Source organism: Gossypium hirsutum, chromosome A08 (assembly GCF_007990345.1).
Source record: "Gossypium hirsutum isolate 1008001.06 chromosome A08, Gossypium_hirsutum_v2.1, whole genome shotgun sequence".
NCBI lineage: Eukaryota > Viridiplantae > Streptophyta > Magnoliopsida > Malvales > Malvaceae > Gossypium > Gossypium hirsutum.
In genome coordinates this window covers 36,863,297-36,935,385 of record NC_053431.1, presented here as the reverse complement: position 1 = coordinate 36,935,385, position 72,089 = coordinate 36,863,297, and the positions used below count along the sequence as shown (strand labels likewise).

The 72,089-nt window shown below is 35.3% G+C and overlaps 1 protein-coding gene across 1 annotated transcript; it reads left to right on the top strand.

Moving 5' to 3' along the window:
* Window positions 1-30,696: 30,696 nt before the first annotated feature.
* LOC107946553 (zinc finger protein CONSTANS-LIKE 5) lies at window positions 30,697-32,534 on the top strand. Its single transcript, XM_016880945.2, has 2 exons — window positions 30,697-31,656; window positions 31,753-32,534. The coding sequence occupies exons 1-2, from the start codon at window positions 30,946-30,948 to the stop codon at window positions 32,149-32,151; spliced, it is 1,110 nt and encodes a 369-aa protein (XP_016736434.1). The 5' UTR covers window positions 30,697-30,945; the 3' UTR covers window positions 32,152-32,534.
* The last annotated feature ends 39,555 nt before the right edge of the window (window positions 32,535-72,089 follow it).

Here is a 72,089-nt window from a genome sequence, read left to right as displayed (position 1 = left end):
AAAGATAGCCTCAGATCGCCAGAAGTCGTACGCGGATCTGAAACGAAAAGACATTGAGTATCAGGTGGGAGATAAGTTGTTTCTTAAAGTTTCACCTTGGAAAAAGATACTCAGATTTGGGCGTAAGGGCAAATTGAGTCCGAGGTTCATCGGGCCATACAAAATATCCGAACGAGTCGGTCCAGTTGCGTATCGATTGATTTTGCCCCCTGAACTTGAAAAGATTCACGACGTCTTTCATGTTTCGATGCTTCGACGCTATAGATCTGATCCATCGCACATAATTAGCCCATCAGAGGTTGAAATTCAAACCGATATGAGTTATGAAGAAGAACCGATGCGTATCCTAGCTCGTGAAGTGAAAGAGTTGCGAAACAAAAGGGTTCCACTAGTAAAGGTGTTATGGCTCAAACACGGGATCGAGGAAGCTACTTGGGAAATCGAGAGCTCGATGAAAGAACGATACCCAAACCTATTTACCGGTAAGATTTTCGGGGACGAAAATTTTTTAAGTGGGGGAGAGTTGTGACAGCCCTAAAGTGACCCTAGTCGGAAAGCGGTCTCGGGACTGCTAGACCGAGTCACCAAATTATTTGAATGTGATAATTATTGCCTAAAATATGTGAATATAAATGTGTGAAAGTTTTAAGCTTCGATTTAGTTAATTGCATGTGAATTTAGTTGATAGGACTTATGTGAGAAAATTTAGAAATGTGCTAGGCAAATGCAAGTGGCCTAATAGTGCATGTAATCAAAGGGGTGGACTTGCATGTCAATTTCCCGCCATTTAAGTACTAGTGGCCGGCCATGACAAGGGATGATGGGCAAAACATGTCATGAAACATGTTGTGTTAATGGAAAAATAAAATAAGAAGCATGGGCAATAAACTAATAAGAAATGGAAGGAAGAAAACAAAAAAAAAGAATGTGTGTCAGTATTCCCCCCCATTGCCGTGAGTGAAGAAAAGAAAAAAAATTTGTTCATCCTTTTTCATTTCTTTTGGCCGAAAATTCTAAGGAAGAAGGAAGGAGTTCTTGCTTCATGTTTGGTTTGGAAGAGGATTAGGAGGAGGTTTGGCCATACTTGTATCTAGATTAAGGTATGTTTGAGGTTGTGCCATGAGATTCATGCATGTTTTTAGTTGCTAGCTTGAGTTCTAATTAGCCCATGGTTCAAATCTTTGCTATGTCATGGGGATGATATTCGGCCTAGGTGGATTTTGGTGTTAGTGCCATTGCATGCAAAATATGAAGCTTGTTAATGATACATGTGATGGTGGATTGATGACTCTTGGATTTTCTTTTTAGAATTTTTGAGTGAGACATTAAGTTCTTTGTTTAACCATGACCAAAATTGAAATGGTATGGTGTTGTGATGTATTCGGCCATGGTATATCCATAAGTATGATTTATGCTTATTGCATGGTAGGTAAGATTTGTGTTTTGGATTTATGTTCATGTTTAGTTATAATCAACTTTGAGATTCGGCTCTTGCACATATATATAAATATATGTTTGCACATGACGTATTGGTATGACATATACAATATCTCAAGGTATATATTTACATATGACGGTGTTTCGGTTATGGAGTACATGATGGATGCGTATTGAGTTATAATATGTAATGCATTAGTTAGTAAAAGGTATGCCATTTGTGTGTGGTATTGAGTATATAATTGGCCTCAACATAGACATGCATAATCGGCCACATGAATGAGTACATAGGTTGATGTGTTGTTCGGCCATAGGTAAGCATATTGAAGGCTTTATCTTGACTTAGAAAATTCGGCTAAGGAGAGTATTAACTAATGTGTTGAGTTTGATTCATGATTCCGTACATATGTGACTTTAATGTCTAATGAATATATGTGGGCCAAGTACCTTGAGTTCCTCTTTTCGATGCTCAAATGATTAAATCAATTTATTTGTTAAATTAAGCTCAAGAGCAAAGGGGAACTAAATCCGATAAAGGGAAGGAAAAAGTGGTCGAATAGCCATCGGAATCGTTCGACAACATCCGAGGTAAGTCTTCGAGTAATGACCCTACTTGAATTATATTGAAATGATTAGTCATACTATGACGGATAGCCGAATGTGCATAGAGACTATGTTATAAAGCCAATTGAAATCATGCTCTTTGTGTGTGGCTATTGAGCCGAAATTGGAAAGGTTTAATAAATGTTTTGTGTTTGAGCCTTAGTAACGAAAATGAAATATGGATGTGTCATGATTATTGATATATGTGTGCATGAGCATTTGAATGATATCCGGGCTAAGTCTCGAAGGCATCTATGCTAGTGATTTTATCCGGGCTAAGTCCCGAAGGCATTTATGCTAGTGATTTTATCCGGGCTAAGACCCGAAGGCATTTGTACGAGTTGATATATCCGGGCTAAGACCCGAAGGCATTTGTGCGAGTTGCTATACCCGGGTTAAGACCCAAAGGCAATTGTGCTTGTGGTTATATCCGGCTAAATTCCGAAGAAACATGGGTTTGAAGGTGAGCGTTTTGTGCTGTAATAAATTCAATTAATACGCTCGAAAAACCCAAACGATAAGGTATGTTTGCATGTGCATCGGAAAAGTCGATTCGTTTTAAATAGTATTCATTCAATCGACTAACGAGCTTTCGGCTTTTAGATAGGTTGATACCTTGTGTGTGTATATGTTGATGAAGTGTGAAGTAAGTATGTTTATGAGAATGTGTATTAATAAAGTGATTCATTTAGCTATGTGAATGTAATACTTTAGTCAAAGCCGATTTCATTACTTGAAACTTACTAAGCTTTAAAATGCTTACCCCGTTGCTTTGGCTCTCTGTTTTATAGATTTTGTTCGTTAGCTATCGGATTCGGGATCATCGAAGCCGAAGTCATCCACACTATCAAAGCCCTTTTAGTACTCTTTTAGTTGAACTCTGGATATGGCATGTATAGGACTACCCTTCTTGTTGTTGGTCATGTACCTATGGATTTTGTGTAAATTTGGATAGCCATGCGAAAATGGCTTATATACGTTTTTAGCATAGTACTATAATCGTTTTGTATGTTGTCCGTCGAGAGGTATGGAAATGTTTGGAAATGATTAGCCATTGGAAAGGTTAATCATGATTATACTTTGTGCTATGTATGCAAAAAAAGGGGCTAATTGAATCATGGAAACCATGAAATAGGTAAAGTCTACCTTAAAGGCAGATGCTGACAGCAGCAGCGATGTGGATGTGAAAAATCACTAAAAATAGTAGGAATGGAATTAAATAGTGAATAAATTATGTAAATGAACCTTGATGAATCCACTTTCATATGGAAGAAACGAAACGGTCATATGAGTTGTATGTTAAGAGATAATTAGGTTTTCGTGAAACAGGGCCAGAACAGTTTCTGGATTCCCTGTTCTGACTTTGGAAATTCATTATAAATTAACCAGAGATAATTAGGAGTCATACCATATATGTATATATTCCTCTTTGAGTCTAGTTTCTATAGAAACAAACGGCGTCAGTATTGAAGCCTTGTATAGGGAGATATCCAAGTCGTAATGCGCGAAGGTCAGTGTAGTCGATCCCTGTAACATGGGAGACTTTAACTAATAAACTGTACTAATTGGCCCGACCAAAAATTATAGAAAAAAACTTGTAGATGCATATATGAGTCTAGTTTCAGCGAAAAATCACGAAACTGATTTTCGAGTTGTGGAAATCAAGATATGATTTTTAAGGTGACAGCGACACAGTTAGCCAGCTTTCTGGGAATTTTTAATATGAACTGTGCAAGTAAATGAATTAAATCGGTCAGCACCTCGTGTTCGACTCCGGAAACGGTCTCGGGCACGGGGTGTTACAGGGATCGTCAGCAAAGTCCATCACACTATCAACTGTTTTTTGGTATTTTATAAGTTTAAACTTGGATCTATGGCATGTATAGGCTAGATTACATTTAGTTAAGTTTGAATTTGAATATGTATTAACCATGCGAATATGGCTTGTTTATTTTATTAGGTTTGATTTTAAGGTTTGATCAAATTTTGGTTATAATTAATATGGTTGGAGTTTATTTTGGTATGCATATTTTATGATATGTATGATTTGTTTTTGGTGATATGTTTGTGATGCTGATTGTAAGATTGAAAAAGTAATGTGTTAATGATGAATCATAATCGGGCATGAAAGTAGCTCATTTTGGATGTATGATTTGTGGTATATTTTGTAAGGTGATTGATTATAAAATTTGGCTTAAGTGAGGTTGATATGGTTGATATGGATAGGTATGATGTTTAAGTATAAGCAAGTTTCGGTTTTGATATATATGTGTGAAGTGGCTGGCACTTTTGGTAAGGGTTGTCTAAGTATGGTTTTGGTTTAAATATATTTTGAAAACATCGAGCATGCTATATGTGAATGATATATTTAACATATTGATGATGATATAATCATATGGTTTAATATGATTAAATAGGTGAAATCTTGTGTTAAGTATGTAAGGTGAGATTTAATATGTTTGTTCGAGTATGATTTAAATTAATATAATTATATGAGTATGGATTTGTGATAAGTAAAAAGGAATATTTGATTTTAATATATTGCTTGTTATGTGATATAAATTATGAATGTATATTTTTGAAGAGTGGATGTTCGGCTGTGTAATGGAACAGATATAAATATAAGTTTATTACCTTTAATCATTATTTATAAATAAGATGTTAAGCATAATGAATAGTTCGTGAAATGACTATGTTTAGATTTGGCAAACAAGGTGAATTAACTTTCGGTTGTTGTATAATAATTGAGGTATCATGTATTTGATGAAAAGTTGGATTGCTTTGGTTATATGGATTTATATATAAACTTAGCCTAAAATGTGGCTATTAAATTAGTTTGATATGTGCTAGTAGCATGTCAAAATTTGAGTTGGTATGCTATACATATTCTGGACGAATAATTAATATTATATATATGTATATATATAAAATGATGTATTGGTGTGAAGGATAAAATAAAATGTTTGATTATTCAATCAGGTAATTTGGCAAATGTTTCATATATATAAAGTGATAGAGCATAATAGAAGTAGACAACAAACAAGGCATATGTGTTTGCATGTTATATATATGTTTGGTTAAAGATTTAACAAATGACCATATGAATAGTAACTTGTTTTTAATAAAGTTGCATGAATGTCTGATCTAAGAAATTAATAATGAGATGTTTATTTCCATGTGTCTATATCCGACCATTTGATAATGATTATAGTTGTATGTTATCTAATTTATGTGTAACCTGTAAGTTTGGTTTGATTTAATATATGTCCAGTTGTGATAATTTAAGATGAATAATTTTTATGTGTATTTATAATTATCCGAAAGTTGTGTTTAGTTAGTAGTACTTTGTAACCCTTTCCGACGACGGTTACGAGTTAGGGGTGTTACACTGTACTCTTTTAGCTGGCATTTCATTATCACATTTTTTAGCCTCGCAAATTTGCTGAAGAAATATCAGTTTAGCTTTCAACTTGACTAATACCGAACCATCATCATACAAGGTCAACTGCATGCTCATTTCCCGCAAAACAAACAAAGATTTCCTACCCAAAGCATCTGTGACTTCATTTGCTTTCCCAAGATGATAATCAATCAGTAACTCATAGTCTTTCAATAATTCGAGCCATCTTTGTTGTCACAAATTCAAATCTTTCTAAGACATCAAATACTTCAAGCTCTTATGGTCAGTAAATATGTGACATTTCTCACCGAACAAATAATGTTGCCAAATTTTCAATGCAAAAACAATAGCGGCTAACTCTAAGTCGTGTGTCAAATAATTCTTTTCATGTGATTTTAACTATTTGGAAGCATAAGCTATCACTCTGCCCTCTTGCATTAAAACACATCCCAAACTGTTCAATGACGCATCATTGAAAATCAGAAATTCTTTACCTGACTCAAGCTGAATTAAAACTGGTGCTTCAGTTAACGGTGCTTTCAACTGATCAAAACTCTATTGACATTTCTCAGACCACTCAAACTTCACATCTTTTTGCAATAAACGAGTTATTGGTATAGCTATCATCGAGAACCCTTTAACAAATTTCCTAAATAGCCTGTTAACCCTAAGAAACTTCTGACCTCGAAAATGTTTCTTGGTGGTTTCCAACCAACAATTGCTAAAATCTTACTCCGATCAACTCAGGTGCCTTCCGCTGAAATAGTGCGTCCTAAAAATCTAACTTCTCAGAGCCAAAACTCGCATTTACTGAATTTAGCAAATAGTTGTTTATCTCGCAATGTCTACAATACAAATCTCAAATGCTCAGGATGCTTAGATTCATCTCGAGAATAGATCAAAATGTCATCAATGAATACAACTACAAATCTGTTTAAGTACAGTTTGAAAATTCTATTCATCAAATCTATAAAAACTGCAGGAGCGTTAGTTAACCCAAACGACATAACAAGAAATTCATAATGCCCATACCTAGTTTTGAACGCAGTTTTCAGCACATCCGAGTCTTTAACCCATAACTAATAATAACCAAATCTTAGATCAATCTTAGAAAATATTGTTGCTCCTTTTAACTAATCAAACAAATCATCGATTCGCCACAATGGATACTTGTTCTTAATCGTAACTTTATTAAGCTGTCAATAATCGATACATAATCTCATTGATCCATCTTTCTTCTTTATGAACAGAACTAGTGCACCAAGCCGAGAAACTAGGTTGTGCAAAACCTCTATCTATTAACTCTTGCAACTGAGTTTTCAATTCTTTCAATTCTGTTGGAGCCATTTTGTACGGAGCTATCAATATCGGTAATGTTCTCGGTATTAATTCAATAGCAAACTCGACCTCTCTGATTGGCGACAATCTAGGTAACTCTTCTAGAAACACATCTGGATTTTCACAAACCACTGGCACCAATTCAATATTTGATTCAGACACTTTTATATCAAGTACATATGCAAGGAAAGCATTGCAACCCTTTCTCACATATTTCTGTGCTAGCATTGTCGATATCACAACAGGCAACCCACTTAAATCATCGGATTTAATATGAAGAATTTTACTATTCTAACATTTCAACTCAATAGTCTTTTGTCTACAATTTACAATAGCATCATGTAGAGTCAACCAATCCATACCCAAAATCACATCAAATTCATCAAATGGTAAAAGCATCAAATCGGCCGGAAAACAGTAACCCTGTGACATCAAAGGACAATTCTTACAAACTTTATCAATTATAACATACTGGCCTAAGGGGTTCGATACTTTAATTTTAATTCAGTAGACTCAACAGGTAAACTTTTACTAGACACTAAATCCGTACAGACATATGAATAGATAGATCTAGGATCAATCAAAGTAGTTACATTAGTGTCATAAAGAGAAAATGTACTGGAAATAAGATCTGGTGCCGATGCATCTTCGCGAGTGCAAATAGCATAAACTCTAGCTGGTGCTCGAGCCTCAGATCTTATAGCCGAATCCTTTGTTGCACCTTTGCTACTATTCACATTTCCAGTATTTCTAGGTGGTCTCCCTCTGGAAAGTATATTACTCGGCCTTATATTTAGAAATTTGTCTTTCTCAGGTAACTTAGGGCAATCACGAATAAAGTGATTTGTGAGCCACGTCTGAAACAAACTTTATTATTCATCCAATAATCTCCAAAATGTCGTCTTCCACATTGCTGACACTCAGGTTTGTTGGCTTTGACACTACCAATGCCCGATACTGAAGTGGCTTGAGCTTTTGAACTCGAGTGTTGCTTCCCACGATCTCTATTAGAATACCTCAATGAAGCAGTCGATCGGTTATAAGAATCCCTTAATTTCTTTGAAGAAGAATGATAGGGTTTACTCATTAACCTCTTTCTCAAATTTCTAGCCTTAGAATCGATTCTTCTCTTTTCTTTGCTAAGCTCTCCGACTTTGTGTGCTCTATCAACCAACACAACAAATTCTTTCAGTTCAAGAATCCTGACTAGAAGCTTAATGTCTTCATTCAACCCGTCTTCAAACCATTTACACATAATTTTTCAGTGGAAACATACTCTCGAGCATACTTACTCAGTCTCACGAATTCTCTTTCGTACTCATTACGGTCATACGACCCTGTTTCAATTCTAGAAATTCTTTGCGGTTTTGATTAAGAAACCGCTGACTTATATATTTCTTTCTGAACTCAGTTTGAAAGAATTCCCACGTGACCTATTCTCTCGGCACCACAAATATTAAAGTGCTCCACCACTGGTATGCAGTATCTTTCAGAAGAGATACAACACATTTAACACTTTCCGCTGGTGTACAAGACAGTTCATCAAAAACTCAAATTGTATTCTCAAGCCAAAACTCGACATTCTCAGGATCATCATCAACTGTAGCTCTAAACTCTTCAGCCCCGTACTTTCAAATTTTATCAACAGACGACTTACTCATACATAAAGGTTCCTAACCTAGAGGAGCTACAAGAACCGATTGGGGAATAAGTGGGGGTGGAGATTGCTGAGCAGCCGGATTCATTTGGATAAACTCAGTGAACTAGTCATTCATCATTTGAAAGAAGGCTTCCTTGGCCTCTCTTCTACGACCCTCAGATACGAGTTTCGATTCAGACGGTGCTACTTCATGAACGGAGGTTAGCGCATTACTTTCTACATCATCGAAAACTGCTCGATTGAGATCCATTACTATATGAAAACGTAATTTAAAACTGTCAGGAGATATCACACTATCACAGGTTAAGTATGGCATGTATAGCTAGACTCGCACACGCTATGTTAGTTTGAGAATAGACTAAATCGTAGCTCTGATACCAATAAATGTAACACCATTAACCCGTATCCATCGTTAGAATAGGGTTATGGAGCATTACCGACTTATCACTTAAACAATCATACATTTCTTATACATTTCTCATATCCAAATGAAAGTCATTCAAATTTAGTCATATAGTCCCTAACAGAGCCCTGAGGCCCAAAACAAGCATTAAAAATAATTCGAGACTAAATTGAGAACTCAAGGAAATTTTAGGAAAACATTGAAATTTTTCAAAGTGCAGGGGACACACGCCAGTGTGGCCAGGCCTTGTGTCTCACACGGCCAAAAGACACGCCCGTGTGGACATTCGAAATGGGATCACATAGCCCTGTCCCAACCCATGTCTAACCTCGTGCAACTCATTGACTTGGGTCACACGGCCAGACCACACTCCCGTGTGACAGGCCGTGTACACTTTGAAGAGGCCTCACACGCACGTGCGCTAGATCGTGTGCTAGGCTGTATGAAAACTGGGGGGTATACTGACTTGTTGTAACATCCCGAATTAGGGCCTAGTCGGAACAGTAGTTTCGGGACCACAAATTTGACGTAAGAAAATTTATTTTTTATTATATTTTTATGGTCTATGATTTCACGGAATGACTTAATGAAAATTTCATTCGAAAATTTTGACGTTTGGGCACTCAATTTAGTCAAAAGGACTAAATTGTAAAAAGTGAAAAAGTTGAGTTCTACATGTTAGAAGTGTCCAATTGTTATGATTTTTAAATTGGAGGTCCTTAAATGGTAATTAAACCATTGGTTAATTTTTGGAAAAAAATAAACATGAAATGTGTGTAATAAAATATTTTTAAGTTAGGGGCATTTTGGTAATCTAATAATTAAAAGAATTAAAAAGGGGAAATAAGCCAAAATCGGCTATCATCTTCTCCATCCAGCCAAAACTAGCATGGAAACCATGGCTAGGGTTTGGTTCAAGCTTCCAAGCTCATTTGTAAGTGATCTCGAGCCCCATTTTTAATGTTCTTTACATTTTTGAAGTCCCGGTAACATGATCACCTCATTTCTACTATTATTTTGAGCTAGGGTTTATGTTTAAAAATTTACCCATGAGTGACATGCTTGTATTTTGATGTCTAATGGTAGAAAATAAGTGTTGGGTGTTAAATAAATGACTTTTACTAAGCGGTTTTCGACGAAAACGTTTGAAAGGACCGTTTTGTAAAAGTTATAAAAATGATATAAAAGGGTGTTATGATGAGAATTGTAGTTTGATATAGTTATGAAAATGGTTCAACTAGGCCTATAGAATGGGAAAATTGAATAAAAATTATTTTACGAGCCTAGGGGCAAAAGTGTAATTTTGAAAAAGTTTAGGGGAAAAATGTAAATTTTCCAAAATAGGATTTTGGGTCAATTTGAATAATGTGAGTCTTAAATAGGCTATATTTGAAATGATAGATCAAGGAAATCAAGATTCAGGCTTAAACCGGGAAAATACAAATTTTAGACTAAAATGATAGTTTTGTCGTCTCCGTATTCGAGGTAAGTTCGCGTGATTTAATAAGCATATTATTCATGTTATTTTTTTATACATGAAATATATCTTGCTATGATTGTATTGAATTTGACGTTAAAGGACATTTGATGGAAATTGACATTTTAAATGAAATGAATAAGTTTGTATGAAAACTAGATGATATGTTATTTTTGGTTGTATGGACTAATGCCCAAATAAACATTAAAAGTGTTGAATTGAATGTACATTGCATGATCATCTATGCATATTGATATACTTGATGAAAAGAGAAAATCCCGGTTGAATAAAAAGGGATATTCGATAGATAAATCGTTGTTTATGTAACACCCCTTACCTGTATCCGTCGCCAGAACAGGGTGCGAGGTATTAACAAATCATAGTACATACTATTAAATAAAAACGAGACAAAAATATGGCATGCAATTAGATCATGAATCATTATAACATATGCCTTTAACAATACTAGCCAATTTCAAAGGCTTCGTACAAAATAATCGGTCAAATACTATAATTAATATTTTAAACCTAGGCAATTACGACACGTAACAAAATAACTAAGTCTACTACACATGCCATAATTCAAAATGTTCAGTTCAAATACCCCAAAGTATTGATAGTGTAGGCAGATCTTCAACGATCCTTGACTCCTGTGCAAGCTGGACGACATTATAAGACAAAAGAGAGAAAAGAAAGTAAGCTTATAGCTTAGTAAGCAAGTATATAAATAATGAATAAAGAATTTAATATGTTTACACAATAACTCAAGTGTATCTACTTTTAATTTCACAATTTACTCCAATTTGGTCAAGCTGTGTCTCTTGTGTCATATTCACTAAATAAATCATAACTTGAGTTACAAAACTCAAAATTCAAATCCGTAAAATTTTCCTGAAACTATACTTACATTACTTCTTACTAAAATTTTTCTAGAATTTTTGGTCCAGCCAATTGTACAGTTTATTAGTTAAAATTTCCCCTGTTATACAGCTCGACTGATCTGACCTCTGTTCACTACAAATTGAATTTCTTAGAGTAAAAAAATTAAAATATCCACGAAATTTGTTTCATTTAAAACTAGACTCAATAAGGAATCTAGAAATCTAAACTATATTTCTTAATTTGTTTTGTACAATTTTTAATGATTTTTCAAAGTTAGAACAGGGGATCACATAGTCATTCTGAGCGAGTCACACTCAAATATAAATATATCAAAATATAGAGTTCCTCTACTTGATCTGTTTCTTTTACATGGAAAAAGACTCATTAAGCTTTAATTTCACATCTCATTCAGCCTCTAATTAAATTCCTACTATTTTTGGTGATTTTTCAAATTCACGTCACTGCGACTGTCCAAAACAGTATTATTGCTAATTCACTCTTTCACACTTTCTTTGTATTAACCTCATTTTAACATGCATATCACAATTCATTTTCACTACATTTCATACATCACAAGTATAGGTCCATGATTACAATGTCACCATAAAACCATCCCGTTGAACAATCCGGATCAATCCTCGATACTTGATGGTTTTAGCACACAACCCCACCATCATATTTCACATAATTCGGCTCTCTTGTACACATGGTGAACACTTAGTACCACCCATGTGACCTAGCCAATTTATCTCGTAGCTCTCTTGTCTACACGGTGTCCTTCACTTGGTATCACACATGCGACCTAGCTACATTTATCCTCTCCCGTAACTCTCTTCTCTACATGGGATACATCCCGTATCACACATACGACCTAGCTACTACATAGTATCTCGTGGACTCTCTTGTACACATGATGTGCACTCAGCACCATACATGTGACCTAGCTACATTTCATCTATATGATTCAATCTTTCCGAGAGTTCAACCGAGATTTCTCTCGCTATTACTTATTTCCATTCTTCCAATAGTCGATTTATGATTCAAAATCAACTAAAATATATAAAATAGGCTGAAATATAAAAATGTAAATGAAGTTAATGTATTATTTACATACAAACTTACCTCGGTGCAAAATATGAAAATTTTGCAATTTAGTCCAAAACATTTTCCTTCCCTCGTTCAAGGTCGATTCCACGTCTTTCTTGATTATTGAGCGTGAAAGCTTGAAACAAACCCTAGTTATGGAGAACACGCAAGTTTCGGCCAAGCTAAATGAAGATGAACACATTTTTGTGTTATTTTTCCCATTTTATTTCATTTAATATGCAAATGACCAAAATGCCCTTACTACTAAACTTTCTAAAAATTCCATCCATGTCCAAATTTTTGTCCATATAAAGTATAATGCTCTAATTTCCATTTAAGGACCACTACTTAAAACCCCCATTTCAATCAAGTATTTTATGAACTAGAACACACACATTTTTCACCTATTTCAATTTTGTCCTAAACGTCAAATTAAACACCCAATCGATGAAATTTCGCAACGAAATTTTTACACAATTATGAAATCATAATATAAACACTAAAACTTAATTAAAATATAATTTTTTCAACCTCAGATTCATGGTTTCGAAACCACTATTCCATTTTGGCCCTAAATCGAGCTGTTACAACTCTCCCCCCTTTAGGGATTTTCGTCCCTAAAAATCTTACCGATAAAAAGGTTTGGGTACTGTTTTCTCATGGCTTCCTCCGGTTCCCACGTAGCTTCTTCTACTCCATGTCTTTTCCATAACACTTTCACTAAAGCTATGCTTTTCTTTCTCAACTGTTTCACTTCTCGAGCTAAAATCTTAATCGGTTCCTCATCATAGGTCAAGTCCGATCGAATCTCAATTTCTGTTGGAGAAATCACATGTAAAGGATCAGAACGATAACGTCGCAACATTGATACATGAAACACGTTATGAATTCTTTCTAATTCTGCTGGTAATGCCAACCGATATGCCACTAGTCCAATCCTCTTAATAATCTCGTACGGCCCAATAAAACGCGGACTCAACTTGCCTTTTCGGCTAAATCTCAGAATCTTCTTCCATGGTGACACCTTCAAGAACACTTTATCACCCACCTAAAATTCAATCTCTTTTCTTTTTAAATCTGCATATGACTTTTGTCGATCTGGAGCAGCTTTCAAGCAATCACGAATTACTTTTACTTTCTCTTCGGTTTCTTTAACTAGATCAACTCTGTGAATCTGTTTCTCACTAAGTTTGGTCCAATATAAAGGAGTCCGACACTTGCGACCATACAAGGCTTCATACGGTGCCATCTGTATACTTGACTGAAAACTATTATTGTAGGCAAATTCAACCAAAGGTAGATATTTCTCCCAACTGCCTTCAAATTCTAAAACACAACATCTAAGCATATCTTCGAGTACTTAGATTACTCTTTCCGACTGACCATCTGTTTGTGGATGAAACGCGGTACTAAAGTTCAATTTTGTGCCCAAAGCTTCTTGTAACATTTTTCCAGAATCTCGAGGTAAACCTCGGATCTCTATCTGATATTATAGACATAGGTACCCCGTGCAACCTCACAATTTTAGCAATATATAATTCAGCTAATTTATCAAGTGAGTAATTGGTACGTACCAGTATAAAGTGAGCTGACTTTGTTCACCTATCAACCACTACCCAGATAGCATCCTTCTTTTTAGGAGTCGGAGGCAAACCAGTTACAAAATCCATGGTAATCCTATCCCATTTCCACTCAGGCACCATTACCGGTTGGAGTAATCCTGAAGGCACTTGATGCTCAGCTTTTACTTGTTGGCAGATCAAACACTTGGTTACAAATTCAGAAATGTCCCTTTTCATGCCTGGCCACCAATATAACTTCTTTAAATCATTATACATTTTTGTGCTACCAGGGTGAACTGACAAACAGCCACTATGCGCGTCATGTAATATTTTCTGAATCAATTCATCATTTTTCGGTACACATATCCTGTCTCAAAACATCAAACAGTCATCTGGTCCAACTCGAAAATCTGAGTCGTATCCTGATTTACACTGAGTTCTCTTGGTTCGCAACTCACTATCGTTCTTTTAAGCATCACAAATCAGCTGGAGAAATAATGGTTTAGCCCTCATCTCTGCTAAGATTGACCCATCATCAGACAATGCTAACCCCGTATTCATGGCTCTCAAAGTAAAAAGAGATTTCCTGCTCAAGGCGTCAGCAACTACATTCGCTTTTCCCGGATGATAATCAATCATTAGCTCATAATCCTTCAATAATTCAAGCCATCTCCGCTGTCACAGATTCAAATCCTTTTGATTCATCAAATACTTCAAACTTTTGTGATCAGTAAAAATTCGGCATTTTTCACCATACAAATAATGTCGCCAGATCTTCAAGGCAAAGACAATAGCGGCCAATTCCAAATCATGTGTAGGATAGTTCTTCTCATGCGGTTTTAACTGTCTTGAGGCATAAGCTACAACTTTACCCTCTTGCATCAACACACATCCAAGGCCTGTCAATGATGCATCACTATAAATTACGAACTCCTTCCCTGGCTCGGGCTGTACTAAAATTGGTGCTTCAGTCAATCGTGCTTTCAGCTTTTCAAAACCCTGCTGACATTTATCAGTCCATTCAAACTTAACATTCTTTTGCAGCAACTTAGTCATAGGAGAGGCAATCATCGAAAATCCCTCGACAAAACGTCTATAATACCCGGCCAAGCGTAAAAAGCTTCAAACCTCGGATACATTCTTTGGCGGTTTCCAATCAACGATCGCAGAAATCTTGCTCGGATCCACCCGAATACCATCACCTGAGACTATATGTCTGAAAAATCCGACTTCACGAAGCCAGAACTCACTTTTACTAAACTTAGCAAACAGTTTCTTTTCTCTCAAGATCTGCAATATGGTTCTCAAGTGTTCGGCGTGCTCAGACTCATCCCGAGAATAAATTAGAATGTCATCTATAAACACTACTACAAACTTATCTAAATATGGTCGAAAGATTCTGTTCATCAAGTCCATAAATATAGCTGGAGCATTTGTTAAGCCGAAAGGCATCACAAGGAACTCATAATGTCCATACCTTGTCCTAAAGGCGGTTTTTGGTACATCCGACTCCTTAACTCTCAACTGGTAGTAACCGGACCTCAAATCGATCTTTAAAAACACTGTAGCCCTCTTTAACTGATCGAATAAATCATCAATCCTCAGCAACGGGTACTTGTTCTTTATAGTCACCTTATTGAGCTGACGGTAATCAATGCAAAGCCTCATTGAGCCATCCTTCTTCTTTACGAACAATACAGGAGCACCCTAGGGAGAGAAACTCGGTCTCACAAATCCCTTGTCTGTTAACTCTTGCAACTGAGCCTTCAATTCTTTTAATTTAGTCAGAGCCATTTTATATGGAGCAATCGAGATCGGTGCAGTCCCCGGCAACAAATCAATGGCAAAATCTATCTCTCTGTTCGGAGGCAATCCAGGCAATTCCTCTGGAAATACATCTGGAAATTCACAGACTATCGGTACTGATTCAAGCTTCAATTTAGACAGCTCAGTATTCATTACATAGGCCAGATAAGCTTCACACCCTTTCCTTATGTATTTCTGTGCAGACATGTGCGAAATCGCCATAGGCAATTTATTTGATTCATCTGTTTCAACCCACAGAATTTCACCACTTTCACATTTCAACTTTAGTGTTTTCTGTTTACAATCTACCTTGGCATCATACAATGTCAACCAGTCCATTCCCAAAATAACATTAAACTCATCAAATGGTAACAACATCAGATTAGCCGGAAAACAGTGACCTTGAATCATTAATGGGCAATTCTTGCAAACCTTATCAACTAGCACATATTGGCCTAAGGGGTTCGACACTTTAATCGTAAACTCAGTAAACTCAACTAGCACATATATAGGAATGAGTAGACCCGGGATCAATCAATGCAATAACAATAGTATCATAGAGAGAAAATGTACCAGTAATCACATCGGGAGATGATGCATCCTCTCGGGCACGTATGGCATAAGCTCTAGCAGGCGCTCTAGCTTCTGATCTCGCCACTGAATCTTTCATTATAGTTTTACTGCTAGCTCCACTTCTAGTATTTCTCAGTGGTCTACCTCTGCTAACAGCAGTACTCTGTCTAGCACTCTGAAATTTTTCTTCTTTAACTTTCTCCGGACAGTTTCTGATAAAATGCTCGCGAGAATCGTACCTGAAACAAGCTCGCTCGTTTCCCCAACACTCACCATAATGTTGTCTGCCACATTGCTGACATTCAGGCTTTCTAGATCGCACATTACCCACACTTGCCACTGAAGTAGCTTGAGCTTTAGACCCCGAATATGCCCTACCACGATCTATGTGTGAATCCCCAGCTGAAACTGTCATTCGAGGGTTTGTCTCTTTGGACCTCTTTGATTGAGATTGAAATGACTTGCTTATCGGCCTCTTTCTGGCATCTCGAGCCTTAATAGCAGCTTTTCTTCTTTCTTTGTTCAATTCTTCGGCTTTAAGAGCTTAGTCAACCAATACTACAAATTCTTTCAGCTCCAAAATTCCCACAAGCACTTTAATGTCCTCATTTAGCCCATCCTCAAACCTTTTGCACATAATGGCCTCGGTGGACACACATTCCTGGGCATACTTGCTGAGTCTTACAAATTCGCGTTCATACTCTGCCACAGACATCTTGCCTGCTTCAATTCAAGGAACTCCTTCCGTTTTTTATCAATAAATCGCTGACTTATGTATTTCTTTCTGAATTCTTCCTGGAAGAAATACCAAGTAACCCTTTTTTTTGGCACCACTGCTACCAAAATCTTCTACCAATGGTAGGCCGAATCTCTTAAAAGTGATACAACACACTTTAAGCACTCCGCGGGTGTACATGAGAGCTCATCAAATATACGGGTAGAATTTTTAAGCCAGAACTCCGCTTTCTCGGGATCATCATCGATCTTTACTCTAAACTCTTCCGCCCCTTGTTTTGAATCTTGTCAACCGGAGGCTTGTTCATTCTTACCAAATCTATGCCTTGAGCAGCTACAGGAACCGTCTGAGGTATGGGAGAGGGTGGAGGAGGTTGAGCATTTGGATTTGCTCGAATAAACTCAGTATACCAATTGTTCATCATTTGGAGAAAGGAAGCCTGAGCCCCATCTCCATGTCTCAATGTCTCAGGTCTACTTTTTACAAGCGCGGTCCCTTGTGCGGGAGCTGGCGCATTACTAGCAGCATCATCAACCGTAGTTCCGTTAGGATCAATTACTATATAAAAACAAAACACAGTTTAGAATAATCAGGAGTCACCACACTATCACAGTATATTTATGGCATGTATAGCTAGACTTTTACACACACTTTATTAGTCCGAGAACTGACTAAACCATGGCTCTGATACCACTAAATGTAACACCACTTACCCGTATCCATCGCCAGAACAGGGCACGAGGCATTAACAAATCATAGTACATACTATTAAATAAAAACGAGACAAAAATATGGCGTACAATTAGATCATGAATCATTATAACATATACCTTTAACAATACTAGCCAATTTCAAAGGCTTCGTACAAAATAATCGGTCAAATACTATAATTAATATTTTAAACCTAAGCAATTATGACACATAACAAAATAACTAAGTCTAGTATACATGCCATAATTCAAAATGTTCAGTTCAAATACCCCAAAGTATTGATAGTGTAGGCAGATCTTCAACGATCCTTGACTCCTGTGCAAGCTGGACTACACTATAAGACAAAAGAGAGAACAAAAAGTAAGCTTATAGCTCAGTAAGCAAGTATATAAATAATGAATAAAGAATTTAATATGTTTAAACAATAACTCAAGTATATCTACTTTTAATTTCACAATTTACTCCACTTTGGTCAAGCTGTCTCTCCTGCGTCATATTCACTAAATAAATCATAACTCGAGTTACAAAACTCGAAATTCAAATCCGTAAAATTTTCCTGAAACTAGACTCATATTACTTCTTACTAGAATTTTTCTAGAATTTTTGGTCTGGCCAATTAGTACAGTTTATTAGTTAAAATTTCTCCTGTTATATAGCTCGATTGATCTGACCTCTGTTTACTACGAATTGAATTTCTCAGAGTAAAAAATTCAAATATCCATGAAATTTATTTCATTTAAAACTAGACTCAATAAGGAATCTATAAATATAAACTATATTTCTTAATTTGTTTTGTACAATTTTTAATGATTTTTCAAAGTTAGAACAGGGGATCACATAGTCATTCTGAGTGAGTCACACTCAAATATAAATATCTCAAAATATAGAGTTCCTTCACTTGATCTGTTTCTTTTACATGGAAATAGACTAATTAAGCTTTCATTTCATATCTCATTCAGCCTCTAATTAAATTCCTACTATTTTTGGTGATTCACGTCACTGGGACTATCCAAAACAGTATTATTGCTAATTCACTCTTTCACACTTTCTTTGTATTAACCTCATTTTAACATGCATATCACAATTCATTTTCACCACATTTTGTAACACCCCTATCCCGTAACCGTCGCCGGAATAGGTAAGGGGTATTACCGGACTTGTAACTCATGTCAGAACAGTAAAATTTTGAACTTTTTCTTGAAATAAAGATCATTCATTTAAATAAGTACTAAGCACAGCCAGGGATAAAATTTAAACTTCTCTAAGTAAACATTCAAAAGATGCCATTTTCGCATGGCTTATATACATTAACCAAAAATATTCTTCCGCCACTAGTCTATTCTATACATGCCATAAAATAATTCTAAACGTAACAGGGATAAGCAGTGGATAATGATAGTGTGACTAGTTGCTGACGATCCCCGAGCCTATAACTTCGAAATGAGATCTATAAAACAGAGAAAACAAAGTAAACGGAGTAAGCATTACAATGCTTAGTAAGTTTTAAGCAGTGTCAACAGATAACAATCAAATTATAACATAGTTGTTCGTATTTTTATTTTACTCTTCCTTCGGGCATACCATCCCCTTTACCGAATATGCACATCTCATCATATACAATAGGCAGATAAACTTTCACATAAAAGTGAGCTCATGTGACATAGATATATTGTATAATTTCACATAACCTCTCACACTGATCCGATGTCACATAATCATAGGAATAGTCTCATAGATTGCTCTCGTATGCATCACATAACTACCTTATGATTTAGTTCAAATCAAGCTCACATATAAACTTGGAGTACATACCTGTTTAACCTTTCGCATTGAATATATTTATAAGCAATTCTTATTACGAAGTCTTATAGCTTTAACCTCTACTCGGATTATCGGCGAGACCTTTAGCTCAGACGAAATCTCCACACGAAGTTATCGGGTCTTACCCGGACAAAATCTCCACACGTAGTCATCAGGTCTTACCCGGACATAATCTCCACACGTAGTCATCGGGTCTTACCCGGAATATATTTCCAAGTTTCATGTACATTTAATCACATGTTACAACATTCACATCGACTGTCATATTTGTAATTCATTTGCCTCATCAAATATCTAATAATACACACCTTTCACATTTGGTCGTTCGGCCACAATATACGCACATCGCCTACATATTTCACACTAGCCATTCGGCTTTACCACATATACATACATATCTCATACATATTTCACATTAGCCATTCGGCTTTACCACATATATGCATGTTCATATTCATCACATTGGCCATTCGGCCTTATCACACATATGCATGCTCACATTCATCGCATTGGCCATTCGGCCTTATCACATATATGCATGTTCACATTCATCACATTGGCCATTCGGCCTTATCTCATATATACACATTCACATTCATCACATAAAATCCTAAATCAAAATATAAATTTTCATGTATTCACATCACAATTATCCAAATATACTTCACATACCACATATACTACCATGTATACACTTTGTCTTGGCCGAATCTACATCAATCATTTTCCAATGAATAATTCAATTTCACGCCATACTATCATTTCATATTCGAATACTCATGAACTTACAATTTCACAAATTTTAATATCCAAGATCCATCTAACACTCATATATCGTTTTACAATATCACGATCTAGAATTCACGTATGGGTTTAATCGATAGCTTATGAGCAACTAAAACAAGTTTTATCCATGTTTACAACAAAATCACATATTCACTACGAGCTGTTTTCCTGTGCAATAGTCACTAAATTATTTATAATTGGAGCTACAAAACTCCAAATCACTTGCCGTTAATTTTCCCTGAATAAATACTCATATATCTTCCATCCATAAAATTTCCAGAATTTTAGGTTTGGCCAATCAATACCAGATTTTTCTTAAAGTTTCCCCTATTTGACTGTTTGACTAATCTGACCATTCTTCACTGCAAATCAGATTTTTCATTGTACAGAATTCAAAATGTGTTCTATTTGATTTCATTTGAAACTAGACTCATTAAGGAGTCCAAGCATATAAATTTTATCTTATAACCATTTTTGTACAAATTATAATGATTTTCTAAAAACAGAACAGGGGATTTCGGAGTCATTCTGGCACTGTCCCACACAACTTTAAATATCTCTTTATAGGAAATTTCTTTGCTTACACGGTCTCTTTTATAAGAAACTAGACTAACTAAGCTTTGATTACATATTTTGTTCAGCCTATAATTCCACACCAACAATTTATAGTGATTTTCTAAAGTCAAGTTACTGCTGCTGTCCAAAGCAAATTATTACAATTTGCTCTTAAATTTCCAAGTCCAAACACTTATGAACTTACCATTTGAGTTTAAGACATATCATGGCCACATCATATCTTATTAAATCAACTCATTATGTCCTATTATGATTGAATTTACTCAACGTTTAATCACTTAAAACTTACCTCGGAAGTTGTCGAACGATTTCAACGGCTATTCGATTACCTTTTCCTTTCCCCTATCCAACTTTGATCCTCTAAGCTCTTGACCTAAATCAAACAAATTTACTTCCCAATCAAACATAGTCATACGGCATCCATATACATTTTAAAACCAATTCATTTGAATCAATTGACCACTTAAGTCTATTATCGTTCGTTTTCAAATTTGTGTACTTGATAAGTCACATTAAACAATTGTATATGTAACTTTAACACATATTTATATTCGAATGTCTCACTGACACAAGGCGTATACATAAGCTATCAACATACATATAAATATATTTTAGTCGATTACTCAAGTTATGCACAACATGTATGTATATACACTCTCATATTCATTATTATAAATGTTGCCGAATACTCATTTAATAATCAACTCATGTATTCATACATGGACGATTTGAAGTTTCCTTTAACCAATTATATAATCGGCAATGGCTACAATAACTTATCAAGCCTTAGAAACTTCTTTAACCCTTTTAACTTCATCTTATTACCCCTAAAGTCCGAATGCACACATAACAAAATATAATGCCAAAACGCCATTAACTAATAAAATCACACATACACAATTTATATACAAATTTCATCCTCACAATGTATATAATTCATTCAGCCATTCATCACTCACCTAACAAAACTTCATATCAAATTCCTATGACCGATCACACCTATACTTACATTCCAATATTCGTAATATTCAAAATCACATTCTAAATAAAATAGTCATGAACAATGCCGAATCCTTAAGTGTTCAAACATAAATTTTTTTTTACTTAACTCAAAACATATAAACAACATTTGTTCAAGACATCAAACCTCTTTAATTTCGGCTATTACTAATATAAACATTCACAAATCATATTCTTAGGAAGACCGATTTCTTTCCATAACACATTCATCATCAATACTTAGATGAAACAACCAAAATCCCTTCCTTTATACCCTAGCCGAATGCTCCAATCATCCATCAAAATTACAAATTTTAGCATGGGCTAAGTAAGAACCATGATTATTTACCTAACACAAGTTAAAATTTCACAATTTGACATAATATACTAACCTTTTTAATGACTCAAGTGACCCAAAAATTCTTCCCCTCCTTTGTTTCTTCTATTCGGCCAAGTTGAACAACAAAGAAAGAACTTTGTTTTTTCCTCCCCTTTCTCTAGTCACGGCAATGGGGAGTAAGGGGGAGACAACTTTGGTTTCTCCTCCCACTCCCCTCATATTTTATTATTCTTCCCACACATATTAGCATAAAATGTCTATAATATGTTTTACCCCATAGCATGGCCGGCCACCATCTAGATTTTTGGCTAATTTGACATGCAAACCCTTCTTTTATACAACATGCATTAATAGGTCCTTATAGATTAACCTATCGCATTTCAAAAGTGTCACACATAAGTCCTATTACTAAATTCACATGCAATCGACTAAATCGAAGCTTAAAACTTTCACACATTCATATTCACATATAATAAACATAAAATATGATGGCTAATTATTTTTATGACTCGATTTTGTGGTCCCGAAACCATTTTTCGACTAGGGTCAAATTAGGGGTGTCACACATTTCATACATCACAAGTATAGGTCCATGATTACAATGTCACCATAAAACCATCCCGTTGAACAATTCGGATCAATCCTCGATACTTGATGGTTTCAGCACACAGCCCCACCATCATATTTCATATAATTCGGCTCTCTTGTACACATGGTGAACACTTAGTACCACCCATGTGACCTAGCCAATTTATCTCGTAGCTCTCTTGTCTACATGGTGTCCTTCACTTGGTATCACACATGCGACCTAGCTATATTTATCCTCTCCCGTAACTCTCTTGTCTACATGGGATACATTCCGTATCACACATGCGACCTAGCTACTACATAGTATCTTGTAGCTCTCTTGTACACATGATGTGCACTCAGCACCATCCATGTGACCTAGCTACGTTTCATCTATATTATTCAATCTTTTCGAAGGTTCAACCGGGATTTCTCTCGCTATTACTTATTTCCATTCTTCCAATAGTTGATTTATGATTCAAAATCAACTAAAATATATAAAATAGGCTGAAATATAAAAAAGTAAATGAAGTTAATGTATTATTTACATACAAACTTACCTCGGTGAAAAATATGAAAATTTTGCAATTTAGTCCAAAACCTTTTCCTTCCCTCGTTCAAGGTCGATTCCACGCCTTTCTTGATTATTGAGCTTGAAAGCTTGAAACAAACCCTAGCTATGAAGAACATGCAAGTTTCGGCCAAGCTAAATGAAGATGAACACATTTTTGTGTTATTTTTCCCATTTTATTTCATTTAATATGCAAATGACCAAAATGCCCTTACTACTAAACTTTCTAAAAATTCCATCCATGTCCAAATTTTTGTCCATATAAAGTATAATGGTCTAATTTCCATTTAAGGACCTCTACTTAAAACCCCCATTTCAATCAAGTACTTTATGAACTAGAACACACACATTTTTCACCTATTTCAATTTTGTCCTAAACGTCAAATTAAACACCCAATCGATGAAATTTCGTAACAAAATTTTCACACAATTATGAAATCATAATATAAACACTAAAACTTAATTAAAATAATTTTTTTTCAACCTCAGATTCGTGGTTTCGAAAGCACTGTTCCATTTTAGCCCTAAATCGGGCTGTTACAGTTTACATGACATGAGATCCTACATGGGTTGCATAAAAGGATTTAGACCGGACGGGTAATCCGTTGATATCAACATAGAAAGGATCTAGCTCGGACGAGTGTTCCTCAAGTGATCGAGCCTCCCGAAGAATATGGGTGCATTAAGGATTTAGCCCGGACGGGTAATCCTATTAAGGACTGAATTTAGCCTGGACTGGTATTTCAGATCTGAACTTATGAGAGTGTATGTCATTGTAAGAAATTTAACCTGGACTGGTAATCCCGACAACACTCTGTGAGTTATGATACGGGGGATTTAGCTTGGACTGGTAATCTCGCCGTAATGAGTGAAGTTCGCGAGAGTGCATACTTGAAATGATCACTTGTATGACTTGACGATAAATGTGATATCCATCGAGATTCCGAGGAATTCAACGAGAAACTCATCTATGCTTAGATAATACTAGTATGATGTATATGATTGTCATGTTTGGATAAGTGGTTGTGCTAAGAGATAGCACAGGTACGTACTTGAAACCCATGAGCATATGTTTGCCATGTGAAATGAAATGGACTTGTGATAAGAGTGCAAATGAATGAGTGATATTTATGAGAATAATTTCTATGACAAATTTGTGATGGTTATCATCATGTTGCACTAAGACAGATTAGTACAATACCAGCGGTCCGATTTTGAAAATCCACCAAAAATAGTGGAAATTGAGTTAGAGGCTGCGTAAAATATGAAATTAAATCTTATCGAGTTTAGTTTCTGATAAAGGAAATGGTGTAAGCAAAGGAATCTCATATGATGTGATATTTGAATTTTTGTGAAATAGGGTCAGAGTGATCTCGGACTCCCCTGTCTTAATTTTGGAAAATTATTAAAAATTTTACAAAAATTATTATGGGTTATAATTTATATGATTAAAATAATTATGAGTCTATTTTCAAGGGAAATAGACAAAAGAATCATCCGAGTCCCGTAATATGAGATAATTAATTCATAGTGAAGAGAGGTCGGAATTGCCAGACAACGAAACAGAGGTAACTTTAAATAATAAACTGTACTTATTGGATAGACCAAATATTATAAAAATTTTATGGTAAGAAGATATGTGATTCTAGTTTCATGGGAAATTAATGGTTCTCAATTCGGAGTCTCATAGCTCTAGATATGAATAATTTAGTGACTATGACTCAAGAAAACAGCTTGACTGGACTTTGAATATATAGAAAGAATTTTAAAAATAACATGTTATCACGTTACTTATTATTTTTCATGCGAGCTTACTAAGCGTAAAGCTTACTCCCTCCTTTTCATTTTCTTAGCATTCTCAGGCTAGTTCGGGGTTGGAGATCGTCGGAGGCAGCATCATACTATCAAGACATCATCGTTGGAATATTAATATATTTATGCTAGCGATTCCAAGTGAGTGGCATGTATAGGGACTTAGTTTTATGATAGATATTGTTATGAGTAGCCAAATGTATTGGCTTATAATGATTCGTTGTATATAGCCATGAGATGTAGCTTATAATGATTATGGCTTGTAAGCCTATTTATCCATGTTAAGCCCTAATGTTTGTGATGTGGATATGCTTGTTGAAAATTCATGTTGATGTATAACATGTGTGTATGATGAATGCTTTATGACCAATCGAACCGGTCATTGCTATGAGAAAATGCATGATATAGAAAAAAATGAAAGATGATGATGTTGATTGAACTTGAATGCTCAAGGTCTAATGACACAAGTGATAAGTGAATAATTCTAGATTATTAGTAAATGTGGTGCAATAGTAAGATTAATGGTCATGGATGCTTGCATCTAGACTTAATATTGCACGAGAATGCCAAATACATGAATAATGACATGTTAATGTTAAGAATATATCTTAATGAAGAAGGTTAAATCATTAAAATGATGTCATGATATGTGTCCTTAATATATGTAATGAATTGTGGAAATTAAGGGTAACACAAAGGCTTGGAAAATAGCCCAAGTGTTAGTCACATGAGCAGAGACACGGCCATGTGTCTCAGCCATGTGGAGGGCACGGCCTAGCACACGGGTGTGTGGCTTGGCCGTGTGGTTCATTTTGTGTAATGACGTCATAGTCAAAGAGTTACACGGCCTGAGGATATGGGTGTGTTGAAGACACACAGGCGTGTCCTTGTATCCACACGGGCATGTGGCTCCGCTTCATGGAAAAATTTCATAAATTTTCTCAAACCTTCCAAAGTTTCCGGTTTAGTCCCTAATTACTTTCATAGCACGCTTAAGGCCTCGTAGGCCCAAATAAGGGACTTTAAGATAGAAATTGAAAAGTTTTAAATTTGAACGAAATTTTATGCCCCGGTTTGCATTTTTTTTGTTTAAGTCCGGTAATGCCTCATATCCTGTCCCAGCATCGGACACGGGTAGGGGGCGTTACACTTGTGTCACACGGCCAAGTCATACGCCAGTGTGTTAGGCCGTGCGAAGCTACTGACTTGGTTTCTAAAGAAATATCAGGGACCTGACCGTGTGTCACACACGGCCGTGTCACCTGACTGTGTATCACACACGACTGAGACACACACCCGTGTCTCTGCCCGTATGCACAAAAATAGGTCATTTTCCAAGCCATATTCCTCACCCGATGTAGTACCAACCTATACATACCAAATTGCATATGACCATATCATCAATAGGCATTCAAACTAACCAAAATTCAAGTTTGAAACATGCAACATCATTACCATTAACCTAAATGATCTTAGGCATCAAAATTAGCCTTTATACAACATGCATATATCACCTCAAAAAGCCACCTAAATAGTCAATTGCATACGTGAGACATTGTGCCTACAACTTAGCATGAAATTTCTTCTCAATTCCAACTATTTGGTACCAAAACTCAATTTCACAAGAAAGGCATTCATATAACAACTATACACCACAATTCACAAGACCATATATACATATATATACATTTCAAAATATACGTCTACTTACAAGCCAATTCAAATGGCTAAAATTCGTCAAGACATAAAGGCTACATTAGCCAAAAGACTTATACATGCCATATAACCAAAATACACAAAGTTCAAAAGTACCAAAACAACGGTTGGATAGTGTGATGAGACCTCCAACAACTTCAAATCCGAGCAAGCTTTGAAATCATTATAAAACACGGAAAAGTAAACAGAGTAAGCTATTAAGCTTTGTAAGTTCGTTTGGCTAATAAGTACAACTTACCATTCATTCACAATTTAAAGAAGTATAAGTAAACATAGGTAAGTTTCAATTAATCCAAAGGTTAGCACATAATCATAACCTTGTTAGTCATGTATGAATACATCATCTATGAATTACTTGTCATACTTTGCACAAATACCTAAACTAGTTCGTATCATCCCTTATATCCTCGTACCATCATCTTTACCCGTTGAACCATTTGGAATACTATTGGATACTCGGGAATCTCACACACTAAGTGCTGATACATGGTCAAAATCATCTTTATCTCATATCTCGTATAAATGCTCACTCTCGAGCTATTACTGGGTCTGCTTACAGAAGTTGACGGTCAAGACGTAGCTATACGATGCTCCTCACACAAGCTGACAAGTAACCGTAACACATGCCTAAAAACTCAGCCACCGGTAGAATATACAAGACCAGTACCCAAAACACAGTAACCTGTAATGACATGTCATTTCTATCCTATCTATTCCTAAAATTCAGCCGGGATTCATACATTGCCGATAACTTGTCGAGAATTTTCGTGGTGTCATATCATCACAATTATATCAATTAAGCATTCAAACACATATAATTTAATGCTTATTAAACATATGAACTCATTTCGATAAAAAAAATAATGAAATAAGATTGACTAGTCTGATACTTTATATTTTCCTCGATCTAGATCCGTATGAGGCTTAACTTGATCTAAATAATCAAATTCAATCCATTTAGTATTCATTCTATTTAATCCAGCCCAAAATACATATTTTTGTAAATTTACACTTTTACCCCTAATATTTTAACTTCTTTATAGTTTAGTCCGTAGCTCATAAAAATGCAAACATGCAATTTAATCCACACCCATGCTAGCCGAATTTCATACAAGCTTATAGCAGCCTACACATTTCATTAATTCACACATTTCACCACATAATTTTCACATTTTATCAATTTTACCCCTATTTAACATTTTCAACCAAAATCACTTTACAAAACTTGTTTATTTAACAACAACCATTTATTTTCTACCATCAAAAATCAAAACATATACACATTTATCAATGGTAAAACCCTAGACTTTTAACAATTTCACATTAAGCTACAACGACTCCAAAAACATAGAAATCATTAAAAACCGAGCAAAATTGCACTTACATGCAAAGATGAACCATAGATGAAACTTCAAGCTTTATTCATGGAGTTTTCTTCGCTAAATTTTGGTGGAAGATGGACATAACAAAGATGGTGACTTTGTTTTTAATTATTTTATTTAGTTTATTTTATTAAATTACATTTTTAACCTTATCATTAAACCATTAAAATCACTTAATTAATGTCCATATTTGTCCAATCATATTAAAAATGGTATAATTACCACGTAAAGACCTCTACTTAAAGTTCAATAGCTATTAGATACTTTTAACAATAGAACACAACCTTTACACTTTATGCGATTAAGTCCTTTTTATAAAATTAAGCAAGCAATTGATAAAATCTCTTAACGAAATTTTTATACAATCATACTATCATGCTTTAGACCTCAAAATAATAATAAAATAAATATTTTGACTTCGGATTTGTGGTCCCAAAACCACTGTTTCGATTTAACTAAAAACGGACTGTTACACCTTAAGTCTTTTCCCTTTTTCCACATATCACCATTTCATCTAAATCCATTCCCACAATACATCAAGCTTGATTAATTTTATGCTAAACTAAAATCCTTATTTAGCCTTAGTCCGGTTATCATTCCAATTGAAAATCGTGAGATATGAGCCCGCACTAAAACCTTTTAATATAGTATTCATTTTCTCTCCAGAATATTGGATAGTTTGGCGTTGGGTTGGAATTATTTGGCGTACAGTTGGGAAAACGAGACGATCATCTACCGAGTTCAAATTCCCGCAAACAAATCAGCGTATTCAATTGGAAAAAGCTAGTTGGATTTCATCAAGGGAGATAGTGATCAAATTTAAATGACCCACGCGGTTGAAGCCGTTAATTTGAGTTGGGCTTTTCTAGATTGCAAGGCTGTTGAGATCTTAAATTGCTAACACATGCTACATGGTTAGATAATCGGTAAGGGTTGGTTCTCAAGTTGTATCGGAACTAACTACACAAAGAAAAGTTGGCAGTTCGGGCATCCTTGATCTCTATAATCGACTTATCGTTTGGAAAGGAAAATCTACTTTCAAGGATCTATTCAATTTCAGAGTGTACTGAGGCTGAGTCTAAGCATTAATATATTTGATTCACCGATTTAATTTAGTTTCATTAATTTTATTTTGCAACAATAATTTTTTTATTATTTTATTTTATATTTGTTTTTTTATTTTCTTTATCAACTAAAATCCCCATTTTGTTTATTTATTTTTTTAGTTCTGCAATGCACAAATCGTGGGCACGACAGCTACATAGGCTTAGGAATCTGATTACGTAAACAAGAAAATTAAGAGTCCCAGTCCCTGTGGGATCGACCTTACTACTCCATACTATTATTTAATTCAATTAAAGTGTAGGAATTTATATTTAGTGATTTTGATGTCCATTCATGACCCATTAGCTTGTACAAAAATTGTAATGGTTGTACCAAAATTGCTAATCGATATTGTTAGATATTCGAGTATATTAAAATTTCTACGATATTAAAATTTACAACGTGATACTTAAATTTCTAACGTATATAAAAATTTATAACCAATTTCTAGCCAAGCACTAATTTTTCAAGAGCATCTCGTTAGATATTCTTGTATGAGTTAAAAAATTTGGTATCGTGTTAGAAATATTGGTATCCATTAGAAATTTAATATCACATTAGAAATTTTGGTATTGGTTAGAAATTAGAAATTTTGATAACAGTTATAATTATTGGTATCGCATTAGAAATTTGCTTATTAACTTATGGTTGATTTGGTTAACCATTTTTAGAATAAACATGCTATTGGATGTAAAAGTAATTTCTTTGTCTACTATTTATTAAGATAATGATATTTATAAAAAATTAAAGATTTAATGCACACTTTAGTTCCTAAAGTCTACTGTTTTTTTCACTATAATCTTTAAAGTTTTTTTATCCATTTCAGTCTCTAGCATTATCAAGCACTCCCAATTCAATCCCAATAACGTTATCAAATATTTTCAATTCTTAAAAAAATGGTTGAGATATCTAACCAATTATAAGTTGACACAATGACATCATAATCCATTAAAAAATATAAAAAATAAAATTTATATATGAAAAATTATATATAAAAACGTAAAAATATGTTTGAAATTTTTAAATTTGTAAAAAAATTAAAAAATTATAAAAATTTATAAATTGTAAAAATTATAGTAGATTATATAATTGGTTAAAAATTGTAAAAATTAGAAAAAAACAACTATTAAAAATTTTAAAGATAGTAAAAATTGTTGTATTTTAGAATAAAATATACATTCGTTAACCACATTAAAAATATTAAAAAATTGTATTTACTAAAAAATACAATCAAGTTTTATATTCGGACATTTGTCATAAAAAATATTAAGCAATCAAAAAAAAATTTGATTTAATATTCCAGGCAACATTTGCATAATTAAATAATATTTCTGTTAGCTGATTTTGTAGTTTTCCAAATATACAATATATTTTCCCTGGAACAGCTACTTTCTGGTGGTGTATACCGTTCCACGTATTTCTCACTCATTTGTGAGCACCTAGATTCCCTCTCCCACCCTACCCAAACCAAATCAAAGAGCAAACTGTGGCACTACTCCACGTTTACTCCCAAAATCTCTAAAAAGGGAAATACTAGTCCTTTCGAGGGCAACTGAAAGAGGAGAGAAAAAAAATCTATTGGTTTTGATTTGTGAGGATGGTAATCGATACAACCAACGTCAAGGGCCTTACGGGACGCTGGGGCATGGCAGCAAAGACATGCGACACATGTAAATCAGCGGCAGCGGCTATTTTCTGTCGTTCTGATTCCGCTTTTATGTGCCTCAACTGTGATTCCAGGATCCACTCCGTTAATGACAAGCTTGTTTCTTGTCGTCACGAGAGGGTGTGGATGTGTGAGGTGTGCGAGCAGGCCCCAGCTGCCGTCACTTGCAAGGCCGACGCCGCTGCCCTTTGCGTCGCCTGCGATTCCGACATCCACTCTGCTAATCCTTTGGCTCGTCGCCACGAGCGTGTCCCTGTCCAGCCTTTCTTTGACTCTGCTGATTCCATCGTCAAATCTTCTCCTTTCAGCTTCCTTGTGCCGACTGATCCTAATACTGGTTCTAATTGTCAACAAGAAGATGTAGAGATGGGTTCCTGGCTGTTGCCCAATCCCAAACTCACCATGGAAACTAACCATGTCAAAACTGGGGATTTTTTCTTCTCCGACATGGATCCGTTTATTGATTTTGAGTACCAGGATTCATTTCAACAGCATCATGACGGAGCTATGGACAGTGTAGTTCCAGTTCAGACCAAACCAGCTATAATTTCAATGATCAACAATGAAAATTGTTTCGATGTTGACTTCTGTCGGTCCAAGTTCCCTACTTTCAGCTACCAGACTAAGTCTCAAAGCCATAGCGTAAATACCTCAATCCACTTTCTTAAATTATATAATATGATCAATATCTTGAAAACGAGTTTGGGTCTTTTTCCTTAAACCAAATAAAATTTTCAGGTTTCATCATCGTCGCTCGAGGTAGGAGTAGTTCCAGATGGGAACTCCGTGTCGGATATATCATATACTTTGGGACGGACCATGGGTGACCCAAGCGCACCAATCTGGGCAGCTACATCCAATAACCAACCACCACCCCAGGCCCAAGTGGGTGGAATGGATCGAGAAGCTAGAGTTCTAAGGTACAGAGAGAAGAGAAAGAACAGAAAATTTGAGAAAACAATCCGCTACGCTTCGAGAAAGGCATACGCCGAGTCAAGGCCAAGGATCAAAGGCCGTTTCGCCAAAAGAAGTGAAACCGACAACGAAGTTGACCACATGTATAACTCGGCTTCTTCCGCTGCTACCGCAGCAGCTTTCATGTACGATAACCAGTACGGCATCGTCCCATCCTTTTGAGGATGTCATGAATGAATCTGATTCAGACGGAAACAAGAATCGTTGGCTGTAATATTCAACTGTGATATATATATCCAGCAAGTAGAATCAACTACCCTAAGGAAAACAAATGATGTAGCTTTTAATTATGGTTATTGATGTAAAAATGGTGTATCCATGAGCTATTGATTTGCAGGGATTCATTCAAGTTGATTAACTGAAGAATAAGATGGAAAAGTCCTGCAAAATCTGAAACAAAGCCCTTCCACTTTTTCTCCAGAGGGCTTCTTCTGTGATCCTGTTATCTAGAAGTAGAAGTTTTTCTTGGTTTTTCCATTTTTCTTTTTCCTTTCTAAATTGTTTTCCACTCTTTTAGCAAGATGTAGCATGAATCTATTTCTCGACCCTTATTGGCCCAATATTCTTGACCTTTTATTACTTTTGGTTCATTTCTCGTCTTCTATCATTCTTTAATTTTCCACCGAATTGATTGAGGTTTTTATTTTTTACTTTTATTTTTTTTTCTTTTTAAGTTTTAAATTAGTAATGAAATGGAATATTATGGTGTGGGGATTCTGAGCTGAAAAGAAAAGCATAGAGCAAGAGATGGGGTTATCTTAAAAGAAAAGACTTTTTTTTCAGGATATCTGGAAGTTTCTCTGACTGATTGGAATTGAAAGAGCAGCTGGCGCATGGTTGTGGGCGGTGACAGCCAATCCTTAACTTTCCAAGAAAAGAAAATATGGCATGCTTAACTGTGACCCTAGTCATCTTTGCCTTCTGGGTTTCCAAAGAGGGAAAACTGCCATCCTTTTTTAAACATTGTTTATTGTTTGCAGTTGAATCTAATCTTAATCTAATGCCTCGGGAATTAGGCATATACGTATATAAAATAAAATTGCGCAAATTACACATTTACTCACAAAATTAAGTAATGAATAAATTTTCATTTTTGTTGTTTAATAAAAATATTATAATTTTTTGAATTATTTAAAAATTTTAATAAAAGGATTGAGTTATTAAAATCAATGTTATATATTTTTTTTGGTCGCATTGTTTATACTAATTGAAAGTTTTTTTCTTTTTTATAGTGAAGTTTATTAAATCATGAAATAATTTTGGACATCACGAATTTATGAATTTAAATTCAAATAAATTTTTTCTTCGATCTTTAACATCAATCGTTAGATCAATTTGAATCTAAGGTATGTTCTTCTACTGTCAATAGGCACTGATCTATCGTACTGATTATTAAATCGTCACTTGAAATTTACTGACAAAAATCTTTTTTTTTTGAGAGAAGGAAAAACTTAATAGTAAAGTGATTTCAATAAATTTTTTTGAATAGTTCAATGATTTAAATTAAAATTTTCATATAGTTTAATGACCAAATTATAACTTTTTTAATTAAGTAATCAAGACAACAAGTACTTATTCATATTTAGTGATTAAAGATATAGTTTACCCCTAAGCTATTACTTAAAACATGTTAAAAAAATTACCTAAAAAATTAAATGAAGGGAGCTTGATGAGAAAAGATCTACGGTGAAAAAGAGAAGTAATCATATGATATATATATATATACTATAACAATACAAAAGTGTTACTGTCATTTAGCAATACCAATAATATACATAACATTGAATATATATAAACACTAAAAATGAAGAAAAATAATATATATAATATTAGTCCAAAGTTATAGGTCAAAATCCTGTTGAATTCGACATCACTAATTGATTTGCTATTATTGAATCCATGTAAAGATATGTTAAAGATAGAGATAATGAGCATGAAGAAGGCAAAAAATTATGATGGACGGTGATTTTTGAGAATTTAAAGATAGAGATAATGAGCATGAAGAAGGCAAAAAATTATGATGGACGGTGATTTTTGAGAATTGAAACAACTTGATATGATTATGTATTTTATTTAACGACTAAGTACCTAAAATGGTGGTGTTGGGTGAATTAGACCAAGTAATATGGTGTAGGATAAAAAATATTAAAAGAAAAAAATGCGAGAGTGGAAGTTGGTGATGATGGAGAGAAATGTTAAAAAGAAAAGAAAATTCCAAAAAACTCCCATATCCCACCCTTCCCTTTTTTATATTTTCTTAACGGTTGCTCACTATCATTTTTTTAACCCTTTTAGCAAATCCTTTTAAATTTTAAAATTTAATTTTAAGATAAATATTTATAATACCTCTTTTCTTTTTAATTTTAAAGTAAAACTTTTTTTTTAAATTTGAAATAAGATTGATTATGTATTTTTTTATTTTAAGATAAAATTTTAAAAATTTAAATTTAAGATTTAAGATGAATAATTTTTAATATAATCTCAAATTAATTTATTTTTAATTTAATTTGAAATTTTACTAAATATTTAAAGGTTAAGTAGATAAGATTTTCAAACTCTAAATTCTAAAAATGTGGAATGTTATGTTTTTTTATACTTTTTAATTTTAAAATGAATATAAATATAAATTTTCTTCCCCTATGTAAAATAGGAAAATAATTAATTAGATAAGTTATTCATGATTATACAGTTTTATTTTATATATATGCGATATATATAATATAGAGTATAGATATTTAAATCTTACTTTACTAATTACAATATCATTTTTTTATTTTGATATTTTCCTTTTTTCTTGTTTTAATTATTTCTATCTTTGTTTAGTTGTAATTATTCTATCATTAACCATTCCGATTTATTTGATATAAATACAATTTTAAATGAATTAAAGATAATTTAAAACATTTAATATGTGCTAGGATAAAATTGATTAAGAAAAAAAACAAAGAAAAGAGGATGAGAAAAAAATGTAATTGGCATCAAATAAGATTTTATTAAAAAAACTATATTTAATAACTTGAAATTTATATTTAAAATTACATTAAAAAATATTTAATTATAGTTTAATTTAATAATTATTAAAATAATTTTAAAAACAATTATTTTAATTAAAAAGTAAAAATAACATAAATAAATAACACAGCTTTATGGATAATAAAATAACTATAGGATTATCTTTAAAAATATAAAAAGTAAAAAAAAAATGTGCCACTTATCATCATTATATTCTTTTGTATTTTGTTATATTATAGATACTATTTTTTTTACCCATGCTATGCATATATTAGTTTAGTTTATTAACATTATAAGTAATTTTTAAATATTTTCGTAATCATTTAAAAATTTAGAAACAATTTGAACATATTTATGAAATTTTTCATCTATATATGAGTTGAATGTATTAAACATAGTGGATTAAAAAAAATATTTTTATCAAAGTTCCTTTAAAATTCTATTTTTCTTTTTTGTGACATTTAAAATTCTATTTTGATTTGCTAAATTTTGAAAAAGTTCAAATTTTACTTATAAACTAAAAAGAAAATAAGAAATAAGTTTTTTTAGTTGATAATACTTGTTTTAGTAAGTAAAATTTTAAAATTTTCAACAATATATAAATATGGTTCTATAACTTTGAAAGAAGTGTATATATTAAAAAATTCGTTAAAATTTTAAAAGAAAATTAATATTACTATTTTACATATAAATATATAATTGGAGATTATTGTTAACAATAATATGATTTTTATATTGTAATGGTTGCAAAATAAAAATAAAATTAATTAAACTTTGTTCTACAACAAAAAAAATGCTAATTACCATCCAATCGTATTTAAAGCTAATTACAATAAAATTATAATAAATTGTAGTTGAATACGGAAGGTTTCGTTACAATTAACAACATAAAACCCTATAAAAATATAATATTAGAATTATTCCAATGAAACCAAAACCAATCACGGAGTTTCTAATATGAAAACATTTGCTAATTTACTTGGTTTTAATCAACATGATGGCGATGGAAGTGGTCATCCAAGTCGATGCGACCGCGGCTCTTCACCATCCTGAGGTCTTCCATTTGAGCTTCAACTGTCGTCGTCTTCTCTAGAAGCCCGTTAATACATAGCAATGCGGTTGCTCAAAATTCCGTAGGTGTAGATCTATTGATTAAACAATTTATAAATTGGCAATAGGCGAGGAAATTTGTGTTGGTAATGCAAAGTGAGTATTCCTACATTGATTGAGGTAATGAAAAGTGTGCTAGCTGAGAGTGGCATGAACTGAGTGTTGCGCCATTTTCCTGGAATTGCCATGACATTCGTGTTGGCAATCTAACCAACATTTTGTCATGGCAATATTTCACTTCATTTTCTTATCTTTTTTCTATTTTTTTCTTCATCTTGCACCTGCTGCCAACCACAAACAATACCTTTCTTCCCCACTAATAGAATTAACAAATAATAACATGTATAGCACAATCCAAGCTTTGTTATGTAATGCTCTAAAAATATCTAAAAAAACAAAAATATTTACATAATTACAAACAATTAATTCAGTCTAGAGGCTTGAAATATAACTCTTTTCAAGAGTTATCACCTCACTAGATGATTTTTTTTAAAAAAAATTGTTTTTGGTGCTTAGGGACCTTTAAGCTAGTTAGTATTGGTTCCCCATAAAAAATCCACCAATCCTACTACCACACATACACCCACTACCATATAAACAAAGTAGTGGGCAGCAAAAGTAAGGGCCATGGGAAACGTGGGAATGACCCTATGAACCATAAAGAGTTCCAACATTCTCCCACTTGGTTTATATTGGCTATGAAAACTTAAAGTCGAATCATAATGTACGAATCATGGTGATATTTTCTTTTAGAAATTGAGTAGTATCTTCCATGTATCACAATATATCATGTCTCAACGCTTTAGCCCAAATTTCTCAATGAATAAACCCAATGTTTATTCTAGTCCAAACTTTAGTGACGTTTCTTAAAATAATCAAATTAATGTGCGCACAAAATATTAGAAACATCAAACTTAACAGAGTTTCTTTATAATCGTTCTTACAACGAAAATTTAAAATGTGGGAACAATTTCCATAGCGACAGCATGGTCCTTAAATTTGTTTGGTGGCATGCCTTTAGTCAAAGGATCAACTAACATCTGCTCAGTGTTAATGTGCTCAATGATCACTTTCTTTTTCTTCAACACATTCCCTTATGGCTAGATACTTAATGTTGATATGTTTACTTCAACTTCCACTTTTGTTGTTCTTACCTATAAAGATAGAAACTAAATTGACACAACATATCATCAACGACTGATGCAGTCGTAAACCAACTAAAAATCTGACTAAGGCAAGTGCACCTATCAATTAATAGTATAGCTACGGTGAGAAAAGATATAGTTCCCACAAATACTAAAAGTACTAGTAATTACTGTCTTTCTATTATTTAATCGACAAATTGGAATGATTGATTAAAAACTAAAATTAACTAAATTAATTAACTACGAACATGACAAAGAACAACTTAGGAAAATAATCAAGTAAACAACCAAGAAGTGAAATAATACCCAGGAAAGAATTCACCTTGATTTCATCTATCATTATCAATCTAAATTATGCAATATCTTCACTTAGTATCTTGATCCGTAGAAATCCCTAATTTATGCTAATATTTTTCTTCAAGAATAAGAGCAACTAACTCTAGGTTGATTAATTGAAATTTATTTTTAGTTAAAACTCCTATTATCGCATTAACTCGATCTATGGATTCTCCTATTAGATTTGACTCTAATTCGATAGATTTAATCCTATTTCAGGATAGCATGCAACTCCACTCAATTATGTTAGATCTACTCTTAAACAGGGTCTATTCCTCATCTGATTTAAAAACATCAAACATGGATTAATAATCTAGAAATATCAAATCAAGAATTAAGCACACATAATTAAGAACAAGATCCAAGTATTTATTGCATAAAAATAGAAATCAAATAACAGAATCCATCATAGGGTTCGTCTCCCTAGGTATTTAGAAAATTAGTTCACAATAGCAAATAAGAATATCCCAAACATAGTATAACCAAAAGAAACAAAATAAAAACTCATAATAAACTTCAAAGAAATCAAAATAAAATCTTTAATCTTGATGGAAATCTACTTCAGAGTCGGCTTCAATGGTGTTTTTCGAGTTATTTTCTTAAGTATTCCATGATGGCTCACCTCTATCTTCTTATATTTGTCATATATAGGTCTTAGAATGCTCGAAAAACCTAAAAATGTTTTTTTCCCACAGGTTTGGGGTACAATTCACGATTTCCACACGGTCTGGCACATGGCCATGTGGCAGTCCGTATGGCTCACACGACCATGTGTCCAAACCGTGTGGCTCCTGAAACTTGCTCTGTTTTTTTTATTTTCGCTCATTTTTTGCTCCTTTTGATCCCAAATCTTTTCTAAGTATAGAAACATGAATTTAAAGGATTAGGAACATAAAATTCACCATTTTACATCGAATAATCATCCCAAGCACATTAAGAATGGGATTGAAACATGTTACTTTTAGCACTTATCAATAACTTAGAAATTGAATCCACAAGTCTAAACCCATAAATGATAGTGTTAATGGGAGAAATGACTATTTTCTTTTCCTTAACACATTATCTTATTGCTAGATATTTAATGTCGATATGTTTACTTTGACTTCTAGTTTTGTTGTTCTTAGCCATAAAGAAAACAATTGAAATATCACAATATATCATCAACGACCTAGAAATTGAATCCATAAGTCTAAGCCCATAAATGAAACTCTCAACCATACTTTATGTGAGGTAGCCTCAAAACATGAAACGAACTCAGCCTCCATAGTGGAAGTAGCGGTTAAGGTTTGCTTGACACTCTTCCAAGATATAGCCTTGCCAACAAACATAAATATGTAACCTGATGTTGATTTTTGTGAATCAACACAACTAAAAAATTCTAAATCGGAGTAGCCAATCACTTTCAAATTGTCTGATCATTTGTACAAAAGCATGTAGCCCTTTATGTGTAACATCTCGTATCAGGGCCTAGTCGAATTAGTGGTTTTGAGACCACAAATTCAAAATAGAAATAATTATTTTATGATTCTCATGAGATTTATGATATGATTGTATGCTTGTGTACAAGTTTCATGAAGAAATTCTATGCATAAAATTTCCAATTGAACTTTAGGGACCAATTTGAATAGGATGCAAAACTTGTGTTCTATAAGCTTTTAGCATGAAATTGATTTAGATTATAAATTAGAAGGTCCTAATTATCAATTTAACCAATTTCAAAAAGTTTGGACAAAAATGGACATGTGTGGGAAAAATTTTAAAGAAAGACCCTAAGGGCATTTTGGTCATTTGGTAATTAAAAGAATAAAAAGGGAAAAATCCAAGCAAAAATATGGTCATCTTCTTCATGCTTGGCCGAAACTCTCAAGACACCATAGCTAGGGTTTTGTTCAACTTTCAAGCTTGATTGTAAGTGCTCCCGAGCCCCAATTTTAATGTTCTTCAAATTTTTGAAGTCCTCGTAGCTTGATTTACCTATTTCCACCCTTATTTTGAAGTAGGTTTATGTATGAAAATTACCCATGTGTGACATGCATGTATTTTGATGATTTTTGGAGGAATATGAGAGTTTAGTGTGTGATAAACATCTTCTACTAGGTGATTTTTCATGAAAACACCTAAAAATGACCTTTTTGTAAAAGTTGTAAAATAAGTGGTTAAAAATATAATTTGAAAGAAAATGTGGGCTGGTATGAGTGTGTTATAAGTTCGGCTAGGCTTGGGTATCAAAGAAAATGAACATGTTTCATTTTACGAGCCTAGAGACTAGGTTGCAATTATGTGAAAGTTTAAGGGAAAAATTGTAATTTTTCCAAATTGTAATTTATGGATTACTCTGAACAATGTGATGATTAAATGAGCTGAATTTGCTATTATAGATCAACAAAAACGGAGTTTGTACCTAGACTGGGGAAAGAATAAGATTTTGGACAATCGTATAAATTATCTATATTTTGTACCGAGGTAAGTTCATGTGTAAATAATGCACTGATATATCATGTTTTTAATATTTTGTTAATGTATGAGTTTATATGATTACTTATTATGTCAAGTGTATGAATGATGTTGTAACCTATAAGCACGAGATTGTGAATGAATTCGACGAACATGAGATGTTGAGAAAATCCCGTTTGAACCTTAGGAATAGTTTAGGATACAATGTGACATGTCACTAGGAACTATGTGGATATGAGCTCATGAATACGTGTGTATATGGGATATGTGAATCCAGGTGCTAGTCTTGTACGTCCTACCGGTGGCTGGGTATCCCGGCATGTGTTGGAGTACCTATCAGCTTGTGTGATCAGCACTGCGTAGTTACGTCTTGACTGTCAACTTGTGTGAGCAGGCGCGTGAGTAGCTCGTGAGTGAGCAATATGTGATTGTGATATGAGGTAGCATGTAGCTACATTTGATGCACTATGTACAAGTCTTCCGCGTATCCAATGATATTCTGAGTATGTATGACAAACTCATTTGAATGAGCTCGATATATGATGAATGTTTGGTAAGATTGAAAATGTATGAGTTATGTTTACAAATTTGAGTTATATATAAGAATTCATGATAACACTTAAGTAAATCTAGTTTATGTCAAAAATGTGTATATATATATGATCATGTTGCTATTTATTTGCATGTGAACTTACTAAGCTTTATGCTTACTTCCTTCCCTTTCTTACTTTCTTATAGTACCGCCAAGCCAACTCGGGGATCGAAGGACGTTAGAGGCCCAATCACACTATCAACTGGACATTTGGGGTACAGTTATTCTTAATATTTTGAGTATGACATGTATAGGGACTTGGTATTTTTGTTATATGTCATATTGGTCTAGTCAAATGTGTTGACTTATGGAAATATTTGATTTATTTTGTATATGGCTATGTGATATGGTCCATATTGATCATTTGGATTGTAACCCTAATCAGTTATATATGTATGCAATTTTTTATGTTTGATGTGTTTGTTTGTGGATGAGATGTGTGATGAATGGCACATATGCTAAGTGAATGAATCATGGTTAATAAGTATGCCAAATCTATGGTATGATTAGGTAATTTAAAAGTAAGGTTAGCCTAATGAATGAATATGAAATTAGTGTGGAATGCCATATAAAATAAGATGTTTTGGATAAGCGACATGTTGTCATTACAAAGGCATGGAATAATCATGTTAATGAGTTTTCAAGTGACTAAATATAATAGGTTGCATGTCATCTTAGACGGATAAGCAAATGAGCATTTAAGGGTGGCAAATGGCTTGGCAAATAACCTAAAATTTGTCCATACGGGTAGACACACGATAGCCTAAAATTTTTCCACACGGGTAGATAGACGAGCGTGTGTCTAGGCTGTGTGTGACACACGGTCTGCCCCATGGGCATGTGATTTGACCGTGTGTCCCCTGCACCCTAATTAATGCAAACAAAATAATCAGCAGTAAACACACGAGTAGAGACATGGCTGTGTGTCTCAGCCGTGTGGCAGGCACGACCTTAGAACATGGGTGTGTGTCTAGGCCGTGTGAAGTCTGCACCTAATTTCAAGAATTTAATTCACCACACGGCCTAAGCACACGGGTGTGTGACTTTGTGTGTAACCCTAATTGTATGATGACATCATAGTCAGAGAGTTACACGGGCTGAGGACACGGGCGTGTCCCAAGTCACGCGGGCGTGTCCCAAGCCATACGGGTGTGTGTAGCCACACAGCTTACCCACATGGGCGTGTGACTCCCACAAAGTAGGAAATTTTTCTAAGTTATCCTAAAATTTTCTAAAGTCCTCAGTTTTATCCCAAACCACCGTCGATGTATGTTTTGGGCCTCGTAGGCCCTTATAAGGACAATTTGCATGAAATTGAAAAGTTTTAAAATTTGAACGAAATTTTATGGCCAGTTTTGTGTGAATGTTAATGTTTTAGCTCGACAATGCCTTGAAACCTATCTCGGCATCAGAAACTGGTAAAGTGTGTTACATTTAGTAGTATCAGAGCTACAGTTTAGTCAATTCTTGGAATAACTAGCATGTGTACGAGTCTAGCTATACATGCCATACATATATGAAGATGGTGTGACGACTCTTGACGATTTTAAAATGTGTTTTCATATAGTTAATGGATCCCGGTAGAGCAGTGGCGGATGATGTAGAAAGTTACCCGCCTGCTCCTGCTGAAGGGGTAGTGCCAGCTGAGAGTAGACCTGAAACTGTTAGTAGAGGAGAAGGAGGCAGAGAAGCCTTTCGCCACATAATGGACGCCTGGTATATGGAGTTCGTTTGAACAAACCCAAACGCTCAACCCCCTCCACCCCCACCTATTCTTCAACCTATCCCTGTAGCACCTCAAGGTATGGACTTTGTGAGACTGAATAGACCTCCAGTGGATAAGATTCAGAAATAAGGAGCTGAAGAATTCCATGCTAGTAAAGATGATGATCCTAAGAAGGCAAAGTTCTGGCTCGTGAATAACATTAGGGTGTTTGATGAGTTATCATGCACTCTTGAGGAATGCATGAAGTGTGTTGTGTCCCTCCTAAGAGACTCGGCCTACAAGTGGTGGAACACCCTTGTGTCGGTGGTTCCAAGGGAGAGAGTTAATTGGGAGTTCTTCCAAGAAGAATCCCGTTAGAAGTATATTAACTAAAGATTTATTGATCAGAAAAGGAAAGATTTCCTCGAGTTAAAGCAGGGTTGAATGGCGGTAATGGAATATGAACGTGAATTCGTTAGACTGAGCAAATATGTTTGAGAGTGTGTATCGACTGAGGCCATTATGTGTAAAATATTTGAAGATGGATTAAATGAAGACATCTAGTTGTTGGTGGGTGTACTTGAACTGAGAGAATTTGTTGTGCTAGTGGAGAGAGCCTGTAAAGCTAAGGAATTGGCTAAAGAGAAGAGAAAAGTGGAATTAGAGTTTTGAGATTTGAAAAAGAGATAGATGGGTAAATCATTTTAGTCCTCAACTAAGAAACTAAAAAAGTTTAATACTCGATCGAGTGTTTCAGCTGGGTTTTTAACCAGGAACCATGGGAAACATTATTCGGGTCATAAGGCCCAAACTACCTCGATAGCGAGTGTGGGTAACACTCGACCTAATAGATATGAGTGTCAACATTGTGGCAGACGTCACCCTAGTGAATGCTGGATGAATAGCAGGGCATGTTTTAAGTGCGGTTCACATGACCATTTTATCAAGGATTATCCTGAAATGGTTGAAAAGGAAAAATTTTAAAGTGCGAGGTCGGGCAATACTGCTTCTAGAGCAAGACCACAAAAGAGTCTGGGAAATGGAGCAAGTAGTAAAGGTGCACCTAAAGAACTAGTTGGGAGACCTGAAGGAAGAGCACCTGCGAGGACTTATGCCATTCGTGCTCGCGAAGAGGCTTCATCCCCTGATGTGATTACAAGTACATTTTCTCTTTATGATACTTCTGTTGTTGCTTTGATTGATCCGAGATCTACCCATTCGTATGTATGTGTGAAACTGGTTTCTAGTATGAATATGCCCGTTGAGTCTACAGAATTTGTGGTAAAAGTGTCAAACCCTCTAGGCAAACATGTGATAGTTGACCAAGTATGTAGGAATTGCCCTTTAATGATTAGAGGTCATTGTTTTCCAACTAATTTCATGCTTTTTCCGTTTGATGAATTTGATATAATACTTGGTATGGATTGGTTGACCATGCATGATGTAGTGGTAGACTGTGGAAAGAAAATTATTGAGTTGAAATGTGAAAGTGGTGATATCCTTAGGGTAGAATCGGATGAATCAGATAGCTTGCCTGTAGTAATTTCTTCTATGATTGCTCAGAGATATATGAGAAAAGGTTATAAAGCGTATCTTGCCTTTGTGTTGAATTCGAAGGAGTTTGAGTTGAAAATTGAGTCAGTACTGGTAGTATGTGAATATCCAGATGTATTTTCGGAAGAGTTATCCGGGTTGCCTTCGATTAGAGAAGTTGAGTTTGGCATCGAATTAGTTCTGGGCACTGCACCTATTTCTATCGCTTCGTATAGGAAGGCTCCAATGGAGTTAAAAGAGTTGAAAGTTCAGTTATAAGAGTTGACAGACAAAGGTTTCGCGAGACCCAGTTATTCTTTATGGGGCGCACCGGTGCTATTTGTGAAAAAAAAAGATGGTTCGATGAGATTGTGCATTGACTACAAACAGCTCAATAAGGTAACCATAAAGAACAAGTACCCCTTACCAAGAATTGATGACTTGTTTGACCAATTGAAGAGGGCCAGTATTTTCGAAGATAGACTTAAAGTCCGGTTACTACCAGTTGAGAGTCAAAGATTCGGACGTACCGAAGACTGCATTTCGGACGAGGTATGGTAACTACAAATTTTTGGTTATGCCTCTTGGTTTAATGAATGCGCCCGCTATATTTATGGATTTAATGAATCGTATTTTCCAACCATACCTGGATAAATTTGTCGTTGTTTTTATTGATGATTTCCTAATTTATTCTCGTGATGAGACTGAGCATGTCAAGCACTTAAGAACAGTTCTGCAAACCTTGAGAGACAAATATTTGTATGCTAAGTTTAGCAAGAATGAGTTTTGGCTTCAAGAATTCGGATTCTTGGGGCACATTGTTTCAGGTGATGGCATCCGAGTCGATCCAAGTAAGATTTCAGCTATTGTTGAATGGAAACCACCGAGAAATGTGTCAGAGGTTAGAAACTTTCTAGGTTTAGCCGGTTACTACAAACGGTTTGTTAAAGGATTTTCCATGATTGCTACTCTGATGACGAGACTGTTACAGAGGGATGTTAAGTTCGAATGGATGGAAAATTGCTAACAGAGTTTTGAGAAGCTAAAAGCATTGTTGAATGAGACTCCAATTTTAGTACAACCTGAGCCGGGAAATGAATTTGTGGTGTATAGTGATGCATCCTTGAATGGATTGGGTTGTGTGCTTATGCAAGAAGGCAAGGTAATAGCTTATGCCTTGAGGCAGCTGAAAATACACGAGAAGAAATATCCAACATACGATTTAGAGTTGGCTGCCATTCTGTTTGCGTTGAAGATTAGGATAAATCATTTGTATGGTGAGAAATGTTGGGTGTATACTGACCATAAAAGTCTGAAGTATTTGATGACTCAAAAGGACTTGAACCTACGACAACAAAGATGGTTAGAGTTGATAAAAGACTATGAGCTAGTGATTGATTATCACCTAGGAAAGGCGAACGTGGTCGCCGATGCCTTGAGTAGGAAATCCTTGTTCACGTTGGAAGCTATGAACACTCAGTTGGCCTTAGCAGATGATGATTCGATTCTAGCCAAGTTGAGAGCTAGACCAATGTTTCTTCAAGAGATTTATGAAGCTCAACAAAGTGACGGTGAATTGCAAGCCAAAAGAGTCCAATGTGAATCGGATATAGAATCAGGTTTTCGGATTAGTTCCTATGGTTGCTTAATGTTCTGAGATAGGATTTGTATTCCTACGAATAATGAGTTGATTCAGAAGATTTTGCTTGAGGCTCATAGTAGTTGTTTGTCTATGCACCCGGGTAGTACGAAAATGTACAATGATTTGAAGAAATTCTATTAGTGGCCAAGTATGAAAAGAGATATTTCTGAGTTTGTTTCGAGATGCCTGATTTGTCAACAAGTAAAAGCTAAACACCAAGTACCTTCAGGCTCACTTCATCTCGTGATGGTTCCCGAGTGGAAATAGGACCGTATTACTATGGATTTCGTGACGGGTTTACCTTTGACACCAAGAAAGAAAGATGCCGTATGGGTTGTAGTTGACAGATTGACCAAATCGGCTCATTTTATATCGGTACGCATTGACTATTCACTTTACAAGCTTGCCGAGTTGTCTATTTCTGAAATAATGAGGTTACACGGAGTGCCTTTATCGATTATATCGAATAGAGATCCGAGGTTCACTTCGCAATTTTGGAAGAAGTTGCAGGAGGCTTTAGGTACAAAATTGAATTTTAGTACCTCTTTCCATCTGCAAACGACAGTCAGTCTAAGTGAGTAATTTAGATCCTTGAAGATATGTTGCGATGTTGTGTCCTTGAGTTCCAAGGTAATTGGGAAAAGTATTTACCGTTGGTAGAATTTGCCTACAACAACAGTTTTCAATCGAGTTTGAAAATGGTGCCTTATGAGGCATTGTATGGGCGTAAGTGTCGAACGCCTTTGTATTGGACCGAACTCAAAGAGAATCAAATTCATGGAGTTGAATTTGTTAAAGAAACTGAAGAAAAGGTAAAAGTGATTCGAACTTGTTTGAAAGCCGCTTCGGATAGACAAAAATTGTACGCAGATTTGAAACGAAAAGAGAAGTGTCCCCATGGAAAAAGATTTTGAGGTTTGGTAGGAAAGGAAAATTAAGCCCACGCTTTATTAGACCGTATGAGATTACTGAGAGAGTAGGGCCAGTTACCTATCGGCTAGCCTTACCATCCGAATTGGAAAAGATTCATGATGTGTTCCATGTGTCTATGTTGCACCGATATTGATCCGATCCTTCGCAAGTGATTTCATCGACAGAGGTCGAGATCTGACCAGATATGACTTACGACGAAGAGCCGATTAAGATTTTGGCCTGGGAGGTCAAGCAATTGAGAAACAACAGTGTTGCCCTTGTGAAAGTTTTATGGAAAAGACATGTGGTTGAAGAAGCTACATGGGAGACCGAGGAAAACATGAGGAACCAATACCCGAATCTTTTCACCGGTAAGATTTTTGGGGACGAAAATCCCTAAGGGAGAGAATTGTAACATCCTGAATTAGGGCCTTGTAGGAATAGTGGTTTCGAGACCACAAATTTAAAATAGAAATAATTATTTTATGATTCTCATGAGGTCTATGATATGATTGCATGCTTGTGTGTAAGTTTCATGTAGAAATTCCATGCATAAAATGTCCAATTGAACTTTAGGGACCAATTTGAATAGGATGCAAAACTTGTGTTCTAGAAGCTTTTAGCATGAAATTGCTTTAGATTATAAATTAGAAGGTTCTAATTAGTAAATTAGCCAATTTCTAAATATTTGGAAAGAAATGGACATGTGTGGGAAAAATTTTAAAGAAAGACCTTAAGGGCATTTTAGTCATTTGGTAATTAAAAGAATAAAAAGGGAAAAATCAAAGAAAAAATATGCTCATCTTCTTCTTGCTTGGCCAAAACTCTCAAGACACCATAGCTAGGTTTTTGTTCAACTTTCAAGCTTGATTGTAAGTGCTCCCGAACCCCGTTTTTAATGTTCTTTACATTATTGAAGTCCTCGTAGCTTGATTTACCTATTTCCACCCTTATTTTGAAGTGGGGTTTATGTATGAAAATTTACCCATGTGGGACATGTATGTATTTTGATGAATTGTGGAGGAATATGAGAGTTTAGTGTGTGATAAACATCTTCTACTAGGTGATTTTTCATGAAAACACCTAAAAATGACCTTTTTGTAAAAGTTGTAAAATAAGTGGTTAAAAATATAATTTGAAAGAAAATGTGGGCTGGTATGAGTGTGTTATAAGTTCGGCTAGGCTTGGTATCAAAGAAAATGAACATGTTTCATTTTACGAGCCTAGGGACTAGGTTGTAATTATGTGAAAGTTTAAGGGAAAAATTGTAATTTTTCCAAATTGTAATTTATGGATTACTCTGAATAGTGTGATGATTAAATGAGCTGAATTTGCTATTATAGATCAACAAAAACGGAGTTTGTACCTAGACCGGGGAAAGAATAAGATTTTGGACAATCGTATAAATTATCTATATTTTGTACCGAGGTAAGTTCATGTGTAAATAATGCACTGATATATCATTTTTTTAATATTTTGTTAATGTATGAGTTTATATGATTACTTATTATGTCAAGTGTATGAATGATGTTGTAACCTATGAGCACGAGATTGTGAATGAAATCGACGAACATGAGATGTCGAGAAAATCCCGTTTGAACCTTAGGAATAGTTTAGGATACAATGTGACATGTCACTAGGAACTATGTGGATATGAGCTCATGAATACGTGTGTCTATGGGATATGTGAATCCAGGTGCTGGTCTTGTACGTCCTACCGGTGGCTGGGTATCCCGGCATGTGTTGCGAGTACCTGTCAGCTTGTGTGAGCAGCACTGCGTAATTACGTCTTGACTGTCAGCTTGTGTGAGTAGGCCCGTGAGTAGCTCGTGAGCGAGAAATATGTGATTGTGATATAAGGTAGCATGTAGCTACATTTTGTAGCTACATTTGATGCACTATGTACAAGTCTTCTGCGTATCCAATGATATTTTGAGTATTCAACGGGTAAACTTGTGAGTTAATCGACAAGTAAATCAGTGAAGGGAGAATATGATAGTGTGATTTGAGTTGGTATAGGTATGTACGATAAACTCATCTGAATGAGCTCGATGTATGATGAATGTTTGGTAAGATTGGAAATGTATAAGTTATGTTTACAAATTTGAGTTATATATAAGAATTCATGATAACACTTAAGTAAATCTAGGTTATGTCATAAATGTGTATATATATATATGATCATGTTGCTATTTATTTGCATGTGAACTTACTAAGTTTTATGCTTACTCCCTTCCCTTTCTTACTTTCTTATAGTACCGCCAAGCCAACTCGGGTATCGAAGGACGTCAGAGGCCCAATCACACTATCAACTGGACATTTGGGGTATAGTTATTCTTAATATTTTTAGTATGACATGTATAGGGACTTGGTCCTTTTGTTATATGTCATATTGGTCCTATCAAATGTGTTGGCTTATGGAAATATTTGATTTATTTTGTATATGGCTAGATGATATGGTCCATATTGATCATTTGGGTTGTAACCCTAATCAATTATACATGCATGCAATGTTTTATGTTTGATGTGTTTGTTTGTGGATGAGATGTGTGATGAATGGCACATGTGTTAAGTGAATGAAACATGGTTAATAAGTATGCCAAATCAATGGTATGTTTAGGTAATTTAAAAGTAGGGTTAGTCTAATGAATGAATATGAAATTGGTGTGGAATGCCATATGAAAGTATGATGTTTTGGATAAGCGACATGTTGTCATTACAAAGGCATGGAATAATCATGTTTATGAGTTTTCAAGTGACTAAATATTCTAGGTTGCATGCCATCTTAGATGGATAAGCAAATGAGCATTTAAGGGTGACAAATGGCTTGGAAAATAGCCTAAAATTTGTCTACACAGGTAGACACACGGGCGTGTGTCTACACACGGTCTGTCTTATGGGCATGTGGTTAGACCCTGTGTCCCCTACACCCTAATTAATGCAAACAGAATGCCCAGTAGTTAACACATGGGTAGAGCCACGACCGTGTGTCTTAGCCCTGTGGCAGACACGACCTTAGAACATGGGCGTGTGCCCAGGCCGTGTGATGTCTATGCTTAATTTCGAGAATTCAATTCGCCACATGGCCTAAGCACATGGGCGTGTGACTTGCCCTTGTGACCCTAATTGTATGATGACATCATAGTCAGAAAGTTACACGGGCTGAGGACACGGGTGTGTCCCAAGCCACATGGGCATGTGACTCCCCAAACTAGGAAATTTTTCTAAGTTATCCTAAAATTTTCTAAAGTCCTCAGTTTAGTCCCGAACCACCTTCGATGTATGTTTTGGGCCTCGTAGGCCCTTATAAGGGACAATTTGCATGAAATTGAAAAGTTTTAAAATTTGAATGAAATTTTATGGCCGGTTTTGTGTGAATGTTAATGTTTTAGCTCGGTAATGCTTCGAACCCTGTCCTGGCATCGAAAACGGGTAAGGGGTGTTACATTATGTCTTCAAATTGTCCAAATTATTTTTCTTTTCCAATCACCTCCAAATTGTCTGATTTTTTGTACTAAGCATCAAGCCAAATTGTCTATTTGAAAGACATAAAACTAGACTTAATGTGCAACATAGAAAGACATAAACCCAAATTACTCTGATATTTTCCCAACATTCCAACTGCAACTGCAATGTTAGGTCTTGTGCAGACTTTAACATACATCAAGCTTCCAACAACAGAATCATATGGAATTTTTTTCATTTGCTTCCTCTCAAACTCATTCTTCGAGCACTAGTTCAAATTGAACTTATCACCCTTCATGATAGGAGCAACACTTGGTGAACAATCTTTCATTTGAAATTTTTATAAAACTTTGTTGATATAGGTTTCTTGAGATAGATCTAAGGTATCGTGATGTCTATCGTGGATGAATCTTAATGCCAATGACATAAGACGCATCAACCATATCTTTTATATAAATTTTTTAGAACGAAATTATTTTACCTCATGTAGTATACCCCTGTCATGAAATTTTAAATACCATTTTGGAGGTCGTTTCAATCCATATATGGACTTTTTTAGCTTGCATGTAACACCCTAAACCCAGCCTGGATGTCTAGGCCAAGTTTGTGAGTTACACTATCCATCCTAAAGATCACACTAGCATAATGCAATCAAATTAAACCATTAATCTCATAACATTCAACATGATGGTAATTTAAAGGCATAGTCTTCCTAAATGCATAACATCATAAAGCAAATATTCCTACTAATAATAATAATACTAGGAACAACATTTAACATCAGACCAAGCTTCTGCGACACTGACTCGATCAAGTCTGATTACCATCTAAAATTCAACAACAACAGGAGAAGTCATGAACTCAATACGTAAAATGAAATAAAATGCAACAAAGGTAACTCATAAGAATTTCCAATTCAGAGATTCAGTTCAATACAGAAGCGTGTTTATTCTATGTTCATAGCAGAGATTCTACATATGTATATATACATTATTCCAGTTTAGAAATATTTCAGATGAGACTCGAATGCAATGTCCTTATTTCATCTGCTACACACCAACTTCAACCATCCTAACACACCACTATGGACATTTAATGCCCATTCGCCCCTGCACACCTTTATACTGTTCAATGACACTTTCATAGAAACGCAGCTTAGCTACTAGCTCAATAAGCAACAAGCGCCAGAATCAGAATGTTACTTAATGTGGCATAGCCATGATTTCAGTACAGACTCCCATCTTCTTCACAATCTCCCACCACATATGGATGCAGAATGCAGTAGTACATATCACATGTTCAGTCACACCAATACAATACATAATTAATTATGCAATTCATTAATAGAGTAATATTACAGTGCACATCCATGTATGTGACTCATAGATCAGTGTCATATAAGAAAATTTAGTCATTCATATATCGAAGAAACCAATACCATAGTTTGGCAACCTTCTTTGTAACACCTCAAACCCGGCCTAGACGTTATGGCCGAATCTAGCAATATCACATTGAAGTGTTTTCGTAAAGTGTGATATCGATGAAAACCCTTTTTCTATTTAGCCTCTTTGTGTGATCTTAATGACGATTCTAAGACGTGTCGTTCATTTTCAAAATGTGAGTCATTGTCAAAAAGTTATTCACTTTAAAATGTTATTAATTTTTAAAACGTCACTTATTGCGGAAGCTCTTAAAATAGGTTGCGTATTCGTGGTATCTTTGATAAAACATTTATCTTTTTGAAAACCCGTATCTTTTTCCTACTGCTAGCAGTTATTAACCAAAACAAATAAAAATCCAAAATGAAAGTAAAAATCCATATAAGGCCTTATTACAGTAAAAATACCCCAAATAAAATTACTTATAATCAAAATTAAATATGAAAATTTATGTGGTTGTGTGGCCACCTTTGAGTCCCTCGCAGCACCGATCCGCCTATGTTTAGGGATTACCTATACAAATAACATAGTAGGGTGAGTTTATGAAAACTCAGTGTAATCCTATACAAAACAACTAGACAGAGAGCAAATACAATCTGGGTCTAAGCCCATTTCAGTAAAGGTTCAGTTTCAGTTAGGGCCTTAACCTGTTAGAATAACAATATTAGTTTGGGCCTAAGTCCATCTCAGTGACAGTAATGATATAGATATGCAATTAGGAAAATCCTACCCATCCAGCCTCTACACTCAATCTCCGTCCAACCCTACACTCCATGTGGGGATATAATAACCTACCCATCCCTACACACCAAGTAGTACCGGTTGCGATACTAACAGTATTTGCAGCAGAGCTTCCAGTACTGTACACTTCCTCCAATCATATTAAAACCCATCCCCATGCAAAGCATCATGCAACATGTCATGTCATATCATAATATTATACATGTACTCAATACAGTTAAAAATAGCATGCTAAAATATAGTCAAACATGAACATCTATATATGTATACATCACATAGGGGCATAACAATCATTTAGTCAATTAGGGGTCTAGGTAAGCTTACCAACCCAACAGTAGGTCCACAGTCGTCTTGGGCGACTCGTGCAACCTTAGCAGTCAAATAGTAAAAATGGGCCTACGACCTATATTGCGGGCCCATGTAGGCCCACACGGCTTAAAATGGCCTTGGCCGTGTGGATTATAGAGTCTGACCCAATAATTTCCACACGTTCGTGTGGTTCACCCATGTAAGGTCCACATGCCAGTGGGGCCTACACGATCCAATTCGGCCCAATCGGCCTAGCCCATGAATTCGCACGTGGTCGGCCTAGTTGATCATAAGCCCATGTTTAGTCCCATGGGCTACCACACGGGTAGTTGCACGCCCGTGTAGTGTCGACTATTCGCACTTTTTAGCTTTTTACCGATTTACGATTAAGGGCACTGTTTACACACACCTTGTTTGCAAAAGTGCACAAATAGCCCACGAGCACTCCAAACCTACATTCAACCACAACATTTCGTTAATCGCCTACTAATCGAATTAAAAAGAACTTTAGCCAAACACTTATCCCTTTAGTTAACAACCACTAACCTTGATTGAGCAACCGAGGCTTCATGCCTTTACACCATAGAAAAAGAATAACCACTAGCTTCTCGATTGTTACCTGCATTAAGCCGAAACTCCTATTAACAGTTACTCACAAGAACAGTTTGAACCACAACGAATATCAAATTTACTGAAAGCTCAGAATCATGCAAATGAGATGAGTCAATTGGAAAGAAATATAAAAACCAACCTTCCCTTAAAACTTGATCAAAATAAAGCTAAAGATTACTCAAAATTGACTTACCTCGAGTCGCAAAACTCACTATTAAGCCGAAAGAAAAAATATAAGAAAGAGGAGAATGAACTAGGGGAAAAAGAACCAAGAACCCAAAAATTCGGTAGCACACTGGGGAAGAACCAATAAAAATCACAATGGCACACAAAGATAGAGAGGGGAAGAGAGACTAGAAGCAACCACATTTTGAGAAAGGAAACAATTCCCTTTCGGCTTGAGAAAGAAGGCTAAGAACAAGAAGAAGAAGAAGAATAACACTTAACTTACCAATTTCAGCAATAGCAAGAGGTTGAGAAAACCTGACTGGCCGCAAAAGTAATAGAAACAAGAAGAGAGAAAAAAAACTAAACTATCAGCAAAAATTCAGAAAAAACGAAAGGTTAGCCGAAATTCCTCCTACTAATTTCAGTTCTACCTAAACACTCCCATCTACTCTCCCCAAAGTCACTCCTGAAATCACTCCTAAGATCACTCAACCAAATCCTCACTTATCAACATCCCTTAACAACCGAAATTCCCTCCAACAACCTCTCAAAATTGGCCACAACTCCCTACACTCCTCAAACACTCAAGGTTCAGTCAAACTACAACTCTCCCATGGCCAATAGTAAAAATAAATTCCCTACTTGCACTAGTACTCAAACTCCAGACCTCCTGCTCATTAACACTCCTTTTAACCATCAGACCAGAAGACCTATTCTGTCATGTTTTACCCACATTTATTTATAAGCCTACTGACTAGAGATAAGGGTTATACCATTAAAAACAAAAATTTTTCCCAAGCTAAGATTTGAACACAAGACTTCTCAGACACTCCCAGAACACTTAACCACTGAAGCAGACAGATATTTTTTGTCATAAACATACAAAAATAAATATTAAGGGTTTTTAGGGCGTTACATTCTCGACCTCAAAAATAGTTCTCGGATCCAACATACTGCCACACGGCTTGGGCACATGCCCATGTGCCTTGGCTATGTGGATTTTAAGTATCAACAGTGAGTCACACGACCTGGGCACACGCCCGTGTCCTATGTGGTTTTATATTATGAACAGTGAGTTATATGGCCTGGGCACACGCCTATGTCCTTGACCGTGTGAACCCTGCACTAAAATGGCTACACACGACCTAATCACACGCCCGTGTCGCCACCCGTTAGGCTTTATTTAATAAATAGTGAGTTACATGACCATTCACACGGCCTGCCACATGCCCGTGTGGAGCACACGGCCTAACCACATGCTCATGTGCCTGGCCGTGTGACATTAACAGCCTCCATTTTTGGCGATCTGAAACTTGAATAGTAGAGTTTTTGGTACGCACCTGGTCTGGTTTTGACGGAGAAACGATATGGAGATGGAACCTGATTGTCCATTCCACAAACAATTACATTATCAATTCCAACGTTTAGCAAAAAACACTTATCGTTAACATTCGTCAAAAGGTTTGACACTATTCTATTCCAATTTGCACACTCACCTAGTATGAAACAAGAGGAATTAACCTAACACGGTGTATTACTATCTTTGGCAACAATCTTGCCTAAACAAAGTAGTAAATCGAGCGTTTAATAGTAAATTAACTAAATGAAAAAGTCCCATTTTGACAGAAAATGATAACAGAACAGAAAGCATAATGACAGGAACTTACAACGGAACTTACACTGAATTTGTCTTATAAGAAACTAAACTTTACAACCATATAAGATTGATTGCAGGAAGAAAAGAAAAGAAAGAAATCTTGAAAAGAAGAAGCAAAAAATGAAAGAACTAAAAGTAAAAGAAAAGAACGACAACTTTTTCCTTCGACTATTTAAACTAACCACCACCCTCCTCGATATTTGCAAAAAAATATATTTCTAATGTGTACAATGGGATTCGAACTCGGAACCAGACAGAATACAGACAGATGCTTAACCAGTGAACTAGTAGGCTTTGCTTAACTAGTGAACCAGCAGGCTCATTCTTGTCATCCTTACCCATAGGATTGAGCTTAAACCGGTAGTGCATGCTTGTGGGTTGGTTCTAAAATAATAAAACTTTTAATTACGTGACTTGAACTCCAGACCTAAACTCAATCATAGAACACAGAACCATAGATACAAAAATTGGTTATTGTCAATTTTCACAAACAAGTCCTTAAGATTTTAGGGCGTTACATTGCATACCAATTGTCCACCTTCACTAGAGGAAAACCCTTTAGGTTGTTTCATGTATACCTCCTCCTTTATGTCACCTTTGAGAAAGAAAGTTTTCAAATCCATTTGTTGCAACTCAAGGTCAAAATGAGCTACTGATGCTAACACAATGTGCAAGGAATCTTTCTTAGATATAGGACTAAATGTCTTAGTATAATCAATCCTTTCTCGCTAAATGAATCCTTTAGCAATGAGTCTAGCTTTATGTCTTTCTATGTTCCCCATTGAGTATCATTTTGTTTTGAAGACCCATTTACATCCAATGGTTTTCACACCTTTAGTCAACGACACAGGTGTAACACCCAAAACCCATTTCCATCACCAGAATAGGGTTACGGAGTATTACTGTACAAGTCAAAACATTGCATAACAAATAGTATTCAATTATCAATTTGATTCCATAATTACATATAATATTCATAATGAAATAAAACATTCTATTACGACATTAAAGTTGAGCTTTCAAAACCCTAAAAATAAGTTACAAACATTCAGGGACCAAATCAGAACAAATCAAAACTTTTAGGACAAGTTCAAATATTTTCAAATCAGGGGTACAGAGCCAAGCTTGTGTGGCTCCAAACATGGTCGTGTGGCTATCTTACACGACCGTGTGCTACTTCGCACACTTGTGTGCATGGACCGTGTAACTCTCTGATTTAGAGCACACGACCGTGTCACAAATACCCAACGCACACACATTTCAGATACTATGTGTGACACCCCTAATTTGACCCTAGTCGGAAAGCAGTTTCGGGACCGCTAAACCGAGTAACCAAATTATTTGAACATGATATTTATTGTCTAAAATAAATGTGTGAAAATTTTAAGCTTCGATTTAGTAAATTTCATGTGAATTTAGTCAATAGGACTTATGTGTGACATTTTTGAAATGTGATAGATCAAAACATAAGGACCTATTAGTGCATGTTGAAAAAGGGGGGACTTGCATGTCAATTTTCCCCCCATCTAGTAGTGACCGGCCATGACATTAGGATGGACAAAGGGTGATGGGCAAAACATGTCATAGACATGTTGTGTTGGTGCATCATGGGAGGAAATAATAAAATAAAGAGCATGGGCAATAAAATATTAGTGTTAGTAGGATGAGAAACAAAAAAAAGAAAGGATATGTGTGATTGTCCCCCCTTGCCGTGAGTTGAAGGAAAGAAAAACAAAAAAAAAGTGTTCATCCTTTGGTTCATCCTTGGCCAAAAATTTTAAGGAGGAAGGAAGAAGAAAGATTGAAGAGGTTCGGCCATGCATGTAACTAGGCTAAGGTATGTTTGATGATGTTCCATGAGATGCATGCATGTTTTAGTTGTTAGCTTGAGTTCTACCTAGCCCATGGTCTAAATCTTGCTATGTGATGGAAATGACACTCGGCCATGGATGCATCATTCTTGCTTGGTGTTGATGTTCTGTTGGTGAGATATCAAGTTATTTTTGTGACCAAGTTGAGATTTGAATTTTTCGAATGAGTAAGGTTTTCGGTTATGTTGTTTTGTATGAGTAATGGATTGTTGAGTTCATGCTATTATGAATAAAATTGATTAAGAGAGGCTTGAGATAATTAAATATGCATGTTGGTGGTAAGATGAGCATTCGGTTTTTATCATGGAAGCATAGGAAGCTTGTTAAAGTTGAATTTTAGAAAAGTTAAATGTGTGTGTGCTTGTGCTAGTGCCGAATGTGCCTAGGGTGATTTAGCATTGAGTTTGGTGTTATATGAATTGAGTTTTATGGTTTTGGATTTTTAAATGTTGATAAATACTTTGAATAATATATATATGTGGCTTTGAAATGTGAAACTCGGCCAAGTGGTTATAAGCATGATTTTAGAGATTCAATGATATTCGGCCGATTTGAATAATTCATGGCACCCCAAGCAAATTAGTTTTAGATGTTAATAAATATTGAAATTATTTAAAAGCATATTACCGAATGTGATTTTAGTCAATGATTCGGTTATGAGTGCTGATTTGTTTTATAATTAGCCGAATGTGTATATGTATACTATGAGGTAGTTTAGCTTAAAGAAAATTAAGGTGCTCGGAAGGTGATTGTCGTGGATAGTTTAAGTAATGAAATTTAATTTCTGTTATGTAAAGTGACGACATTGCTGTTTGCAAATTTGAAGTTAAAAATTGTTGATTGAGCATCAAGAGCTTATGGAAACAAAGTCAGATCGTGGAAAAAGGGAAATTGGTCGAATAGTCGGAATTGACGTACATTAGCGATCGAGGTAAGTTTTAAGTATTAAAGCCTATAATGTGATTGAGTATGATATGTTAAGCACATATTAAAAGAATCATAACTCTATTGTAAATTTTTATGCATATAGCCTAATGGCTATTATGAAGTATAGGTAAGTTATTGATATGATATGTTGCCAAATGGATATGATATTATGAAGTGCTAAAAGGATATGTCAGAAGAATAAAATTGTGATAAACCTGCTCAGGACAGCAGCAGTAACATGAATTTAGAAAATCACCATAAATTTATGGACTTGAATTAGAGGCTGAATGAGACATGAAATTAAAGCTTAATGAGTCTAGTTTCTTATAAAAGAAACCGTGTAAGCAAAGGGATTTCCGATAATGAGATACTTAAAGTTGTGTGAGACAGCGCAGAATGACACTGTAATCCTCTGTTCTGTTTTTAGAAAATCATTATAAATTGTACAAAAATGGTTATAAGATAAAATTTATATTCTTAGACTCCTTAATGAGTCTAGTTTCAAATGAAATCAAATACAACACACTTTGAATTCTGTAAAATGTGAAATATGATTCGTAGTGAAGAGTGGTCAGATTAGTCAAACAGTGAAACAGGGGAAACTTTAAGAAAAATCTGGTATTGATTGGCCAAACCTAAAATTCTGGAAATTTTATGGATGGAATATATGCGAGTCTATATTCAGGAAAAATTAACGGAAAGTGATTTGGAGTTTTGTAGCTCCAGTTATAAATGATTTAGTGACTATTGCTCAGGAAAAACAGCTTGTGCTGAATTTGAGATTGTGTTGTAAACCTTGATAAACTTGTTCTAGTTGCTCATAAGCTATCGATTAAACTCATACGTGAATTCTAAATTGTGATATTGGAAAATAATAGATGTAGGTTCAGCCAAGAAAGTGTATATATGTGATAAGGCCTAATGGCCGATGTGATGAATGTGAAAGTGTATATGTGTGATAAGGCCTAATAGCCGATGTGATGAATGTGAAAGTGTATATATGTGATAAGGCCTAATGGCCGATGTGATGAATGTGAAAGTGTATATATATGTGATAAGGCCTAATGGCCGATGTGATGAATGTGAAAGTGTATATGTGTGATAAGGCCTAATAGCCGATGTGATGAATGTGAAAGTGTATATATGTGATAAGGCCTAATAGCCGATGTGATGAATGTGAAAGTGTATATATGTAATAAGGCCTAATGGCCGATGTGATGAATGTGAAAGTGTATATATGTGATAAGGCCTAATGGCCGATGTGATGAATGTGAAAGTGTATATATGTGACACGGCCGAGTGGCCAACGTGATGGATGTGAAAGTGCATAAATGTGATAAGTCCCGAAGGGCATTTGTGTCAGTACTATATCCGGGTTAAAACCCCGCAGGCTTTATGCGAGAATATTATCACTAATTAATGTCCGTAAGCTTCGTGCTCGTACTATATCCGAGCTCTAAAGACCCGATGACTACGTGTGGGAATTTTGTCCGGGTAAGACCCGATAACTTCGTGTGGAGATTATGTCTGGGTAAGACTTCGTAATAAGAATTGCTTATAAATATATTCAATGCGAAAGGTTAAACAGGTATGTACTCCAAGTTTATATGTGAGCTTGATTTGCACTAAATCATAAGGTAGTTATGTGATGCATACGAGGGCAATCTATGAGACTATTCCTATGATTATGTGACATCAGATCAGTGTGAGAAGTGATGTGAAATCATACGATATATCTATGTCACATGAGCTCACTTTTATGTGAAAGTTTATCTGCCTATTGTATATGATGAGATGTGCATATTCGGTAAAGGGATGGTATGCCCGAAGGAAGAGTGAAATAAAAATACGAACAACTATGTTATAATTTGATTGTTATCTGTTGACACTGCTTAAAACTTACTAAGCATTGTAATGCTTACTCCGTTTACTCTGTTTCCTCTGTTTTATAGATCTCATTGCGAAGCTACAGGCTCGGGGATCGTCAGCAACTAGTCACACTATCACTATCCACTGTTTGGTACTGCTATGTTTTGGATTATCTTATGGCATGTATAAAATAGACTAGTGGCGGAAGAATATTTTGGTTAATGTATATAGCCATGCGAAAATGGCTTATATATGTTTGAGCATAATGTTATAATCATTTGGTATGGAATGGCTAATCACTATCATAATTTGTGCTATTTATGCTAAAAGGGCTAGTTGAATCATGGAAACTATGAAATAGGTAAAGTCTACCTTAAAGGCAGATGCTGGCAGCAGCAGTGATGTAGATTTGAAAAATCACTAAAAATAGTAGGATTGGAATTAAATAATTAATAAATTATGTAAACGAACCTTGATGAATCTATTTTCATAGGAAAGTAACGAAATGATCATATGGACAGTATGTTAAGAGATATTCAGGTTCTCGTGAGACAGGGCCAGAACGGTTTCTGGATTCCCTGTTCCGACTTTGGAAATTCATTATAAATTAACCAGAGATAATTAGGAGTCATGCCATACATGTATAGATTCCTCTCTGAGTCTAGTTTCTATAGAAACAAACGACATCTGTATTGAAGCTCTGTGCAGGGAGATATCCAAGTCGTAATGCGCAAAGGTCAGTGTAGTCGATCCCTGTAACATGGGAGACTTTGACTAATAAACTGTACTAATTGGCCCGACCAAAAATTCTAGAAAAAAATATGTAGATGGGCATATGAGTCTAGTTTCAGGGAAAAATTACGAAACTGATTTTCAAGTTGTGAAACTCAAGAGATGATTTTTAAGGTGACAGTGTCACAGTTAGCCAACTGCCTGGAAAATTTTAAAATGGACTGCGATAGTAAGCGAATTTAGTCTGTGAACCCCTCGTGTCCGACTCCGGCAACGGTCTCGGGTACGGGGTGTTACACTATGAGTCATAACAAAACATAACTAGATTTTCTTATTAAATGCCATATAACCAATTTATCTGAAATCTACCAAAAGAGTACTTGAGATAATGTGTTTCTTTGAGCTTGATCTGATCTCCCAACCACAAAACGAAATCTACAAAACAAAGGAAAAATAGAGATAAGCTTACTTGAAGCTTAGTAAGTTCATAAAAATAACAGTAGAGATTTTTAACTTAACAGAACAATTGAATAACTAATAAAGTAATTCCTTGTCGTTCACAATCCTCCATTGGTAAAAGCTACATGTTTCATTAAATCAATTTCCTTAGATGTCATAAGCTCGTCATTTTAGAAATGTAGGGTATCGCTCATTTGAGCTAGTTTCTAAAACATTGATCATTTTGCAATGCCGCTCACACAAGTTGACGAGGATCTACTACATATGCAGGACCTCTGTAACACCCCAAACCCGGCCTGGAAGTTTGGCTCGAATCTGGCGTGTCACATTGAAGTGTTTTTCGAAAACCATGTTTCCATTAAAAACCCTTCTTAATAATTAAAAACTTATACCCTTTTTAAACCTTGTTAGAAACCTCAGCTAAATAACATTCTTAACAACTTTGTAAAAATCTTGGTAGTTGCGAAAGCTTAATTTAAAAACAATTGCGGATACGTGATGTTTTGAACAACAGTAGTTGCTTTGGAAAATCGTGTTCTAATATTAGCAATTATAAGAACAATAAATAAAATTCCAAATTTGAAATCCAGAAAATTACAACAGCTTTACTACAACCCACACAAAACATTTAAAAGTAATAATCGAAACTATAAAATAAACAGTGTGTGTGGCTTCCTTCAAGCCCCTCGTAGCTCTGATCCATCTAAGGCTGAAAATTACCTGAAAGGTTAATAAACGGGGTGAGTTTACGAAAACTCAGTGTCAAATCCCCTACTATAAAAAGGAACATCCAGTCATATAAAAGAATTAAAAATGTGGCCCTAGCTTTACTTACAGTTTTAGTATCAATTGGGCCTTAGCCCACTATAACAGACAGTACCAAATTGGCTTTAACCCATTACAGAATAAAAAACATTATCAGAACTAGAATCAGAATCAGAATCAGAATCAGGTGACAGAATCAGAATCAGAATCAGTATCAGGTAACATAATCAAAATCAGAATGTGAATGCAATCCAAACCCAATCCAGTCGTATACACCCCCGTACCAACCCTACACTCCATGTGGGGAATAGCTCAACCCACCCAGCCCTACACTCCATAGTTGCAGCATTACTGCCAGAACAGATATTGTGACAGAGCCACCAGATACAGATATTTGTGGCATAACCACCAGAATCAGATACTGTGGCAAAGCCACTTAATAGAATACACGGTACAAAGCCATCGATAACTGTAATAACTTCGGCACATAGCCATCAGTGACGGTAATATAACTGGCACACAGCCTTCGGTAAATATGATCGACACAGAGTTGTCAACAAATATGTTAGGCACATAGCCACAGGTAAATACGTTTGGCACGAAGCCATAGTCAAGATGGCACAAAGCCATATTTAGGTTGGCACAGAGCCATCGATAATGGGTCTATAATCGGCACGAAGTCCACAATATCGAAAAGAAGCCTACAATAATAGCACACAGCCTTCGGTAACATGACCGACACATAGCTATCGATCGGTCCACAGTCGTGTCGGGCGACCCGTGCGACTTTAACAGATCAGATCTTCCTCCGTACAAAATCCCAACCCATGCAACATGTCATGTATGCAGAATGTCATGCCCATATTTGAATCAAACAATCACAGTCAAGTCATTCATATCACCAACATATATTCACAATCAAATCTGTCAACCACACAATCCAAGTCAGTCACTTGCCCACAAGGGCAAAACAGTCATTTAACATCCTAGGGGCAAAATGGTAATTTTACCTCACGAGGGTATCTTGGTAATTCTACCCTACAGGGGTATTTTAGTAATTCTACCCTACAGGGGTATTTCGGTAATTCTACCTTACAGGGGTATTTTAGTAATTCTACCTTACAGGGGTATTTCGGTAATTCTACCTTACAAGGGTATTTTAGTAATTGTACCTTATAGGGGTGTTTCAGTAATTCTACCCTACAGGGGTATTTCGGTAATTCTACCCTACAGGGGTATTTTAGTAATTCTACCTTACAAGGGTATTTCGATAATTTTGTAAATCGAGGGTAAAACGATAATTCTGTAAATCGGGGGTACTTTGGTAATTTTACAAGTCGAGGGTATTTTAGTAATTTTGCAAATCGAGGGTATTTTAGTAATTTTGCAAACTAAGGTATTTCGATAATTTCACAAATCAAGGGTATTTTGGTAATTTTACAAACCAAGGGTATTTTGGTAATTTTACAAACCAGGGGTATTTTGGTAATTTTACAAACCAGGGGTATTTTGGTAATTTTACAAACCAGGGGTATTTTGGTAATTTTACAAATCCAGGGTATTTTGGTAATTTTGTAAACCAAGGGTATTTTGGTAATTTTACAAACCAGGGGTATTTTGGTAATTTGGTAAACTAAAGTATTCTAAATAGAGATAACAATACGAATGAGCCTAAAGCCTTTCTCGGCCCAAATGGGCCCACACGCTCGTGTGGCCCTTTTAGCCCAAATCTAGCCACAGATATGAGATTCACCTACCCTAGTCCAATATTTACTACACAATCAAACAACTTATCCAATTGGGCTCGTAGGCCCATTGGGCCCACATGGCCCCTTTCGGCCCATCGCGGCCCGAAGTAGCCATCCTACAGCTAGAGTAGTGAGAAATACACACTTGATTGGAGACTGGAGCTAATCCACGCTCCGAGCACTCTTAGCCGACGCCCAACCCAACCGAGCTCGCCACAAAGCGAAAGGAATCAGCCAAGAAAGGTACCTTTACTCTCCTCATGGTTCTCTCTATTTAAAGCCAGCTTCGCATCCACTCTTATGTTAGCTTCCCGATGTGGGATCCCTCCATCATCAGAGTTTAAATTCAACACCAACTCTTGCCGCCCCCTGTTAGCAAAATAAATGCTCTTTGCTTACCATGGGATTCGAACCCATGCCTCCCCTTAAATGCTCCACACGCTACTTGCCACTAAGCCACAAGGCTTTTTGTGTCACAATTTCTCCAACAATATTCTTAAGGCCTACCTACTACACCCAGGGTTTGATTCACCTTAAACCAAAATTTTTGCTAGAGTCCAGGTTTGAACCCAGGACTTCTCCAACACTTCCCAACACACTTAACCACTAAAACAAGCCTTCAACTACGAAATTTTCACGCACAACAGAATATTATAAGCTGCCTTCAACCGCTCCCATGCTCAAGGCCCAAAACTTCTAGGCCCAAATTCAGGGTGTTACAACCTCAACCATCGCTAAGATTCATTCATCATAATAGTATATTCAGTCGTTGCACTAGTTCACGATGCTACTGTAACAACCTATTTTTAGTCAAATTGAAATAGTGGTTTCGAGACCATAAACCCAAAGTTAAAATATTTACTTTATTATTCTTGTAATTTTTACAGCAAGATAAAATGATTGTGTGAAAATTTTGTTAAGAAAATTTATCGTTTGAGTGCTTAATTCGATAAAAAAGACTAAATCGCGTAAAGTGCAAAAGTGAAGTTCTAATAGCTAGAAGTATTAAATGGCTATGAAATTAAAAAGTGGAAGTCCTTATGGTGTAATTAGACCACTGATAGCATGAGTGGACAATTATGTACATGGTTTAAGTAATTTTAATGGTTTAATAATAAGGTTAAAAAGGTAAATCAGTGAAATAATAAGTAAAATAATAAAATAACCAAAGCTATCATCTTTCTTCTCTAATTCTTCCATCGAAAATTGAAAGTTGAAGAAGCCATGGGAGTGTTTTAGGGTTCGATCATTACATTGCTCAATTGGTGAGTGAATTTCATCTCGTTTTTAATGATTTCTATGTTTCTGAGATCGTTGCATCTTAATCTAGCAAACCCAAGGACTAATTTACAAAATCGTTAAAGGTTTAGGGTTTTTCCATTAATGAATGTTGATGTATTTTGATGTTTAAAGGTAAAAAATGCATGCTTGTTGTGAGATAAACAACATTTGTTAAGTGATTTTTAGTGTAAAGTCCAATTAGGGATTAAATTGGGAAATGTTGAAATTTTGAGGTTAAATTGTGAAATAAATGAAAAATATGGGCTGCTAGGGACCTAATTTAATTTCGGCTAGCATGGGTTTTTGTTGAATTGCATGAATTTGTGATTTTATGAAATGTTAGGCATAAAAGTGTAAAGTGGCTTTAAAGTGTATTTTGAACTAAATTGAATAGAGAGATTATTAAATAAGCTAAATTTTGTATTATATAAATCAAGATAAGAGAAATACGGACTTAGATAAGGAAAGAACAAGGTTTTGGATTAATCGACTCGTTTTACTGTTTTTGCATCCGAGTAAGTTCGTATGTAATAAGCTTTGTTTTAATTGTATTTTAAATGCTTTGATATTGTATAAATTGTAAATACGACCTTGTGGACACATTCGACGATGAATTGGCAAGGATAAATCCTGGTTGAACTTTAGAAATAGATTAGGATACGAATGACATGTCATTAGGGGTTATTATTATAGTGGATGCTAGTCCATACGTCCTACCGGTGGCTGAGTTATCCAGCATGTGTTGGGGATTATCATCAACTTGTGTGAGTAGCATCGTGTAGTTACGTCATGACCGTCAGCTTGTGTGAGTAGACTCATTGATAGATCGAGAGTGAGCATTATTAAGATATGATATTAAGATAGCTTTGGCTATGTATTGGCACTTCGGTGCAAGATTTATTGAAATAGCTTCGACTATAAATATTGGCCCTTAGGGTGCGAGATTCCTGAGTATCTTGTATTATTCCAAATGGTTTAATAGGTATATCAAAGATAGGAAATAGTAAGAATAGACATGTATCAATACATGTATGTACGGAAACTATTATGCACCGAACATATGGAAGAAATGAGCTCATAGTTAAATAGGTGATTTGAATATATGTTAATGTTTTGTAGTATGTTATATGCCTATGTTTGAATGATAATTAAATGGTGAGTTTTGCTTATTATTTTCATACAAGCTTACTACGGTTTATAGCTTACATTATTTATTTTCCCGTGTTTTATTGTGAATCTAAAGCTAGCTTTGTAACACCCTGTACCCGAGACCGTTGTCGGAATCGAACACGAGGTGTTAACGAACTTAATTCATTACTTAAACAGCTCATACAATTCATTTTAAAATTTTCCAGACAAGCTGGCTAACTGCATCACAGTCGCTTTAAAAATCATATCTCGAGTTCCAAAATCAAAATCCAATTCTGTAAATTTTTCCTGAAACTAGACTTATACATCTATCTACTAATTTTTTTCTAGAATTTTTGGTCGGGCCAATTAGTACAGTTTATTAGTTAAAGTCTCCCCCATTTCAGGGTTCGACTACTCTGACCTCTGTGTATTAAGAATCAGATATCTCCCTGTATAAAGCTTCAATGACTATGCCGTTTGTCTCTAATAAAATTAGACTCAACAATGAATCTGTACATATAAATCATGACATTTAATTATCTTTGTAAAATTTATGGTGAATTTCCAAAGTCATAATAGGGGATCCAGAAATCGCTCTGGCCCTGTTTCACAAAAATTTAAACATCTTATAAAATATAGCTCATATACCTATTTTGTTTCTTCCATATGAAAATAGACTCATCAAGCTTCGATTTCATAACTTATTCATTATTTAATTCCATTTCTACTATTTTTAGTGATTTTTCAAATTCATGTCACTACTGCTGTCTGAATCTATTTTGTGATAAATTTTACCTATTTCATGGTTTCCATGGATTAGCTAGCAATTTGACATAGATAGCACCAAATATGATCATGATTAGCCATTCCAATGGCTAATCATTATTAAGCATTTCCATACCTCTCAATAACCATATCATAAGACCATATATACAAAATGATTATAATGCTATACTCAAAATATATATGCCATTTTCGCATGGCTATACGAATATATATACATTACCAAAAGATACTTAATTAACAACAAAGGTCGGTCCTATACATGCCATTATCAAAGTTCAACTAAAAGAGTACCAAAAAAGGGGCTTAGATAGTGTGGATGACTTCGAATTTGACACTTCCGAGTCCGATAGCTGACGAACAAAATCTATAATACAGAGAATTTAAGCAATAGAGTAAGTGTTTCGATGCTTAGTAAGCTTATAAGTAAGGAAATCATTTGAAACAAAAACATAAAAGAAATAGCATTCATAAGGATAAATAATTTTCTATGCACAAGATCACATATTCATTTTAATTTACACTTCTATCAATATGTTTACACATTCGAAGTCAAACTTAACTAAATTTCATTTGAATCAATTTCATGTAACTCGAGTGAGCTATAGACTTCATATAACCCTAAGGAATGGCTGGGAGAGCATTATTCGATTACATAACCACAACTTATATTGTACCACATTTTTCCAATGTATATACGATCCATACCTGGTCATATTAGGGATTATGAGCACATTAATCGGAATTATTACGACAGAATCGCGCCTTTCCAAACATAATTACTGTCGTAATTTGTCTCGGATGTAACAACCAGCACGAATGCCTTCGGGACTTAACCCGGTTATAATAACCCGCACGAATACCTTTGGGACTTAACCCGGTTATAATAACCCGCACGAATACCTTCGAGATTTAACCCGGTTATAATAACCAGCCCGAATGCCTTCGGGACTTAACCCGGTTATAATAACTAGCACAATTGCCTTCGGATCTTAGTCCGGATATAGTAACTAGCACAAATGCCTTCGGATCTTAGTCCGGATATCATCCGAATAATCATGCACATATATCAATATATCATAACACATCTGTATTTCATTTTCATTACTAGAACTCAAGCACAAGACACTTATCAACCATTCCCATTTTCGGCTCAATAGCCACATACAAAGAGCATGATTTCAATTTGCTTTATAACATGATCTCTATACACATTCGACTACCAGTCATAAGTATAAACTAATTACCTCGATACATAATTCAAGTAGAATCATTATATCACCGTTTATTTGTTATGCTTATATTTCGTGATTTAATCAAATCATAAACTAAGTTCCATTACTCAAAGACTTACCTCGGATGTTGTCAAACGATTTCAACGGCTATTCGATCACTTTTTCCTTTCCCCTATCCAACTTTGATCCTCTAAGCTCTTGAGCTAAATCAAACAATTTACTTCCCAAATCAAACATAGTCATACAGCATCCATATACATTTTAGAACCAATTCACTTGAATTAATTGCCCACTTAAGTCTCTCATCATTTCATTTTCAAATTTGTATATTTGGTAAGTCACATTAAACAATTATACATATAGCTTTAATACATTTTATACTAGCCGAAACGTACCATCAAGATATACTTTACTCAAATAATTTACCTTGGCCGAACATGTACAATGTTTTGTAGCTTAATAATTATAATATACATCATGTATTTATAATATTTGTGCGGCCAATTATCCATGGTCATACACACACAATCAAAAATAAATACCAAAATTTTCATATCCTTTATGCCCTAAGCCGAATACACTTGTCATGTTCACCTACATTTTTCAACAATTTCTTCTTAATCAAACGCATATTTGGCTAGAACCATGGAACTTTTTAGCAATTTTTTTTTAATTTAACACCTAATCGATTATAACACATTTAAGCATTCTTTTCATTTTATTAACTCAAACCATATACATTACTCAAGTACAACATTTTCATATTCGGCATTAGCATCAAACATAATAGCCAATTCTTCCCACTTTGAATCTATGCATCTATTTGATCATAGTTTGTTCAAGCACTCATACAACAAGATTCATCCAATTTAACAAGAAACAAAAACCTTATTTCTCCATAGCTACTATGGCCGAAAGTTCTAGGCATCTCAATACCGAAATTTCTAACATGGGTTACCTAAAGAACTTAGTGATTAGTTCAAATTTATCTAACATTTCAAAAATTTACATGAATTTCATACCTCAATGAAGACCTAAATGACCGAATGGCTCCTTTCTCCCCAACTCTTCTTCTCTTTCGGTTTTTGGAAAGAAACAAGGTGAATACTTTGTTGTTTTCACCCACCAACTATTTTATTTCTTTATTTTATTACATTCATTCATGATAATATGGCATTTAACTAAATAAAGCTTATAAAAATTGTCATATTTTATAATATAATAGTAACATGGCCGGCCACTAACTAGAAATGGGTAAATTAACATGCAAAACCATTCCTTTAAACACATGCATTATTAAACCATTAAAAATTAACCAATCACATTTCAAAAGTATCACATATAAGTCCTATTGAATAAATTCACATGCAAATGACCAAATCAAAGCTTGAAACTTTCACACTTGTATTTACTCACTTCATAAACATGAAATATAACTTATAATTATTTTTATAGCTCGGTTTTATGGTCCCGAAACCACTTTCCGACTAGGGTCAAATTAGGGCTGTCACAACTCTCCCCTACTTAAAGAATTTTCGTCCCCGAAAATCTTACCAGTGAATAAATTCGGGTATCGATCTTTCATAGATTTCTCGGTTTCCCAGGTAGCTTCTTCGATCCCGTGTTTGAGCCATAACACTTTTACTAAAGGAACCTTTTTGTTTTGCAACTCTTTCACCTCACGAGCGAGGATATGAATCGGTTCTTCTTCATAACTCAAGTCAGATTGAATTTCAACCTCTGATGGACTAATTATGTGCGAAGGATCAGATCTATAACGTCGAAGCATCGAGACATGAAAAACATTGTGAATCTTTTCAAGTTCAGGGGGTAAAATCAATCTGTAAGCGACTGACCCAATTCTATCGGATATCTCAAACGGCCCGATAAACCTCGGACTCAATTTGCCTCTACGGCCAAATCTGAGCACTTTTTTCCAAGGTGAAACTTTAAGAAACACTTTATCTCCGACTTGGTATTCAATGTCTTTTCGTTTCAAATCCGCGTACGACTTCTGACAATCTGTAGCTGCTTTCAGACTTTCCCTGATTACTTTTACTTTCTGCTCAGCATCTTTAATCAAATCAACCCCGAAGATTTTACTTTCCCTAAGCTCGGTCCAAAACAACGGTGTACGGCATTTACGACCATACAAAGCCTCGTAAGGTGCCATCTTAATACTTGATTGAAAACTATTGTTGTAAGCGAATTCAATCAAAGGTAAATATCGTTCCTATGAACCACTAAACTCAAGAATGCAACATCTCAACATATCCTCGAGTATCTGAATTATCCGCTCAGATTGACCATCAGTCTGGGGGTGAAAAGCGTGCTAAAATGCAAATTGGTACCCAAAGCTTCTTGCAATTTCTTCCAAAATCGCGATGTGAATCTCGGATCTCTATCAGACACAATAGAAGTAGGTACTCCATGTAACCTTACAATCTGAGATACATATATTTCAGCTAGTTTGTTAAGGGAATAATCCGTACGTACAGGAATAAAATGAGCCGACTTTGTCAGTCTATCAACAACAACCCAGATCGCATCTTTCTTGCTTGATGACAATGGCAACCCAGATACAAAATCCATCGTGACTTGATCCCACTTCCATCCTGGTATCATGATCGGCTGAAGTAATCCTGAAGGCACTTGATGTTCCGCTTTCACTTGTTGACATATCAAGCACTTCAAAACAAAGTCAGAAATGTCTCGTTTCATACCATGCCACCAAAACTGACGTCTCAGGTCGTTGTACATTTTCGTACTCCCCGGGTGAATTGACATACGGCTACAATGTGCTTCGTTCAGAATCATCGAAATAAGTTTTGAATTTCTTGGAACACACAATCGACTTCTGAACCTCAAACAATCGTCATCATCTATTTGAAACTCTGACTCCATATTCGAAATACATTCAGCCCGTTTTGCAACCAATTCATCATCAATTTTCTGAGCTTCACGAATTTGATGAATCAATAATGGTTTGGCCTCTAATTCTGCTACTAACACATTATCGGATAGAACAGACAAGTGTGCATTCATCGCTCGTAAAGCAAAAAGTGATTTACGACTTAAAGCATCCGCAACCACATTAGCCTTTCCCGGGTGATAGTTAATGACAAGCTCATAATCTTTTAACAACTCAAGCCAACGTCTTTGTCGCAGATTCAAATCTCTTTGAGTCATCAAATATTTGAGACTTTTGTGATCTGAAAATACATGGCACTTCTCACCAAATAAGTAATGTCGCCATATTTTCAAAGCGAATACGATGGCAGCTAATTCGAGATCATGGGTTGGATAATTTTTCTCATATGGCTTCAATTGCCTCGACGCATAAGCTACAACTCGACCTTCTTGCATCAATACACAACCCAACCCAAGTAAGGATGCATCACTGTAAATGACAAACTCTTTGCCTGATTCGGGCTGCACTAGTACTGGAGCTTCAGTCAAATAAGTTTTTAGTTGATCGAAACTTTTCTGACATTTTTCTGTCCATTCAAACTTAACATCTTTCTGAAGTAGTTTCGTCATTGGTGTGGCTATCATTGAGAAACCCTTTACAAATCGTCTGTAGTAATCGGCAAGTCCCAAAAAGCTCCGAACCTCAGTAATATTTCTCGGAGGCTTCCAGTTAAGTATGGCTGAAATTTTGCTCGGATCAACTCGAATACCCGATGCAGATACCACATGACCCAAAAAGCTAACTTCTCTCAACCAGAACTCACATTTATTGAACTTAGCATATAACTGCTTATCCCGTAAAATCTGCAACACTAATCTCAGGTGCTCAGCATGTTCGGTTTCATCTCTCGAATAGACCAAAATGTCATCAATAAACACAACTACAAACCGATCCAAATACTGTCTGAAGATCTGATTCATCAAATCCATAAATACTGCAGGGGCATTAGTGAGTCCAAACGGCATCACTAAGAACTCATAGTGACCATATCTCGTTCTAAAAGCAGTTTTGGGTATATCTGAATTTCGAACTCGAAACTGATAATAACCTGATCTCAAATCTATCTTTGAAAACACTGAGGCTCCCTTTAGTTGATCAAACAAATAATCAATACGCGGTAACGGATATTTATTCTTTATTGTCACTTTATTCAGCTGACGATAGTCGATGCACAACCTCATGGTTCCGTCCTTCTTTTTCACAAACAATACTGGTGCGCCCCAAGGTGAGAAACTCGGTCGAGCGAAACCTCTATCTATCAACTCTTGCAACTGAGCTTTCAATTCCTTTAATTCCGTTGGTGCCATACGATACAGAGCTATCGAAATCGGTGTAGTCCCAGGTACAAGTTCGATGCCAAACTCTACCTCCCGAACAGGTGGTAACCCCGGTAATTCTTCGGGAAAAACATCCGGATATTCACAAACCACTGGTATCGATTCAAGTTTCTTTTCTGATTCTTTATTATCAAGTACATATGCAAGATACGCTTCACA

Bases quoted from the DNA above. Each gene is read 5' to 3' on its own strand.
- LOC107946553 (XM_016880945.2), top strand. From the start codon at position 30,946: ATGGTAATCGATACAACCAACGTCAAGGGCCTTACGGGACGCTGGGGC. The intron at 31,657-31,752 runs GTAAATACCTCA...TAAAATTTTCAG, and splicing joins CTAAGTCTCAAAGCCATAGC to GTTTCATCATCGTCGCTCGA.